The sequence below is a fragment of the Tachypleus tridentatus genome, chromosome 6 (genome assembly GCF_004210375.1).
Source record: "Tachypleus tridentatus isolate NWPU-2018 chromosome 6, ASM421037v1, whole genome shotgun sequence".
NCBI lineage: Eukaryota > Metazoa > Arthropoda > Merostomata > Xiphosura > Limulidae > Tachypleus > Tachypleus tridentatus.
In genome coordinates, this window is record NC_134830.1 from 52845053 (window position 1) to 52901165 (window position 56113).

General features: G+C 34.0%; 1 protein-coding gene across 1 annotated transcript; it reads right to left on the reverse strand.

The window, feature by feature from the left end:
* Nucleotides 1-3963: 3963 nt before the first annotated feature.
* Nucleotides 3964-52130, reverse strand: LOC143252515 (diuretic hormone receptor-like). The gene is made up of 13 exons (XM_076504765.1): nucleotides 51765-52130; nucleotides 42923-43109; nucleotides 38017-38139; nucleotides 34006-34103; nucleotides 31168-31268; nucleotides 30287-30413; nucleotides 25553-25703; nucleotides 17318-17402; nucleotides 15982-16048; nucleotides 8328-8413; nucleotides 7489-7621; nucleotides 4962-5003; nucleotides 3964-4282 (listed from the first exon to the last, which is right to left on the reverse strand). Exons 2-13 carry the CDS (start codon nucleotides 43041-43043, stop codon nucleotides 4043-4045), a joined length of 1374 nt encoding a protein of 457 aa, XP_076360880.1. The 5' UTR covers nucleotides 43044-43109; nucleotides 51765-52130; the 3' UTR covers nucleotides 3964-4042.
* Nucleotides 52131-56113: the final 3983 nt, after the last annotated feature.

The window sequence follows — 56113 nt, forward strand, 5'->3', positions numbered from 1 at the left end:
ATTTTTCTTAGTGGCCATTGACTCAGACTTTTCATTGAGAGTGACTTACTTGTTACGGTTAGGTTAATAACCAGTCTTATATTTTATCTTGTAATATTTTACCTTATAATTACTACTTTCAACCACTGATTAGGTTTTGAATAACCAGTGTTAAATGCTAAATGCATTATTATTCTCACATCAGAGTCAATCTTCGAGCATAGAATAGTGCGATTAATCGACTCATTATAATGCCCTCACGACTGAAAGTATGGTTGTTTTATTGAAGTTCGTGTAAGGCTATCTTAATTTTGTAATGATAGGATAGATGGATGTGTTACCCTTTACAAACGAATAGTGGGATTGATTGTCATATTATTATACCCTCCTCCGACGGCTGAAAGGGAGAATATATTAGTTGTCGGTATTCGATCCACAAATTGCAAACCGAATATCCCAACCACCAGCACCAATAATAAACGCACTATGTGATTTTATATGACAGCAGTAAGACTTCGGATTTTCATTTCTAAAATGAGGGGCTCGATTCTCTTCGCTGGACACATCAGATAGCCCAATTTGGTTTTGCTATGATAAAAACACGCACACACTTCTTTGACGAATCTAGTAAATAGATTGGCCCGGCATGGCCAAGTGGTCGGGGCACTTGACTCGTAATCCGAGAGTCGCGGGTTCGAATCCCCGTTACACCAATCATGCTCTCCCTTTCAACCGTGAGGACGTTATAATGTGACGATCAATCCCGCTATTCGTTGGTAAAAGAGTAGCCCAAAAGTTAGCGGTAGGTTGCAATGACTAGCTGCCTTTCCTCTAGTCTCACTCTGCTTAATTATGGAAAGCTAGCGCAGATAGCCCTCGTGTAGCTTTGCGTGAAATTCATAAACAAACAAACAAACAAAAAAGATTAAATAGAACTTCTAGTTTAACAAGACAAATATTCCAGTTCTTAAACGATACAAAAATAAGACAGAAGTCTCATAGCTAGTATTACGTTAACTGTCATGTGAAACATATTTTGAGTTCAAGTCTATAGTCATAGTCCTACATATATTTCAAGAGTTTAAGATACAGTTTTCTTTTTGAACAAGACGAAAAACTTCAGTGTCGATTTTGATGACGATAATATTACCCCAAACAATGTAACCTTTACATAAGTAACTTTTAAGAGAAACACAAAACTCCTAAAGGAATTATGAGCTTAAAATTCAGAAATTCAAATCAAACTGATTAGAAAACTTTGTTTTCTCAGAAGTTACGCATTTCTTACACAGTTCAAATGCCTATTTGATACCAAAGCATTTCATAAAAGCAACAGAAAATCCATATTTGCATCCATAAACGTCTTACTTGACATGGAAATCTTGTGTAACTCAAGTGAACCTTAATGCCGAGAACGTCTGATTCTTGTAGATCACAAAATTAGTCATAATGAAAGATCCTAGTGAGATATTCCACATTCAAATTGTTCTGTAGTCCTTGTTCAGAAGATATAGAGAGCAAATGTTTATAATAACAGACTACATATAACACAACAACAAACTACATAAAACACATTTCTGTAAGATTCAAATATAGAAGCCATTATCGGTTGGTACTTCAAATCTAGATTTCTCTTATCTAATAAGAAATATTCTTTACGTGGGTACTTATATCTCGTTTTTGGATTGGTATATTCACGATAGAATTGCACATTTATTTTAAATTTATTACACGTCTCATTATTAATAATAATTTAAACTTTGAGATAGATTCATTATTCAGTGCTTACAGAAAATGTCACATTTTAAGAACCCAGGCGGTATCATATCAACCACACTACATCTGCCATATCCAGTGCTGACGAAGCCTTTCGTATAATGTCACGGCTCATCAGGCCAGCTAGAATACGGAATACATGGCAGTGGCCTAAGTGCTACATATACGTATGCAATTTTTACGAACAACAGTATATCTCTTTTTTCCTAATTAATTTTGAAAAGTGATACAGTTTAAATGTTGTACATTCTCTGCCACCCAGTTCATTATAGAAAGTTTATATTTTAAACTTTGTGAGACCTTTCATCATCATATGCTTAAAAACGTCTTACATTTGAAAGCAATGTATATATCTCTCACCACGTTTCGAAAATATAATTTAATAATTACTTATTGCATTAGTTCAGTTAACCACAGAAGCTGGGATTAAAACTTTCACCTGTTCCGTTATTTTCAGATCGTTTCGCTTTACTGTGTTCATTAATTCTAGATCAGCAGTGTCTCAGGCTGAAAACTTATAACGTTAAAATTGGGTTTCGATACCTGTGATGTTTAAACCACACATGGTTTATCGTGTAACTTAGTACTAACAATAAACAATCATTAATTGTTACAATCTAAACTTGTTCACCCATTTCATTATTGTTACATTGTTACAGTGCAAACCTGCTCACTGACTTCATTATTTTTATATTGGTATAGTTTAAACCTGTTCAACCATTACATTATTTTACAATGTTACAGTATAAATCTGTTCCTTCATTTCATAATTTTCACATTGTTACAGTACAAGTCTGTTCATTTATTTCATTATTTTCACATTGTTACAGTTTAAACCTGTTCATTCATTTTATTATTTTCACATTGTTACAGCTTAAATCTGTTCATTCATTTCATTATTTTCACATTGTTACAGTCTAAACCTGCTCACTGACTCCATTATTTTTATTATTATTATTGTTTAAACCTGTTCAAGCGTTACATTATTTTTACAGCACACTAGTGTTCCTGTACAAACAGTTTAAATCCATTTAGAAGTCTCTTTGTATGTAGTTTACGGAGTAACAATAATTTCTTTACTTGAGCACAGCCATTGGTTAGTAAGAGTGCAAACCATGTAAATTAAACGCTCATTTATCTCTCTTCACTAAAATGTGTAATTTCGGTGATTTACTCTCTCGAGAAGAGCATAAGCAAAACTAGTTTACTGCAATGGAAACAACAAAACACAGCATAGTCTGTTCGTTTGTATTTTGAGGAAACATTTACACAATAGTCTATTCGTACTTTACAACTCGGGAATCTAAGCCCAGTTTATAGTGTATATAGTGAGGTTTACCACTAAGCCACTAAAAGCAATAAAGAATATATTAGGCCTGAGCGTTTTTAATAGATTCTTTCTTTCTCTAGAGTTACTAATTTACCAGCTAGTCCGTTAAATAATCCTAAATAATGTATTCTGAAAGGATAATCACATATTATTCCAATGCCTATATAAACGATGGATAGATGGCTTTGTTCCAAACCCTGCAAGTTAAAACCATTGTTATGCATAACAATTAATATCGTAAACGAAACAAAAAAGAAAACTAATTACACTTCAGTTGAAAGTGTAGAAAAAAACAAACAAACCATCTCTATATACAGGGTGTCCCTATAAACGTACCCATCCTTTAAGTTATGATATGAATGTTGTATATCGATTCCAGAAGTTTTATTTTGTTTTCAGGTAATACTGGAGGATGTCTAAAAACAAAACCAAAACCATTGACGATTTAAACCAACAAATGACAAATGAGTTGAAAATTGTGTAACAGAGTGTTTGGCATTCTGTTATAGACGTCATGAGTGTTGGAGCCCCGTATGAACATCTCAAATGATGCAACAGTTGATGTGTTATATGAAGTATTAATAGTTCTAGCTTTTAGATTCATTTACTACTGTCTTACATTTTATGGTCAATCCTGTATGTATATATATATATATATAGTGGTGTGAAATGTTATATATTAGGAGACAACACTGCCTTTTATTCTAAAGACGGCTGGTAGTAAAACATTACTTAAAGTACAGAACAACGTTTCGACCATCTTAGGTCATATTCAGGTTCATCTTTGGAATAAATTACAACATGAGTTCCTTCTAAAACCTTAAAAATATCACGTTCTTTTAGTTACTCTTACCTTGACAGTAACAATAAACTCAACATTTTCCACAAACTTCATATTTATTTATTTATAATATTTTGTATTCCTTATCAGGTTTTCTCAATTTTTATTCAAAAAGGCTAAACAGCATCTTCATTGCTATTCCCCGGAGTACAGGCACCTCCAACATCAGTTGTATAGCAACTGTTCAGTTGTTTGCAAGTGTTCTTCCTATTCTGTGTCCAATCGACATTAACTCTTTCACGAGCATTAAACCTGGGACTGTTTCTATTGTGGGGGAACGTGCAGCGTGTAGAGTAAATCCCCAACGATCGGGATGTTCTCCATCGTCCCAAGTGCTGATGGAGCGTGTTTCGAACCTGAATTAATGAAGACGAATTTAATCATGATATCAAAAACGAGATTCGATAATTTTAAGAAATTACTGTGTTTATGAAACATAGTGGAATATTTTCAAAGGTAGATCCAGAAAAAGAAAAAGTTTAAGACTTCCTGAAAATAGTATACAGTAACTCTTGATTTCTGAAATTTTATCAGTATACAAGTTTTTATTAATTAATTAAACCTCTACGTATTAGTAAAGAAGTCTATGGAATGGCCGGTAGAACCTTTGATCGTTTTGAACACGCTTTTGTACCCCGCTAGTTCAGCAGTAAACCTAAGGATTTATAACGCTAGAATCAGGGGTTCGATTCCTCTCGGTGGACTCAGCAGATAGCTCGATATGGCTTTGCTATAAGAAAACACAAAAACAAACACACAAACACAGACAAACCTTTATAAAAATAATTGAAATAATCTTTAATTTAACTATGGATCAATCATGTCCATGAAACTTAAAATAAAACGGTATATAAATATTTCTAGAATGTTCTTTATCGAACTCCACGATATTCATGCTAGTATAATTCACAAGGTATCGATACTTTATGTTGGGGTCAATTTAGAAATTGAATATTGTAGTTCAAGTTCGTCAGAAAAAAAGTACAGTGAACGAAAAATAACCTCACTAGAATGAACTTTTAAAATGTCGCTTACCTCTCCGTTAAGGAAACAATACAAGATGGAAACTGTCAGACCCTATGAAGAAGTAACAAAAAAACAGAGTACAAGATGAATTAAAAGCCATTTTTCAGTGTTAATCTTACTTTTAGAAGTTAAACAGCTTTTCTACAATAGTTCTCGATACCAGTAAACAAATCTGTTCATCTCTGAAATATAGAGTCTTCAATTCTATATGTAACTTTTAATACAAGCCCTACGCTTGCTTATAGATTCATGATAAAATATAAAAATGAAAGATGATTCTTGAGTTAAAGAATAATAATATGAGTTTTACAACAAATTTGCTTACGTCACAGTTAAGCATGCTCAAAAAATTACGGAAATAATACATACAGAAATCATTTATAAGTTATGGAAATGCTATTAACTAGATATTTCCCTGGGACGTGTGGTATAGTTCTAGAACTAGTGTCATGTGTTCTACAAGTACTAAGCTTGATATAAGAATGATCTAGACTGACCAGTCAAAGAGAATATCCACCATTTATACTGAATTCGTGGCTGCTTAAATAAGGAACTTGAGAAATACTCTTTAATGAAGTTGTTAAACAAAACAGAGCTAAAGGACATGAAATCTTGAATAATAAAAAGTATTTTGTGTTCTTTATAGGTGGAAAAATTCTAGGTCAACAACAGTAACCAGTATCACACTTCAAGTCAATGATGACTACCACCCGTATCCGGAAATTAAAGGTTATGATAACGAAAGAGAACCCTTCAATCTGAAAGCTGCTGTAATGAAGCTAGGCATATCTCCTAGCACGACTAACGTAATATTAGAAAAATGACTTCAAGTATGCGAAGCCTCATGAATATAAAGTTAAAAAGTTTCCAGTCATTCCTCGAGATAAACTAGGTTTAACGAAAAGATGCTCCGAGAAACTTTAATTGTGACAATTCCATCTAGCTACGTAAAAATAAAAACTCTCAACGCAATTCCAATGGATCGATGTGCCTTTATCTTGAGTACCAGTTCAGTTGGAAGATGAAGATATTGGGCATTGGCCGACTTGTGGTTAAAAAAAACGCACAAGAGGTGTGAGGAAATATAATAATCGACACAAGGATGTCAAACTTAGTCACAGTTTACAAGGCGTGTAAATGGCTTTCATATCGTCGTCGTACGATATAAAATAATGATTGTAGTAACTCAATAAATTTAAAAGGTTTATTTGTTTTTTGGAATTTCGCACAAAGCTACTCGAGGACTATCTGCGCCAGCCGTTTCTAATTTTGAAATGATAAACTAGAGGGAAGGCAGCTTGTCCACATCACCTATCAACAATTCTTAGACTACTGTTTTGTCAACGAATATTTGGATTAACTGTCGCATTATAACACCCTCACGGCGGAAAGGGCGAACATGTGTGGTGGGATGGAGATTCGAACTCGAATCCCACAAACTGTGATCTGAGCACCGTGATCTCCAGCCATACCAGGCCATGATGTGGAAAACTTGAATAAATTTGAAAGTAGGTCCATCTTTATGGCAAACAAAACAGTTTATTTTCATTTCAGACAAAATAATTTAGATTTCAATTTTTTTTTACTGTACTTAAGGTATTTGCTAAATTATTTGCTAAACGTTTATGACTCCATAAAATTAGTAATTGAATCACTGTGCGTAAGAACAACGTTGACCACATCTGGATTACCATTACTGGCAAAAACTAATCCGTCAAAATTCAGAAGATTGTGGTTGTAGGTCAGCATCAACACCAGGAAATAAGTTAATTATTTTGGCGCTTTACAAACACCCTGAGATGGTTAGTTTTTAACGTGATTTTGTGTGAATAACAAAATTTAATCATGTTTTATCTGACTGTAAAAGTTTGTCATAAAATTCATTTGGTTTAACATGGTTTAAGTTTTCTAAAAAAAACAAACAAACCACATTAGTTCTAGTTTATTTAACATATTTGTTTTGAGTTTCGAGCAAAATTACTCTAGGGCTATCCGCGATAGCCGTCCCTAATTTAGCAGTGTAAGACTAGAGGGAAGGCAGCTAGTCATTACCACCCATTGCCAACTCTTGGGCTACTCTTCTACCAACGAATAGTGGGATTGACCATAACATTATAACACCCCCACGGCTGAAAGGGCGAGCATGTTTGGTGTGACGGGGATTCGAACCCGTGACCTTAGGATTACTAATCGAGTATTTTAACCACCTTGCAATGCCGGGCCATTATTTAACATATAGTCACACTGTGGGACAGCGATGAACTTACAAACTTACAACGCTACAATTCGTGGTTTGATTCCCCGTGTTGGATAAAGCAGATAGCCCAATTTAGCTCTGCTCTAAAACAAAACAAAATACATAGAATTTTATCATATAAACTATGTCACGTGACATTAGACACCTGCATAATATTTTACTTAATTATTTTTGTACAACATTTGAGAAATTTCAAATACATTAACCGTTTAAAAGGATAACCGTTTGCTATAATTCTTTACTTTAAAACCACAGTTGCGCATATTATACTTAACGTACCTGGGTTGAGAGTAAGGTAGCCTGGATATAGGTGAAGACGATCCGGGCAGTCTTGTGTGTCGGAGTTGCAATGACCAGGACATATGTCACTCCAAGAAGAGGAATCAGAACCAATAAAGCTTTAGCTGCTTTCCTGAGGAAAACAAAACAGGTCAAACTAAATGACACGGTAACTTAAGAGGTTATGAAATTTTATATTTATGGTATTTGAAAATGTTTCCTAGTTGCACATCTTAAAACACTATAAATATGATACACGTTCTATCACCATAGAAACCTAATCTTATTCTTTCGAAAAACACCCAATAAAACAGGTCAAACTAAATGCTGAAAATTACATTACAACTTAGGAGCTAATGCTTTTGTTTGATTATAATTATGCACAAAGCGTTACACAATGGGCTACCTGTGCTCTGTCCACTACGGGTATCGAACCCAGGTTATATCAGGAACTTATGCCCTATCGTTTTGTAAAACTCAGTGTGATAATATGAAGCTTAAACTGTGATTCTATTTTAGGGTTACAGAAAATACGATGAAAACATAAAACAATTTCAGATTATGTCAATCAGCAAACGAAAACAAAACTTATATCTATTTGTGTAAAAATCGCTGGATTTTTAAAGCTATTAAAGTAAATATTTATTTTTTTCAAGGCATGATGTGGGTGTAAATATCCTGTTCACAAGAATCAATCAATAATATATCAATCAATCTATCTGTTTGTCTGTATACATCGTGTTCACAAGAGCAAATCAATAACATATCAATCAGTCAATCTATCTGTCTGTTTGTATATCTATTTTAAAATGTATCAAAGCAGAAATCCAATAACTCACCGGTATTGCTTTTGTTCGATCGTATTGGCTGCTCTGAGTTTAGTGATTAGAACCCACATAATCTGTCCAAGAAAGAATACGTTTATCTGAAATAAAAAACATGCATTTAAAACCCAACAACATTCCAGCTCTTGTGAAAGTAAACATCAAGATATTAACGGCAATTATTAAATCATGAAATAACGTGTTTGTTTGTTTTGTTGAATTTCGCGCAAAGTCTATTCGTGGGCTGTTTGCGCTAGTCGACTCTGAATTTTAAAGATTGACTACACGGGGAAGGCAGTTATCCAACTACACCCACCGCCAATTCGAATAGTTGGATTTGACCGTCACTGTTATAACGCACCCACATCCAGAAATAGCAAAGTGTGATTTTTTTGCGGTAGTAACGGGGTGCGAACCTCGGATCCAAGGTTCGCCACGATAATCATTTGAACCTACTAGGCTCTCCGAAGAGATGTATAGAGGAAATGCTATGCATTTTGGCGCTGTGACGTGGGATATATTATGTTCTAATCAACGTTCGTAACTTGGTAGGATTTGGAAGTTTTTGTTGTTTTGTTTTTTTATCTAAGAGGTATAGTGTTTTTCTGGAAAAGACGGTCTTTTAATCTTGAGGAGGTAGGTCAGTAAGTAGATATGAACGGCTTATTTCACTGGTGTGAATTTAAGCTTGGCTAAAATTACGTCCTTCTATCTGAATAGTAAGTCATGCACGTGTTGGGAACTGGCATGGCCAGGTGGGTTAAGGCGTTCTACTCGTAATCTGAGGGTCACGGGTTCGAATCCCCGTCACACCAAACATACTCGCCCTTTCAGCCGTGGGGGCCTTATAATGTTACGGTCAATCAGCAGTTGCTGTCAGTGTACTCATTATTTTTAAATGTGCTTCTTGATAAAGCCTTATATATATATATATACGTATATTAAACAATACGAAACAACAGGTTCCTCAAGAAATATTCTTACATCATCAAATGTCTCACTCAGCTATTTGTTAACTATGATATCAAAGGCAAAGATTTTATGGTGAAGGACAAATGACTGAAGGTATAACGTTTCTTTAAAATACTTATAAATATTTTGATTAAATTAAACAAAATATCTTACCAAAAGTGAAAAACAGTAATGTATTGAAGCGCCACCTATTAGGTTGACAATGTATTTAAGTTGTTTTGAACAGATACAGTCGCTGGTATTTATTATGTAATATGATATTATCCGTGATTTAATCAATAAGTGTATTAGTATTTTTCCTAATACTTGAATAAAACGTTGTTAGTATCATAATAATAAATATATGAAAATTAATATAATAATAAAGAAATATAAAATAAAATCACCACTCCACTGATATTTGAATGGGAGACTTCTGCATGACGGTTAAACGCTGTACAAAGGATTCCTCCGTTTTCTTAATTGAATGTCAACAAATAACCCAAATACACAATACAAAATTCTTAGTATATATAATTCTCACTTAAATAGGATTTGAACTCGAGACTTCTGCCTGAGACAAATCATTAAGACAGTCTGAAAGTTGCCAACAGAAAGTTGAGCGTTACCAACAAAAGAAGCGTTATAAACCAAGAATGGCTTTTATATGTTTATAGATTCCAAAATATCAAATGTACTTGTTACTATGTTGCGAACAATATCGCCTAAAATAAATTATTTATCGAGTCATAAAAAAGAATTATTTAAATAATATGTGATATTTTATCCTGCTATTATATATATAAAACCAAAATATTTGAATCTACACTTCGTGTAAAAACGTATCTCGTGATCTAGACATACATTTCTTATCCCACTACTACAAGTGTGAACCAAGAATACATATCCCGTGATCTAGATATATATGTTTTTGTTACCTGCTATAGAAGTATGAACCAAGAATACATATCCCGTGATCTAAATATATATGTTTTGTTACCTGCTCTAGAAGTATGAAGAAAGAGTACATATCCCATGATTTAGATATATATGTTTTTGTTACCTGCTATAGAAATATGAACCAAGAGTACATATCCCGTGATCCAGATATATATGTTTTTGTTACCTGCTATAGAAATATGAACCAAGAGTACATATCCCGTGATCTAAATATATATGTTTTGTTACCTGCTCTAGAAGTATGAACAAAGAGTACATATCCCGTGATCTAGATATATATGTTTTTGTTACCTGCTATAGAAGTATGAACCAAGAATACATATCCCGTGATCTAAATATATATGTTTTGTTACCTGCTCTAGAAGTATGAACAAAGAGTACATATCCCGTGATCTAGATATATATGTTTTTGTTACCTGCTATAGAAGTATGAACCAAGAATACATATCCCGTGATCTAAATATATATGTTATTGTTACCCTGCTATAGAAATATGAACCAAGAGTACATATCCCGTGATCCAGATATATATGTTTTTGTTACCTGCTATAGAAATATGAACCAAGAGTACATATCCCGTGATCCAGATATATATGTTTTTGTTACCTGCTATAGAAGTATGAACCAAGAATACATATCCCGTGATCCAGATATATATGTTTTTGTTACCTGCTATAGAAATATGAACCAAGAGTACATATCCCGTGATCCAGATATATATGTTTTTGTTACCTGCTATAGAAGTATGAACCAAGAGTACATATCCCGTGATCCAGATATATATGTTTTTGTTACCTGCTATAGAAATATGAACCAAGAGTACATATCCCGTGATCCAGATATATATGTTTTTGTTACCTGCTATAGAAGTATGAACCAAGAGTACATATCCCGTGATATATATATATATATGTTTTGTTACCTGCTATAGAAGTATGAACCAAGAGTACATATCCCGTGATCCAGATATATATGTTTTTGTTACCTGCTATAGAAATATGAACCAAGAGTACATATCCCGTGATCCAGATATATATGTTTTTGTTACCTGCTATAGAAATATGAACCAAGAGTACATATCCCGTGATCTAGATATATATGTTTTTGTTACCCTGCTAGAGAAGTATGAACCAAGAGTACATATCCCGTGATCTGGATATATATGTTTTTGTTACCTACTCTAGAAGTATGGACCAAGAGTACATATCCCGTGATCTGGATATATATGTTTTTGTTACCTACTCTAGAAGTATGAACCAAGAGTACATATCTCGTGATGTAGATATATATGTTTTTGTTACCCTGCTATAGAACTATGAACCAAGAATACATATCCTATGATCTAGATATATATGTTTTTGTTACCCTGTTCAAGAAGTATGAACCAAGAATACGTATAGATGGTCAAAGTGCATAAATTCATATATATTTATCCTCAAGAGATACATGCCTAAAGCATATGGTTATAGTGAGTTTATCCCGATATTAAAGACACAAATATATTGGTTTACTTCGGTTGCGACCACATATAAAAAAAGATTGTGAAACTTTATTTAGAGGTATATTCAAGGTTCGTGTTCGTGGTATACCTTTACTAACCACAATAAGTATGATACCAGAACGTGTACGTATTATTATAACTTCCCATATAAAGCACTTGCAACCTGCGCAATCAATATTATCTAATACCAGCATTTAAGTGATGCTTGAACATTTTTCTATTGCCTTGATCATATATAACTATGTTATACGATGTTTTTTCTATGTATCACTCGTATGACCTTTATATTATGCTAACTTTTATCCATCTCCTATGGCACCACCGAATGCTAGTCTGCTATGGGATTTTTTCTCCATCTACTATAGATATAATAATATATCAATGTTACATTTATGTAATGTTTAGTCAAACCACTTGAGTTGTGATGTATATACTTCAAACTAAAGTTTTTCCTACCATATGACTTACAATGTAAATAAACAGATCAAGCCTAGCTTACCCGTTAATTTCTTAATATACGACGTCAAAGTTTGTAGAAAACTAAAATTACTTTGAAGGATAAATAAAATACTTTTGAATCACATAAATTCAATGACGTACGTTTGCCACAAAAGCAACAAAAAACCAACAACAATAAAGAAATAAAACACAAACAAATAGGTCATTTAGTTTAACTTTAGATCAGGCTAAGAATTCAACACGCCATCTTTAAATAGTAAAAGGAGGCCTTGTCAATCGATCCATTAATGTTTAGATTTTTGTTTTCATACAAATTAAGAGGAGAAAGAACAGCTGCGAATGACATGTTTTCTTCAACTAGTGATATAAAATAAGTTGTGCAGTTTAACATTTTACATTAGGTATTTTGGAACCACCATTATTTACACATAATAATTCATGTTCGATCGTGAGAGTGAAGGCGCTTCACAACATTTGTGGCTAAGAATTAGAAGTAAATTAAAATTTATATTTATTTTTTGAAAGAATCAATTTTTTCTCTGTATTCTTATGTCTTTAAAAAGATGAAGATAGAAAAATATTTTTTCGATTTTTAAAATTCCAAGAACTCAAGTGACTTTTCGTTTAGTTACCCTATTTAACAGAAAAAAACTGTTTAACTGGGCATGAAACAGTGCCACTTGTGACTTTATACAAATAACAGAATATTGACTGTTACAGTCGAATTTTCCAACTATATCCACATTTGTGGCTCCAGTAGATGTTTAAGTTAAACGTCAAACTACTGTATTTGCGATTAGAAGTTTATGATTTATTTGTGTGTTTGAATTTCGCGCAAAACTACTCGCTAAATATCTGTGTTAGCCACCCCTGATTTTTAGGTGATAGACTACAGACAAGACTAGTGAACACCACCAACCACTAATTCTTGGGTTAATTAATATTTTGCTAACGAATAGTAGGATTTACCGTCACATTAGCGATCTACGGCTGAAAGAGTGAGCATGTTCGGGTGCAGAACTCGAATCTACGATCCTCAGATTGCGAGTCGAGAACTCGAGCCAACAGACCATGCCAGACTACGGAAAGTTTTGAAGATGAAACTGTTAGTAGGTGTGTTCTTCTATTGGTTCGAAATAAATGTCGAGTAATCTAAAAATTGGACTCGTTTTAACGATTGTTGCTTTTTGATGTCATTCTTTAACGGGAAATTACATCACTGATTACAATTCATGTACTTTTATAGGGGTACTTCCTAACGATCAATTCACAATTTATATTTATATTTATTCATTATAGAAATCTAAATTTTTAAATAGGCTTACAGATGCAAAAATATTAACTATATGTCAACACTTTAATTTTTTTGATTTCGAGACATCAGAAGAAAGAAAATTATTTCTGGTAACAAAAATAATCTTAAGATTTTAAAATTATCTTAAGACGTAGGAACATAAATCAAAGTCGCTTGTTTCTTAGGCCTGATAAGGCTTCATCTTGTTACGACCTTTAATATTTTACTTACCTAAATTAACATATTCCATACAGAGTCGCTTCCCCCCTCTAGCGGATTAGTTCATGTTAAACAATAACAAATAAATATATAACACTTAATCCTAAAGTGAAATATTTCACTTAACGTCAGTTGTTACTAATTATGCAAGAGAATGTGGAATTTCGAATAGTACTTTCGTAAAATTAAAAAGATTATTGGAGTTGACATTAAGAAATAAAGTTTAAACAAGTTATCAAAACAAATACGACTTTAAGAAGTCTTTCATTGTTTCTCTCTTCTTCTCTTACTTCTAGGTAGTATAAGACTATAATATTATATGTTAGATAGAAGAACGCATTTCACTAAATAAATCAAGTATGAAAACGTATTTAATACATTTTTTTTCTCCTTTTGCGATTTACGTTGTTGCTGCTGCTAAATGCCACTAGGTATATTATATTATTTGTCACAAGATTTCAGTTTATTTATTACACGAGTTACTGCACGTGATCTTCCCATTTCGTCTTTAAAATGTTTGAGGATTTCATGTTATTAAAAAAGCAAGTTTGTTAGTTTCTTTAGAAGCTGTCTCTTCAATAAGTAACGACAGTCTTCAACACACACAGTGCAATCGGGTCTTTCTACGCAGTAAGCTATCTTTTATTTTCACAGCTATTTTGTTAAGTTTCGTGTGATTCTAAGGTCGTACTGTTATTAGTAGTTTGTTTGTAGTTAAGCACAAAACTAAAGAATGGGTTATCTCTGCTTTGTCCACCACAGATATCGAAACCCATATTTTAGCATTGTAAGTCCGCAGACATCCCTTCCCCCGCTAGAAGAATGGTATGTCTACGGATTTAAAACACTAAAATCAGGAATTCGATTTCCCCCGATGGGCTCAGCAGATAGCTCGTTATGGTATTGCTATAAGAAAAACACAGACATGCCACTGTGTCACCGAGGGGACCTAAATCACCAGATATCGAATCGTAAATTTTGTTTATCCGTTGAATGTTGTGCACAAAAATTTGAAGGATATTTGCTCTAGTTATCCCTTATTTTGAAGTGATAGACTATACAGAGAAAAGGTAGCTGGCCAATAGCATCTACCGCCAAATCTTGTACTACGTTTTACCAACGAAAGGTGAGGTTATCTGTTACATTATAAGGCCCCTACACAGATCATGTTTGATGATAGGTTTCTATCGCACTTCATGCAGATTATGAAGTGAGAACCCTGACCACCACGCCATGCCAGGCCTCGTTTTACGTTTCAGGTATGAATTGCGCTATAATAAATTATTAAATATATGATTCAACATATTTTACTTCTGAAAAATCAATATATATTTGTACTGACAGAATGATTGATGAATAGGTTAATAGTGACTGAATTGCTGCTTCTAATCAGTCGTTGGAAATATTTCATCTATTTTTTGTTTTACTGTTCCCATGAGTTAAAGTTGAGAAAGCCAATGAGCTTCGCTAGTTTATAAACTACGGAAGATAAATATTGATGTTGTTTACTGGTTAATTTATGAAAGTGTATTATGTTACTCATCGCTGACTGGTTAATCATTAAAGGCGTGTGGTGCATCGCTAACTTTAATTGGTTAATCACTGATGATTCGTAACGCCCTTAACTAAGTAATTAGAAAATGTAGTAGGAATAAAAATTTAAAAATTCAAAAGTGGTCATAGTAGGTTTTCAGGAAAAGAACAAACAGAACTAGTTGATGACTTTCACCACATTAACAACGTGGGAAAGCATGGATGTTATAGAAGTAATAAATAAACAAAAATTTAAGATATTGTTAAATGAACTGATCCAGTGTTTGGCTGTAATTGACTCCAACATGTAATAGTATGAATTTTTTTTAAAATGATACCAGGATAATATGTCTACTAATTATAATGCTATTTGATTACGTAAGAATTACTTTTACTTGTCTACAGTAGTAAAAACTCACATTTGTAAGTCCACAAACATACCTCTGTTCCACCAGGGGACCTTGTTTTACATTTTTCATTTCAATCACTTTGAAATATTCTATAAAATACTAGATTAGAAAAAGACATATACAAATAAATGGAAGTCACTCGTAATGTTATTAGTTATTGATCAAAATTTACATTTTTTAAAACTAAACTGAATTTAGTTCGTGAGCTAAAAATTTGTAATATATTAAAACAAAATATAACATATTCTACCAAATAAAATAAAGTCTATGTTTGTGTACCAGGAAGTTCTCTTAACCCTATCGCATGTGTAAATATATGATAAAATGAGAGAAAAAACTCACCAATAGAACGACAATAACCGGAACAATAAATATATAATCATAACTGTCTCTGATTTGCCATGGACACCTGGAAAAACGACATGAAGAGGTTAAAGTCGAAATGTTACAAATGTGTAATAACATTAATACAGTTCATTCAACGACTGTTATGAAATCGTACTTTTAAAAAATTAAATAAGTTATTACTCGGGTACAATAATGTTAACAACTGATATAAGTGGGATCTGAAGTTTAATTTAATTATTTATCATGGTAGAACAATGGTAACAATTTATGAAAGTTGGACTCCAAGTTTAATTTAATAAAATTTCATGGTACAATAATGGTAACGATTGATGGAAGTTGGACTCCAAGTTAAATTTAATTATTTATCATGGTACAACAATGCTAACAATTGATGAAAGTTGAATTCCAAAGTTTAATTTAATTACTCATGATACAGTAGTAACAACAACTGGTGTATATTGAGCTATACGTTTAATTCGAGGCATACACTAAATTGTCCACATCAGAAGATGAAAACAATATACAAATTTCAGTGGATTCACAAAAATGTTTTACTAATCAACGATTAAATCCTGAAATCCAACACATCTGTTAACTGCCATAAATGATTCACCTAGTGTACCAAGAGTTGGTGGTGGATGATGGTGACTAGCTGCTCTCCTCTAGTCTTACACTGCTAAATTAAGGACGGCTAGTGCAGATAGACTTCGTGTAGTTTTGCGTGAAATTCAAAAACAAGCAAACAATCACCTAGTATTAAAAGTTTCAACTACATGTAGGAACAGCAAAAGTTCCTACACAAGCAAAACTTCAGTTATAAACAGAATTATTCTAGTTTTTGAGCATTCTGTGTTTAATTATAGGCTTTGCAAAATATTACGAAGAGTTTTAAGAAATAATTTTTTTCGAATTTTATTACCTTAAACCGCATATCATCTAGTTTTCAGAGCTGTTACAACAACAACGATAATACCACGTGACAATAGTTTCATCCACTCGTTAAAGAAAAGGATAAACACTATTAGTGCTCTTAACGAACATATTCGATAGATCTACATTGTGATCATTCATTTTCCTAGAGCTCACTTCTCCACACTGTAAGCGGTCTTAACTATTGGACTAACAACGCAATATTTAAATGGTTCAGACACATTGTGAACTCGAAGTGTACGTTGAGCGTATTGAATATATTTGGTTTGTATTACCTTAGTACAATTTTGGTTGTTTAGTGATTCATTATGCTAATAAAATCTACGATTAAATAAACTTCACTAAACGTAGTTTCAGAGCTCAAAATAAAAGAAGAAAACAACAACTTGTACTTACTTACCTTACAAGTAAAAATGTGTCACTTGGGAGTGGTGAAAAATAAACTTTACTGAGAGCCCAGATGAGAACAACAATGGCAGGTAACCCTGGGTAACAAATAGAAGAATCATGGAAGCACGTTATACAAGTACATTTAAAATGTGAGGTAAATTTACTAATTCACAAAATAACAACGATAACAATACGGTATAAAAGTGATAACAGTATGTTTGTTTTTTGAATTTCGCGCAAAGCTACAGAAGGCTATACGCGCTAGCTCTCCCTAATTTTGCACTGTAAGGTTAGAGGGAAGACAGTTAGACATCGCCACTCGCCGCCAACTCTTGGGCTACTCTTTTACCAACGAATAGTTGGATTGACCATCACATTATAACGCCCCTAAGACTGAAAGGGCGAGCATGTTTGGTGTGACGGGTATTCGAACCCGCGAGCCTCAGATTGCGAGTCGAGATCTCTAACCACCTGACCATGCTGGGCCTAACAGTATGTTATAACAGTGATAACAATACTGTAGAACAATGATAATAGTATAGCACAACAATGATAACAGTATAGTACAATAATTATAGAAGTTGATTACATCTCATGAATTTAGTTGTTTTTGTCAAGATCACTCTGCCAAAAGTACAGATTTTTCTCTTTTATGTTCAATCAGCTTAAATCGTAATAATCTTGCACACTGTAGAGTCTCACAGCCAATAAAGAGTACTGTAAAATGTAGTCTTATGTCCAATGGAAAGTAATTTAAAGTGTAGAGTATTGTGGCCAATGAAGAGTAATATAAAGTGTAAAGTCTTGTGGCCAATGAAGAGTAATATAAAGTGTAGAGTATTGTGACCAATGTAGATTAACGTAAAGTGTAGAGTATTGTGACCAATGTAGATTAACGTAAAGTGTAGAATATTGTGACCAATGAAGATTAATGTAAAGTGTAGAGTATTGTGGCCAGTGAAGAGTAATGCAAAGTGTAGAGTATTGTGGCCAGTGAAGAGTAATGTAAAGTGTAGAATGTTGTGGCCAATGAAGAGTAATGTAAAGTGTAGAGTCTCTTCTTTTGTTTGCCGATCTTATTTGATCGAAAACGCAAGCATTTGTAAATTATTCATATTATTCGATGTCTTGTCGTAGGAAACAAGTGAAACTTAGATTTATCATCTGTACTTAATTTTCAAATTTGCGCATGTGCACTAGTACCAATTTCATTTTATACTTCTTTATTTATCGTTCAACTGTGTTACGCTTTCTAGTCATCATAATTTTAATTTTTCGAAATGTAACATTTAGTTCATTAGAAAATTTCCTAAAGACATGAGTTTAGATATACACACAAATCTCAGCCAAGACCACTCATTAACCTTGGTATTTGTGCTGGTATATGTTGAACAATACAAGTTTGACCTAACCACTTGTGGTAAAGCAGTATTGACAGTTGACGTAAACAATGAAAGACTTATGTAATCATTCAGTAAACAACAATGATAACAGTTGATCTAAGTTGAACGATATAGAAATGTGAATGTAGTAAAAAATTTCAAAGTACTTTAAAGTGTAAAGTGAGCTATAACAAATATATTGTGCAACCGTCTTCCCCTGTAAAATCAAGTCATAAAATGCATTATATAGCAGGAAGATAATAAAGAAAGCAATATTTTCCTTGGATTCTCCCTCTTGAGAGTGTCCCCTAGTGGAAGAACGGTTAGTCTATGGACACAAGAACCCGGAGTTCGATTTATGGTAGTGGAAACAGGAAATAACTTAATGTGGCTTTGCTCTAAAACAAATATAGTACGGAGAGGAAGCGATTTCCTCACCCCATTGGGTTTCACTCATGCACCAAAATGTTGTGGTCCACGTCAGCTGAGACAAAGCTTAGTTTTTCCTTAGCCTTGGTATCTATAGGAGTCGAGAGGTAGGCCTAACTAGCAAATGTTTTAGGGAGTTACACAAGTTCCTGAATCTTGAATTCTATGGAGATCGAAAGGTAGGCCTAACTTGGTATATATCTAGGAGGTACACAAATTTCTCAAAATTCGTCACTACAGTCTTCTTAGTACATACGAAAATTTAAGCAAAACCTTTTATACAGATATACATAGCTCTTTAATTTAGAAAACATGCAGACAAACACAACAAAAAGTATTTAAAAGAGTGATATTATTATATTACTTTTGTGAACAGTAAGAGTCCAGCAAAGTTTGACTTCCAGGTCTTGGAATAATGTATAAACATTATAAAATGGTTTAAACTGTTATATGCGTGAAACTAAACACCAATGCATTTCGTGGTATAGTTAATGTAACCATAATTTCTTTATCAGCCCTGATTCCCAGTGGCACATCCGAATGTCTGTCGATTTATAATGCTAGAAACTGGACGAAACTAACATTGTGTCAACTGTTAACTAAAAGCAAAATCCTACACGTTAGTTTCTACTTTTTGTGTATTTCGTGGGACTGAGATATGACAAGTAGATTTTTAAATATTTTGTCAATTGGAAGATAATGTTATTTTTTATTGTTAATTATTTCACATATTTGGTTTAATTGGTGTTTTGAGGCTTTCATTCTGCCGTTACCAGTGCTATAACCAAGATGACAGTGGAGTTGATGTTTCACTGTGTTTCATTATAACTTTACTATAACAATGATGACAGTGGAGTTGATGTTTCATTGTTTTTCATTATAACTTTACTATAACAATGATGACAGTGGAGTTGATGTTTCAGTGTTTTTCATTATAACTTTACTATAACAATGATGACAGTGGAGTTGATGTTTCAGTGTTTTTCATTATAACTTTACTATAACAAAGATGACAGTGGAGTTGATGTTTCATTGTTTTTCATTATAACTTTACTATAACAAAGATGACAGTGGAGTTGATGTTTCATTGTTTTTATTATAACTTTACTATAACAAAGATGACAGTGGAGCTGATGTTTCAGTGTTTTCATTATAACTTTACTATAACAAAGATGACAGTGGAGTTGATGTTTCATTGTTTTCATTATAACTTTACTATAACAAAGATGACAGTGGAGTTGATGTTTCATTGTTTTTCATTATAACTTTACTATAACAAAGATGACAGTGGAGTTGATGTTTCATTGTTTTTCATTATAACTTTACTATAACAAAGATGACAGTGGAGTTGATGTTTCATTGTTTTTATTATAACTTTACTATAACAAAGATGACAGTGGAGTTGATGTTTCATTGTTTTTATTATAACTTTACTATAACAAAAATGACAGTGGAGTTGATGTTTCAATGTTTTTCATTGTAACTTTACTATAACAATGATGACAGTGGAGTTGATGTTTCATTGTGTTTCATTATAACTTTACTATAACAAAGATGACAGTGGAGTTGATGTTTCATTGTTTTTCATTGTAACTTTACTATAACAATGATGACAGTGGAGTTGATGTTTCATTGTGTTTCATTATAACTTTACTATAACAAAAATGACAGTGGAGTTGATGTTTCATTGTTTTTCATTGTAACTTTACTATAACAAAAATGACAGTGGAGTTGATGTTTCAGTGCTCTCTGTTTCAATTACAGCTTTGCTTACAAACAGATTAGGATTTATACGAACGTATCTAAATTAAACACAACTTATCGTTCAATTCCTACAATGTAGCGCTTTACGTATCTGGATGAAGTGGTGGTAACTAAAGTATTCATTTTTCTCCTCGGTATATTAATACGACACATTTACGTCATGGTTGCTCTTTCAGGAGTGTTCACTGTTTTGTTGTGAACAGAACTTATTTAACAAGCTAATGATGGAGACACGTTCTGTTCGTTTTATAATTGTATTAACCTAATCTTTGTATTTTCGAAATATTTTTATTTAAATGATAACACTTACGATGACCAGGAAACTCGGTGTTTATTACTTTCACAATAATATCTTTTATTAAACATTTTACACTTTAAAACATTCTATGTTTTCATACTAAGAATGTTTATGCCTATTTTGTTAACTGAGAGAAACCTGGTTCATAATCTTATTAATTGGTTTTGAAATTTCACACAATGTGTCACTTCATATCGCGTCACGTTAATAACGTGTTAACTCTGTTATGATGTGTTCCTTTATCGGATTATAATACACCAAAGAAGTGATACTTCTATAGGTTTCCTATTGGTTTAGTTAATCTTAGGGACTTAAAACGCTATAAGTCGTAACTCCATCCTCGCAGGGTTTACAACACAGGTAGCCTAGTGTTAAAATAAATTTCCGGCAATACACTTGTTAACTGTATCAGAATGTACGGTGACAACGTATTTTGTTGAGTTAAGAACTTGGTTGTTTAATACATTTTTGTATCGTCGAAGTTTTGCCACGTTATAAGCGACAATATTGTTTCCAAACTCCAAATATTATGTTCCACATCGTAATATTCTAATACGTAATATCCTTATACGTCTTCACGTAATTATTTAATGTAAGAACAGTATTAGTAATCAACTTACTCTGAGTAATATAAAACAATCAGTTGTAAACTAAGTGAATTTGGTTGTTGTTAAGCGCAAAAGTTACAAGATGGGCTATTTGTAATATGCCCACTTAGGATTTCGATACACGAGTTTTATCGTTTGCCGTTGAGCCACAGGGGTAGGGGGACTTTACAAGAAACTTTAATTGAGGGGGTGGGGTGTTGTAAGATTTCATATCTCTTTCTATACAAACCTTTTTTTTTCCCCAACACTAGCATTTACTCTCACAAGTTTTATGGATCCAGACAAATATAATTAATATTTAATATACAATGTGATTTAATATACACTATAATTATAACTTAAGTGCCCCTCTGGTTTTTGTTTTAGGCATGAAGGTTTTGGTGACCTTCTATTAAACGGTAACAATAACATATAGGAATAAAGTTAATTATATTTTGGTGACATAACTGATTATATTATGGTAATTATATACCATAATTATATTAATTATATTGACAATTAATTATAATGTGGTAAAATAATTGGTTCTATTATGATATCACAATTAATTATATTATGGTAACGCAATTATATTACGATAATAAATTAGTATCATAATAAATTGTCCCCCAGTGGCAGAGCGGTGTGTCTGCGGACTTACAAGGGTAGAACCCGCGTTTCGATACCCGTGGTAGGCAAAGCATAAATAGCCTATTGTGTAGTTTTGTGCTTGCTTCAAACAATAGTAATACACGTAATTATATTATTATAACACAATTTATGACATCATGATAATACAATTCTATTAAAGCACTTATTCATATTTTATCTCCCTCTGTTCCAGCAACCAATAGACAAGTTACTTAAAAACGGTTATGATTCAAGGTTAGGGTTTGCCCTAAATATTCACAGTGGGCATGGGATTTTGCACGCAATAATATTATAACCTTAATATATTTATTTATATTAAGAGTTACAAAAGGTGATGTTAATATAATATTAATTAACGCACTGTAACAATATTTTTATTATGCTATTTAAGTGTAGGCTGTAATAGAGAAGAATCCTACAAAAAAAACAACAACAACACTATAATACTAACGCTCTGATTTGTTTAGAATTTCTCATAAACCTATACAAGGACTATCCGCGGAAGCTGTCCATAATTTAGTTGTGGAAGACTAGAGAGAAGGCAGCTAGTCACCAACACTCACCGCCAACTTTGGGCTACTCTTTTTACTATTGAATAGTAGGTTTGACCGTACATTATAATGCCACGGCGGTTTAAAGACCGAACGTGTTTGGTGGGTCGGGGATTCGAATCTATGACCCTCATATTGCGAATTAAACTTCCTAACCACCTGGCCCTGAGGTAATGTTAAATTTGTTTCAATAACGTAATTATCAACAAATCATTTGTAGGAGGGCTGGTCGATTTTAAACACAAACATACACTGTAGCTGTGTGAGCTGTAGGAATCGAACCCCGAATTTCGACGATGCAAAACTTTAAGTTTTCCGCTGCACCACTGTTAATCATAAAGCTGTGTAGTAGTTGTATCGACTGAAGGGATCGAGCCCGGACATTTACAGCTTTAACTATTACTAAGTTTAATAATGAAGAAAAAAAGAATCTCGCATGAACGCAGATGTTCCTTTTAACGTGACCCCAGTGGCTCAGCGGTATGTCTGCGGACTTACAACGTTAAAAAAACGGGTTTCGATACCCGTGGTGGGCAGAGCACAGATAGCCCATTCTTTAGCTTTGTGCTTAATTCAAAACAGCAACAACAACCTTTTAACATTTCTGTTAGCAATATCTTGGTTTGAAGTAAGAGTTGTGTAAACGAAAAATGAATACCTCTGTCTGTTGTAGGTCACTACTCAGAAATCCTTTCGTTTAATACCAGAACTCGTCAGCGAAAGCTCCATATCAACTTTTGCTTTTAAACGTCGTGATATATTGAAAAAAATGATTTATACATCTTGGCCAGCTGTTGCCTTCTAAAACCAGATAGAATTAATATCATCCAAGCTTTCTTTGTTTCTTTAACCTAAATATTTATATCTTGACTGTAATACCTCAGCGATTTAACAAATAGCCATTTGACGAGGCTTTTTAATCAAAACAAACGAAAAATTACCTTTATATAATGGAAGCGAACAAGTTGGTGATCTTTTGATAGACGATAAAAATGGCGTCTTTTGTATCTTCGTTTCAATAGGATCGTACGTAAGATTAGTTAATGATTTGACAGTTTTTATTCACGATTCTGTTTACTTCCAAAGAAATGATCATTTATAGTGTGATTAGACAAGAGACACCTATTATGTGAGGTCGATCTCATAAATAATTCTAGAAAGTTTGCGATAACATTCATTGCGGTATACTTCTTGATGCATAATGATTGGCTACTCGATGGATTTGTGAATTCAAAACTTGGGCTTATTTTGAAAGTAACTAAGATAAGAAAAGCCTCTTGCGTAGGTTCTTAAAGTGCGTTGAAGAGAACAAGCTAAAAATACCCCAAGGTATTGCAAGTTGTTTTTTTGCAAACACTATTTAAACGATCGATATAAGCTGAAACTAGCCCATATTTTTCGATCCATTAACGAGTAGCTAAGTCTTTCACTCACGTTAAAAGCGAAATATAAAGCGTTCAGCCCATACAAAACATTAACACCAACCAAGTAAATTCAAGAGCACTCAAATAAACTCTTTAATAAAGACTTACACACGAAGACGAAGAGATTGTGTGTTTTTTTATTAACATTCTTTGGAATTTACTTCAGGTCGAAGTTCAAATAAATTTCTTTGCTGTGTGGCTTTTTGTTTTTGCTAAGGATTTCACTACATGAAACACATGCGCATTGCAGTAAATATGCAACATTTGTTCAAACTTCTTAGATGGATATTCAAAGTAAGTTAAATTATTGTTTTTTTTTTAATTGTCAGGTGCCTCTGCTAACATAGCGGGGCTCGGCATGGCCAATTTGTTAGAGCGCTCGATTCGTAATCTGAGGATCGTGGAATCGAATACCCGTCACAGCAGACATACTCGTCCTTCCAGCTGTGGGGACGTTATAAAGTGATGGTCAAGCCTACTATTTATTAGTTTCTTCAGCACATTAATGTTACTGTGTATGTTTCTTTGAACAACTTTTACGAGCATTACAGTGGCTTTATTGCACAGAAGAACCGTTAAACACTACAAAGAAAGCATTTTCAATTGTTAGGGTATAGAATATTTTATTTCGAGAAGCGTGACCTGTAGAATAGATGTTCGTGTGACATTATGCTATATTAAGGCTGGTGATAACTTGTAGCAAGCCTTACTTTAAAGACCCTATACTATTTCCAGTAAGAAGACGATAATACCATTTCGACCACTTACTTAGTATACTGAACGCTGTTGCCGACAATCTATAGAAGCAGTCTTCCCTTACATTATCTTTGTCAATTAATACTAACTATGTGAATAAAAAACCAAAAACTTTCAACAAGTTAGTTGACATACACAGGCTCCCTCTTTCCCCTTCACGATAATCAGAAATTACAATTAATGTGATCGAATGCAAGCTCAGTAATCCGAAACGTCACTGAAACTGAGTTTATTTTCGTGAGTATAGAAACATTAGTAACAAACATTTTAGAACAAAACTCCAAGCCACTAATCGTCACTCACACAATAACGATTGCGAACTTAGATAATGGTTATTTATAATCAAACAACTTGAGCGGTAAATAAAGTTATAGTTTGCTACAACATTTTCATAAAGACTTACCCCATCCCACAAAAGCATATATCTGGACCTTGAAAATCTCAAAAGAAAACGTTTTCACCACCAGAACATAGAGATAAAGGCCTTCAACGAACATCCAGAAGAAATTAGTGCCCAATAAGTATGTCAAAAATATTACCAAGACACAAGCTGCCTGTAAAAATACATAGTTAATCTTAAATATTATAAGGACACAAGTTGCCTGTAAAAATACATAGTTAATCTTAAATATTATAAGGACACAAGTTGCCTGTAAAAATACATGGTTAATTCCAAATATTATCAAGACACAAGCTGCCTGTAAAAATACATGGGTAATTCTAGATATTATCAAGACACAAGCTTCCGTTAAAAATACATCGTTAATTCTAGATATTATCAAGACACAAGCTGCCTGTAAAAATACATCGTTAATTCTAGATATTATCAAGACACAAGCTTCCGGTAAAAATACATCGTTAATTCTAGATATTATCAAGACACAAGTTTCTTGTAAAAGTACATGGTTAATTCTAACTATTATCAAGACACAAGGTTCCTGTAAAAATACATGGTTAATTCTAGATATTGTCAAGACACAAGCTTCCGGAAAAATACATAGGTAATTCTAGATATTATCAAGACACAAGCTGCCTGTAAAAATACATCGTTAATTCTAGATATTATCAAGACACAAGCTGCCTGTAAAAATACATGGGTAATTCTAGATATTATCAAGACACAAGCTGCCTGTAAAAATACATGGGTAATTCTAGATATTGTCAAGACACAAGCTTCCGGTAAAAATACATAGGTAATTCTAGATATTATCAAGACACAAGCTGCCTGTAAAAATACATGGATAATTCCAGATATTATCAAGACACAAGCTGCCTGTAAAAATACATCGTTAATTCTAGATATTATCAAGACACAAGTTTCCGGTAAAAATACATCGTTAATTCTATATATTATCAAGACACAAGCTGCCTGTAAAAATACATCGTTAATTCTAGATATTATCAAGACACAAGCTTCCGGTAAAAATACATGGTTAATTCTAGATATTATCAAGACACAAGCTTCCGGTAAAAATACATTGTTAATTTTAGATATTATCAAGACACAAGGTTCCTGTAAAAATACATGGTTAATTCTAGATATTGTCAAGACACAAGCTTCCGGTAAAAATACATAGGTAATTCTAGATATTATCAAGACACAAGCTGCCTGTAAAAATACATGGGTAATTCCAGATATTATCAAGACACAAGCTGCCTGTAAAAATACATGGGTAATTCCAGATATTATCAAGACACAAGCTGCCTGTAAAAATACATGGTTAATTCTAGATATTATCAATTAAGAAAGCTTATATGTTCTCTTTCTATACAAATGGAATATAACACATGCCTGTTCCACAGAAAGAAATGTGAGCTGTATACAACCCCGGATTAAGGCATGGGCTTACCGGGCTGAAGCTCAGGGCCTCACACTAATTCGGAGGCATCTACAAGTCGAAAAGCCTAGGGCCAACAGATTTTCACAGATTTTGGTTTCTGCTACTTACGGATACCTTATTCAGGTTTTACCATTATTTTACCTCAACCATGGTTCCTGTTTCTTAGATATCTTGTTCAGGTTTTGCCGTTATTTAACACCTTACCATGATTCCTGTGACTTAGATATCTTGTTCAGGTTTTACCGTTATTTAACATCTTACCATGATTCCTGTGACTTAGATATCTTGTTCAGGTTTTACCGTTATTTAACACCTTACCTTGGTTCCTGTTACTTAGATATCTTGTTCAGGTTTTACCGTTATTTGACATCTTACCTTGGTTCCTGTTACTTAGATATCTTGTTCAGGTTTTACCGTTATTTAACATCTTACCTCGGTTCCTGTGACTTAGTTATCTTGTTCAGGTTTTACCGTTATTTAACATCTTACCTTGGTTTCCGTGACATAGATATCTTGTTTAGGATTTACCGTTATTTAACATTTTACCTTGGTTCCTGTGACTTAGATATCTTGTTCAGGTTTTACCGTTATTTAACACCTTACCTTGGTTCCTGTGACTTAGATATCTTGTTCAGGTTTTACCGTTATTTGACATCTTACCTTGGTTCCTGTTACTTAGATATATTGTTCAGGTTTTGCCGTTATTTAACACCTTACCTCGGTTCCTGTTACTTAGATATCTTGTTTAGGTTTTACCGTTATTTAACATCTTACCATGATTCCTGTGACTTAGATATCTTGTTCAGGTTTTACCGTTATTTGACATCTTACCTTGGTTCCTGTTACTTAGATATCTTGTTCAGGTTTTACCGTTATTTAACACCTTACCTTGGTTCCTGTTACTTAGATATCTTGTTTAGGTTTTACCGTTATTTAACATCTTACCATGATTCCTGTGACTTAGATATCTTGTTCAGGTTTTACCGTTATTTGACATCTTACCTTGGTTCCTGTTACTTATATATCTTGTTCAGGTTTTACCGTTATTTAACATCTTACCTCGGTTCCTGTGACTTAGTTATCTTGTTCAGGTTTTACCGTTATTTAACATCTTACCTTGGTTTCCGTGACATAGATATCTTGTTTAGGATTTACCGTTATTTAACATTTTACCTTGGTTCCTGTGACTTAGATATATTGTTCAGGTTTTACCGTTATTTAACATCTTACCTTGGTTCCTGTGACTTAGATATCTTGTTCAGGTTCTACCGTTATTTAACACCTTACCTCGGCTCCTGTGACTTAGATATCTTGTTTAGGTTTTACCGTTATGTAACATCTTACCATGATTCCTGTTACTTAGATATCTTGTTTAGGTTTTACCGTTATTTAACATCTTACCATGATTCCTGTGACTTAGATATCTTGTTCAGGTTTTACCGTTATTTGACACCTTACCTTGGTTCCTGTTACTTAGATATCTTGTTCAGGTTTTACCGTTATTTAACACGTTACCTTGGTTCCTGTGACTTAGTTATCTTGTTCAAGTTTTACCGTTATTTAACACGTTACCTTGGTTTCTGTTACTTAGATATTTTGTTTAGGTTTTACCGTTATTTAACACGTTTCCTTGGTTCCTGTGACTTAGATATCTTGTTCAGGTTCTACCGTTATTTAACACCTTACCTCGGCTCCTGTGACTTAGATATCTTGTTTAGGTTTTACCGTTATTTAACATCTTACCTTGGTTCCTGTGACTTAGATATCTTGTTCAGGTTTTACCGTTATTTAACACGTTACCTTGGTTCCTGTGACTTAGTTATCTTGTTCAAGTTTTACCGTTATTTAACACGTTACCTTGGTTTCTGTTACTTATATATCTTGTTTGGGTTTTACCGTTATTTAACACGTTACCTTGGTTCCTGTTACTTAGATATCTTGTTTAGGTTTTACCGTTTTTTAACATCTTACCACGATTCCTGTTACTTAGATATCTTGTTTAGGTTTTACCGTTATTTAACATCTTACCATGATTCCTGTGACTTAGATACCTTGTTCAGGTTTTACCGTTATTTGACATCTTACCTTGGTTCCTGTTACTTAGATATCTTGTTCAGGTTTTACCGTTATTTAACATCTTACCTCGGTTCCTGTGACTTAGTTATCTTGTTTAGGTTTTACCGTTTTTTAACATCTTACCATGATTCCTGTTACTTAGATATCTTGTTTAGGTTTTACCGTTATTTAACATCTTACCATGATTCCTGTGACTTAGATATCTTGTTCATGTTTTACCGTTATTTGACATCTTACCTTGGTTCCTGTTACTTAGATATCTTGTTCAGGTTTTACCGTTATTTAACATCTTACGTCGGTTCCTGTGACTTAGTTATCTTGTTCAGATTTTACCGTTATTTAACATCTTACCTTGGTTTCCGTGACATAGATATCTTGTTTAGGATTTACCGTTATTTAACATTTTACCTTGGTTTCCGTGACTTAGATATCTTGTTCAGGTTTTACCGTTATTTAACATCTTACCTTGCTTTCCGTGACATAGATACCTTGTTTAGGATTTACCGTTATTTAACACGTTACCTTGGTTCCTGTTACTTAGATACCTTGTTTAGGTTTTACCGTTATTTAACACGTTACCTTGGTTCCTGTGACTTAGATATCTTGTTCAGGTTTTACCGTTATTTAACACGTGTTCCTGTTACTTAGATATCTTGTTTAGGTTTTACCGTTATTTAACACGTTATCTTGGTTCCTGTTACTTAGATATCTTGTTCAGGTTTTACCGTTATTTAATACCTTACCTTAGTTTTTGTTACTTAGATACTTTTGTTCAGGTTTTCCCATTGTTTTTAATTACTTACTCTGGTTCCTGCTATTTACTTACCTTAATCAGGTTTTACCGCTATTTATAACTCCTTACCCTCGTTTCTGTTACCTAGATACCTTATTCAGAATTTACAGTTATTTTTAACTAGTTACTTTTGTTCCTGCTATAAGATGGCTCAATCAGGTTTTACTGCTATTTTTAATTCCTTACTTTGGTTCTTGCTATTAGACACCTCATTCAGGTTTTACCATTATTTTAACGTTAACCCTTACCTTGGTTCCAGCTACTTATATATATCTTGCTTTGGTTTTAAAATGAAACACGGTAGTTGCTTGTAGATAAATTATAATTATTAAACAGAGATATGTCATGTCCTGTTCAGTGTTATTCTATACGCGTTCAATACTCTGACAGGACATCTTAAATATTTAATAAAACCATAACTTCTCACCCTGGTTCCTGCTACCGTGTGGTTTGGCAGAAGTTGAAAATTGGCTGTTATAATCCACGTCATGTCCAGTAGAATGTACGTTACAATAAGATTGGTATGGATGATATTGCGGAGACAACGAAGATCTCTAGATGAAGACAGAGAGGATTGTTCATCCTGTTAGAACTAGAAGCCATTGTTACTCCATTGTTCTTGTTTTCATTTAAAGGGTAAGAAAATGAAAATTACAATGATCATTGGCCTTCCATTGTACCTTTTAGATTTCTTTGTTAAAACTATTATGTCACCCTCTGGAACTACTGTTTCAGGCTCAGATCTATGTTATCAGCGGTTAAACTTTACCTGAATCTCAACTCTCTTGTCTTGCAGTAGAAAACAATTCTTCTCTCCCAACATAAACTACATACTTAGTTTTTCTCTGAGATTATGGTATATACAGTTTCGAAAAGGAATATATATAATAAACAGTTACATTTATTGATTGTATGAATGTTAGAAAAAGTTTATGATAAAGTAATAATTATTGACAGAATTCTTGTTCGTTTTTACACTTCAATGTTGTTTGTTTGAGAATCATAAAGACCTGAACATCTCTAGAGTTCCTTATAAACAAAGATGTGAGTACCTGTAGAGATCCTTATAAACATAAAGATCTGAGAACCTACAGAGTTCCTTATAAATATAAAGATGTGAGCACCTGTAGAGTTCCTTATAAACAAAAGTATATGAGAACCTGTAGAGTTCCTTATAAATATAAAGATGTGAGCACCTGTAGAGTTCCTAATAAACATAAAGATGTTAGCTCGCTTTTCAATATTGAAAAGTGATAATCAAATTATTGAGGCTGTTTACTTGAGAAAACGAAGTTCATTGCTACTTACTTGAAGTACACGAATATAGTAAGAGCCACTAGCGAGGCCAAGAGGGAGATTCCATATCCTATGTAATAGATTTTTGTAGCTTCCTTGACATCCCACAGCACCTGTACAGCATGGGGACACAGAGTAATGCAAAAATCAACACTTATTTCCTTATGGTTAATTATTTAAAGAAACTATACCGTTGAAATATTGTTAATATTGTTATCAACTACAAGTTAACGTTACGTCATTCACATCAATGTTACTGAGGTAAGTTGAACGTAAGAATATAAACTCCAGAGTTTAGCCTGAAGATGACCTGGGAAAGTTGAAACGTTGTTTCTCCTTATCAATAGAAATGTTAATACCCATACCAGCCATTATGAGATACATTTTTATTTCAAGTGGGTTTCTTGTCATCAAGAAACTCCAGACTTGTTTGATGACCTTGTTTGCCACAGTCAAACGTTATTGTTGTAGTCCGTACAGTTTTTGGTTTATCTACGTTTCTATAATACTTTTCATACAGTTTCTAATTTGTGTGAATGAAATTAGTGTTAATAATTCTGACTTGCGATTTGTACCTTCAAGTACATTGGATGTTTGTACAAAATTACACAAGTATTAAAGTTTACCCTCAAACCAGTCCCTCATCAGTTAGTATTTTTTGACAAGTAAGAAGTAACTCGTTAATTTGATAATAAAATATTGGTATATATAGTTTCATAATAATTGTTTGTTTTGTTTGTTTGTTTTTTTACATTTTGCGCAAAGCTACACTAGGGCTATCTGCGCTAGCCGTCCCTAATCTATCAGTGTAGGACTAGAGGGAAGGGAGTTGGTCAACACTACCCACCGTCAACTCTTGAGCTACACTTTTATCAACGAATAATGGGATTAACTGCCACATTATACCGCCCTTACGGCTGAAAGGGCGAGCTTGTTTGTTGTGACAGGGATTCGAACCCGCGACCCTCATATTACGAATCGAGCGCCTTAACCACCTGGCCATGCGGGGCCTCTAATAATTGTCACGCCATTGGCAGGTACAGTTAACCCTAAGGTTATGGACTCAAATTGCTTTTTAATCCTTTTCTTTATTTCAAACTATTTATTCACAAAAGCACTTTTCGGTTGGTTTTTGGGTCTTTAATGTGACACGAGCCACACACAGCTCTGAGTAAAACAACATTAGAAGTGCGGTTAGTCATATTAATTACCACTAGACTGCCCTATTTAATTTGACTTTTAAAAGAAAGGATGATTTATTCAGCTTTCTTTCGACCAACATTTCGCACTGAGTTTTGTAACAGGTAAAATCCACAAAATTAATCAATATTTGATCTGAAAAAAAGGGGGAAGCTGATGATGTAACGTTTAAACCTTCTTTCATTAAACTTGATCTGCACCAGAAACATGGATTTAACGACTTACAGTTGATTCTGATTAACCATTAATACGTGAAAACCTTGACTTGTATGGTACACAAACTGAATTATGGTATTTCTTTTAGCCAACACCTCTAACTTAGATCTTGACACTGGTGCATGTTGGGAAGGAAGTGTGCCAGAAAATACAATATATATATTCTGTTTCGAAGTGTAAAGGGTTTTCAGAAATGTGTATGACTGAGCAGTGGCGTTGGAACCAAGAGTGCTCTAACACTACCACCCCCACACTTTTAGATACCTGATTTATATTAATTTTCTGGGAGACATTTCCCCATAACCTCTAGAATCAGCTGTCTTTGGCAGCATGGAATCTGCTCCTTATACTTTCAATATTTCATTGTAAAATACGCACGACTAGTCAAACACCCCCGACTTTGAAACTCCTTCCAACACCACTGTTTAGATAGCATGTTTTGATGCAGTATATGCCATAAATGATCCTTAAATGCATATGGTGAATCTACTTTTAATGTTTTACAGTTGTTAATAATTTGTTTAACAAGATTATCACGTGAAAGTTTTGGTTTGGTTTAATTTGAATTTCGCGCAAAGCTACACGAGGGTTATCTGCGCTAGCCGTCCGTAATTTAGCAGTAAGACTAGAGGGAAGGCAGCTAATCATTACCACCCACCGCTAACTCTTGGGCTACTCTTTTACTATCGAATAGTGGGATAGACCGTACTTTATAACGCCCTAACGGCTGAAAGGACGAGCATGTTTGGTGTGACGGGAATTCCAATCCGCGAGTCTCAGATTACGAGCCGAGCACGTGAAGTGGAATTTATTGATACTTCAGATTTAATGCTAACACTCTTATAACAAGTACAATCAGAGAGATTCCATGCTCTCATCCCGGCTTCTTCTTTTCGAGGTTGCATACGTTTACATTGAATAACGTTTCATTTCATCTTCAAAAAACTTAGAAAAGCACTCTCAGATCCAGAATGATCAACGATTCGGATCATATTTTGTAGTATGATGAAAAGTCTCAACTATAATCTATCCTAGAAATTTGGTACAAATACGATAACACTTTACAGAATTATTAACACAAGACAGTGTTAATGCCCTATATTCAAGTTATAGAAAACAACAACGACTTCAAAGTGATCCAGAATCCGTAATTGTATCCTGATAAAATTTGGGAAAGACTGTACCATGCTGACTCTTTTTTCATCTTGTGTAAAATTTCATCTCAATCGACCGATTAATTTTCGAGATAAGCGCGAAAAAACACAAATAGACCCGATTGCAATATCACTTCCTTTCGGAAGAGAGTTTAAACAAACAACAACATAAATAAATGTAAATGACTATTTATTAACAGTATTTATTATAATACATGCGTATTTAGTACATCGTCTGTAAGCGTGAAAACACATTTTGTGACCAGTTTGTCGGTCTTACCTCTAGAAATGTATCTTCGCTTATTAAGGGGTTACACTTAGAATAGTCGGATCTGTTTGCCCACGTTCCATTTTCGTAGCATAGTCGAGTAGCATTCTCTAAAGAAACAAATATGGCTATGAAATGCGAAACCGATAACAATATTGAATGTTTACAACTTCATTAATACCATAATACAGAAACAAATGAGTGATGTTTTCCACAGGTTTTAAGTGTTGTGATTACCTGAAAATTGATCTGTGTAAAGTATTGTAATTAAGGTTCCCTGGTGGATATGTTTACCAACCTGAATCTTATCACACAAACAGTTCCGCTAAGATTTACTTGATAAAATACACGTCCTTAGGAACCTAAAACTCAACAAACTCAAAACATTACTGGAATACTCTAACAGAAGGGCTTAGCGATATTAAGTTTACAATAGTGGAAATAACAGCTCATATTTTACTTGAAAGCGTATTTGTTAATACTTTAACAAACACTAACTGTTACCTTCAAGTACTGTTGTAGATAAATACTTCAACAAACACTAACTGATACCTTCAAGTACTGCTGTAGATCAATACTTTAACAAACACTAACTGTTACCTTCAAGTACTGTTGTAGATCAATACTTTAAAAAACACTAACTGTTACCTTCAAGTACTGTTGTAGATCAATACTTTAACAAACACTAACTGTTACCTTCAAGTACTGTTGTAGGTCAATACTTCAACAAACACTAACTGTTACCTTCAAGTACTGTTGTGGATCAATACTTTAACAAACACTAACTGTTACCTTTAAGTACTGTTGTAGATCAATACTTCAACAAACACTAACTGTTACCTTCAAGTACTGTTGTAGATCAATACTTTAACAAACACTAACTGTTACCTTCAAGTACTGTTGTAAGTCAATACTTTAACGAAATGTAATTACAACTTTTGTAATAAACCCGAAAACCCGAGTACTTTTGTAAGTGGATTTTATTTTTTTTATTTTTAATCCATTTTTTTTTATTTCTTATTGTCAGTGACCTTTAGTGAATCAATGGTAAGCTTGAGGACCCATGGAACTAAAATTCAGGGTTGATTGTGTAAATTACGGTCCATTGCAGCAAAAAAGACTGATTTTGTGATTTACGTATTAATTTAAATATATATGTTTCGAACTCAGTTTTTTTTTACAAAGAATATAATAGTTACTATTTCTCTTATTTTTTCTTGTGATTTTTACAGCTCACCAACATATAAAATGTTGTCGTGATAAAAATTTCCCATAACTAAAACGCACTGTGAATATTTCAAAGCTAGAGCAGACTTTTCTGTCATAATTAGTAAATATATGTTATGCATTCTAGAACCGATATAAGTAGTAAAGTTTTCTAATTCACAAGAAGCTATGGTATTGTTTGTTCGGTTAGAAATGCGACAATGTTTAAAACTCTCTTTTTTTTCTCTATACACTGACTATCAACAAATTGCGGTGGGAGATTTAGAACTAATATATAAAATTACGCCCTCTAGTGGTAGTATATGTTCTTGTTTCTATGTTAATTGCAGTGGTGACTGTAACACCACTAAAACTTGGCAACTATTAACAACGTTGGTTAAAAAACAAGCAAATAAAGCATCAAAGTATTATAATAAAGTTATTAACACAAAGATTTCAGACCCAGTACGTTGTAACCTGTTTGTTTGTTGTTCTATCAAAACAAGCGGTTGATGTGTGAATTTGAAATACCTCATCAACGTTGTACTGTAATGAAACGATGGACGAAACGTACAGTTCCTAACGGTGACTGTGTTAAGAAAGGACGTGTTTCCTCACTTAAACACTGCTATTAGTGACTCCAACCGAATCGGCTATTTTACATTAATAGGGCTTCAGTTGTTAAAGCCTCATAATCTAAGCCTCACACGTGATTACTATTGTATCTCGCGCCTGAAAGTGAGTTTTATAAGTCATCCATCAGGTTTAATGAGGCCAAATGGTCGATACACAGAATGTTCCATTGTTTGTTCTCACCATTGGAAAACACTAGCCTCTAAGCAGGTCAACGTGTTAATTGATCCAACGCTGCCCATTGTTGTTGTCTTGTTAGTGCAGAGTTACACAATGGGTTATGTGTATTCTATTCGCTGCAAAGAATCGAATCCTGTAGTTATATGTTTTAAGTCCGCAACCTTGCTGTCGTCCAACCGGAATAGTTATTTTTACGGGTAATCACGGAAAGATTACGCACGAAATCTTTGGGCTGAGTTGAACAAGATATAGAAATAAAGAACGGAAGAGAACCAGGAATAAAGACAAAAAATATTTATTTTGTAATTAAACAGTTTTCTTAATGAACTATTTTTTTTTCGAAATTATAATTTTTTGTAACTAATTTCTACTTAAAAACAAATGAAATTTGGATTAGAAGAAGTAACACCACGAAACTAGATTTTATGTTCAAAAACTAAAAATATATTCATGGATAAGACCTGACAGTATTTCTAAAGATCTACTTTTATCATACATTACTTTATAGACAATAAACGGAAATATTGTCCGCCTTAACATTTTCTGGTCCAATTGTTATTTAGGGTGAACTTCTGGAACAGTTGTTATTTAGGGTGAACTTCTGGTACAGTTGTTATTTAGAATAAGTTTCTGATGTAGCTGTTATTTACGATAAGCTTCTGGCACAGTTGCCATTTAGGATAAGCTTTTGATATATCTGTTATTTGGAATAAGTTTCTGGTCCAGCTGTTATTTAGGATAAGCTTCGTGTCTCAGATTGTACAATAAAAGAGCATTGTAGAATTATAGAACATTTTAATTTAGATCATATAAATGAATAAATATTTTGTGATATTTATTTTTTATTTATTTTTAAACTATCATTGTTATAATTATTACATAATAATTTTGTAAAATATTTTGCAGACTTCTACATGGAACTTTTTTAATATATTTTGACATCGTTTGAATACTCCATTCAACTAATGTGTTTAGTTTATCTAGTAGTCATGAGTATTTCACTAGTCTAAAGTTAAACTGTAAAATATTATGAAACATAACAAATGTTACAACAATGATATGAGAACAGTGACACTTCATCAATATTATGCAATACACGTTTGAAATACAAAAATATCAACTTCACTGACTATCTCCTAATTCGTTTGTCTATGAATAGTAGGGCTTCTGAGTCAAGCTAGGTAAGAAATATATGTATTTAAACTTAATTTGATATCGGAATTTTACTGGTATATCAGATATATTTTGTGTATTTTATCAGATATGTTCTGTGGAGTTGGTATTCTTGTATTTGGCCCGGCATGGCCAGGTTGTTAAGGCATTCGACTCGTAATCTGAGGGTCGCGGGGATTCGACACAAAATTCAAGACAAAAAACAATTTTTTTATATTTCAAACGTGTATTGTACAATATTGATGAAGTGTCACTGCGTTCATAACACTTGTTATTCATTGTTGTAAGATTTGTTATGTTTGATAATGTTGTACAGTTTAATTCTAGATTAGTGACATACTCATGACTACTAGGTAGATTAAACACACTAGTTGAATGAAGTATTCAAATGAATAATTACAGATTAATTTTTACATACAATTCTATTTATCATTTACATACGTATATATATATATATATATATGTATATATATTTAAAATATCTGTTGTAATATGTTTAATTGTTATTTAAGACTTTTTAATCAGGTTTGGTTTGGTTTTTTGTAATTTCGCACAAAGCTACTCGAGGGCTATCTGTGCTAGCCGTCCCTAATTTAGCAGTGTAAGACTAGAGGGAAGGCAGCTAGTTATCACCACCCACCACCAACTCTTGGGCTACTCTTTTACCAACGAATAGTGAGATTGATCGTAACATTATAACGCCCCCCACGGCTGGGAGGGCGAGCATGTTTGGCGCGACTCGGGCGCGAACCCGCGACCCTCAGATTACGAAGCGCACGCCTTAACGCGCTTTTTAATCAGAGCTAGAAGTTTTAACAGAACAAAACTTACCAGAAGTGTTGTAACGGATTCCCTTTAATTCGGGAAAACACGAGATCTCAGCTGCGAAACCAGCAGGAACAGAAGGCCAACATGACAGGCCGTCCCAGGTAACATTACACCGAATTGGTTCTCCTAGAAACAATCAGAACTATGAGACATCAACATAGAAATTGTTACTGAAGACGTACTAACATTAACACTTTCAGGAGATTATAATCCATTGTTTATTTGGTTGTTAAGTGGGCTAACTGAGATGTGCTCATCAATGGTATCGAAGCCTAATTTTAAAGTCTTCTGACACTGGTGGGTGAGGCTTTGTTTGCGCTGTACGTAACTTTCATTCACGATTCGGTGTGTTTATTCGTGGCGTTGTCTTTAATATAAATAAATAACTGAGAAAAAATGTTTTTTTGTCGATAGTGGCCAGGGTGGCTGTGAGTACACCTGAAACAAACAATAATGTTCATCCATCCAGTTTTAAGTCGCCAAATTAGACATTTGTCCTGCTGGAAGTACACAAGACACCAGACTTTCCTTGTTTAACTACGGTGACGCATTAAACATACAGATTATCATGGTTTAACTACAGTGGCGCATTAAACATACAGATTATCATGGTTTAAATAAAAAATTGAAATTTTGATTAAATACACTGTGAAAGTTGCGCATTTAAAAATCTTAACAAGACCATAAATTTACATTAGTAATTAAAGGACTATTATTAATTATTTCTACTTTTTTATTCAGATTTGAGAACTTTGAGATGAGTAGTGTATTTATTTCTAGAACGTTTGACAATGTGTGGCTTTCAGATTAAGACGCCCTCTCGTAACTGATTTATACTCAAACACCCGCCACTTTGCTATCTTCCTTCTGAGAGGGCCTGGCATGGCCTAGCGCGTTAAGGCGTGCGCTTCGTAATCTGAGGGTCGCGGGTTCGCGCCCGAGTCGCGCCAAACATGCTCGCCCTCCCAGCCGTGGGGGCGTTATAATGTTACGATCAATCTCACTATTCGTTGGTAAAAGAGTAGCCCAAGAGTTGGTGGTGGGTGGTGATAACTAGCTGCCTTCCCTCTAGTCTTACACTGCTAAATTAGGGACGGCTAGCACAGATAGCCCTCGAGTAGCTTTGTGCGAAATTCCAAAAACAAACAAACACACAAACAATCCTTCTGAGAGAAATTAGGAGCAAATGGTCTTTGCTCGTGTGATAGATATAATATGAAGGACGAATTCTACTGTCTCAGAACTCAAAAGCTCAAAACGATTATGGGGAATAGAAATGACATAACGTTAACTTCAGCGTAATAAAATTTAACTAAAATGCACTGTGTATGAGCGACATCTATTACCAGTTATACCCCAGGAACCGAACGAAGAACGTTAATGTTAGTACCTATAAGTTAGGTAAACTGAATGAGTTTAATTTTTTAGTAACGTATGTCGGTGCTTTTAAAATGTGCATATCAGCATATGAAATCATTCACTAATGTTTGCTAATACGTATAGGAGGTCAAAGGTAGCCCAGCAGCTAGAGTTTCGGACAGTGGATCTAATTTTTCATTGTTTGCTTCAGTTACCGGCAAGGTTTAAAAAAAAATCGCGCTGCGCACTTTGAGCCCGTGGCTGCAACATAAATGTGGCAGTCAGATACTACTATTCAGTTATAGTAGCTTAGGAGTTGGCGGTGGGTCGTGTTGCTGTTTCTTCTCTAGTCTGTTTATTATTTCAAAACTGAGGACGGCTAGGTAGCTCTCGAGCAGGTTTTTATGGAATCCAACACACATAATGCACTCAAACCTGAAGATATGGAGTGTTTCGAGCGGCGTCACTTCTCGAACGTTAAACTTTCAGATTCGCAGTCTGGGACGCAAACCACTAGACCATGTTCGACTCGCAGAATTAAAAACAAACAAAAGTTTCGACGTTTAAAAATGAAAATTAGATTTTACATATTTTTAAACATTCATTAAAATGTCGAATAATGTTTCACGCGTGGGGTCAGGGGACTATGTTTAACTGTTTCGATGTTTTTAGGTGCATAATTTTTCCTGAAGGGGACCGAAGGCCTTCTAGGAGGGTCAATTGTTTCAGCTACTCGCACCACTATGCAACAGCGTGTTTGTTTCTGTGAGTCAGTCAGTAGACACTAAAATGACGTTACATAATGAACTCTTAATTAATGTTGCAACTTGTATTTCGTAGCATCAGAAAAAGTGCGCATGTCATGAATCACGAAAAGAATTATACACTCGATTGGCTACAATATAGCGTGACATATGAACTTCAAAAGTAAGAAATGAAAAAAATATATTTGTTAGTTTTCACCTTGGGTTTATTTTCTCTTGAAACAGAACACTTTCTGGAACCCTGCGGCAATACACCTGGTATAGTTTATATACAAACTAATGAAAAATGAATTATTACATCCTTTTCGATCTACACATATTCTACTGGAGGCCATTTAATCAGTTATAACTTCTAATCCTCCATCTTCTCAATAGCTCAGCGGTCTGTGGGCTCTTAACGCAAAAAAAAAAAAAAAAGTTTCGAAAGCCGTGGTGGTCACACCAAAGATAACGTAACGTATAGCTTTGTTCTTAACCATAAAGGAAATATAATATACTTTCATAATGTTGGTATAGCTTATTATTGGTATTGCCCGAATGCTAACCAACCCATACTTTCCCAAGTAGCGTCAAGAACCTTGCCATTGTTTGAAAGGCCTCGTCGGCACTGGATTTAGCAAGTATAGTGTGGTAGACGTTAACATGCACTCTACACTTTCACTCAGTATTATTGTTTATTCCTGACTTCAAGTTTTCTACTTAAGATAAAGGGAAATTAAGAAACAAGACATATCTGGTTTATTTGTGAGGATGTACGTGTGTATTCTGTGTGAGTACGACGTATACGTATCTTGTATTTGTTTGCAAGGACGTATGTATTCTCTGTGTGTACGAATTATTCCTATATTATGATGGAAAGGTATGTTTTAGCAGGGCTGCGTATCTCATCATAGGTCGAAAGGTATCTAGATACATAAGTTGTGCCAACGGTTTGTTACAAAGTGTGACAGTCTTGTCTGTAATTTATTATCTATACTACTCACATTGTCTTATTTAAGTGTACTCCCGACTTATATTCCTTTAATGTATTATTAATTTTAGACAAAAATGCTTTATTAGAAATTCTGATTTTTTTTCAGTGCAAAAGACTTATAATGTTTACTGAAAGCTTGCCATAAGTCGCATTGTATCGTACTGGATTATGTACTGATATAATCATATCACGGCTTCACGATACAATACTCATACTGTTGTGTCGTTATACATTTAGTTTTTATGTCCACTAAGTAGTTTCCTGGAAGTGTATGCCTACGGGTGTGGATTTTTGGTTTATTGAATGTGTATTTCAATTTATGTACTTCCAGGGCGTATTGGATGTTGATGTAACAATATTTACTTTCTTGGATGCCTAAGTGTTCTTATGTGTATTTCCTGAATGTACACAACTGTATGCACTTGATGAATATTCATGTGTTCCATGTGAAGTACGTACATTTTCTGAACAACCCTGGTCATGCATGTGCATTCCGAATGTCTGTCTTCCTTCGACCCGGCATGGCCAGGTGACGCTCGACTCGCAATTTGAGGTTCGCGGGATCAAATCCCCATCACACCAAACATGCTCGCCCTTTCGCGTTATAATGTGACGGTCAATCCCACTATTCGTTGGTAAAAGAATAGCTCAAGAGTTGGCGGTGGGTGGTGATGACTGGCTGCCTTCCCTCTAGTCTTACATTGCTGAATTAGGGACGGTTAGCGAAGATAACCTTCGTGTAGCTGTGCGCGAAATTCGGAAAGAAAGAAACAAAACAAACTCTCTGCCATTGCGTAACTTACGTGTATTTCTCGTGAATCTTTATTTTTTATATGCACCAATGTTCTGTATGTATTTTTGCTATGCGAACATACGTGTTTTGGTTTGTTACATGAACGTACATACAAGAAGTAGAAAATGTTTGAATGTTTTGGGATAGCTTAATCTGAGAATAAACAATCATGTTTTAAAAGCGTAATTCCATGTTATGTGAAACATACTATGTACAGAAGCTATTTAACATCTGGTTGAGCCTCTCCCCCCCCTCCCCACTCCTCATCTTTGTGGCTAAATAATTGAAAACTATTCTAGGGTTCTATTTTCCTGATTTGCTGTTTTAACATTCAAACTGACAGTAACAACGTTTTGTAAGCCATGTTCTGTACTTACAGTTAAATCATTCTGTATTTCATGTTCTATATTTATAATACAGGATTTTGTATGTTATATTCTGTACTTGTAATAAAAACCTTTGGTATGTCATGTTCTGCACTTGTAATAAAATGTTTTATTTGCAGTATTATAAATTTCGACAAAATAAAATATTTTGAACGCAGGAAACTTTAACTACTCAACAAGAAATCGATTCATTTGAACAAAAACTAAACACTCGACAATCCTCTGAACACCTGTTTTAGGAAGTTTCTGGACTGGAGTATTATTGTATTTTGATCAGTGGTATTTGTTTTTAAGTTAATTAACAAAGTTTAAATGTAGGTAAATCACTGTATCCAGTAAATGGATATCTCGTGCGAGTTTTCAAAGGATTCTGAACAGCTTTGCTTAATAATATACTTAAAGGACCACAAAAATGATCAGGAATTATTCAGTTCTCTGCTGACCCTCAAATTCCACGAACCTCCACTAATTCATAATCTCTACATTATTCAGTACTCTGCTTACTCTCAACTTTTATGAATCTCCATTAATCATAATTTCTACTAAAGCTAATTCTGTTGCTTAACTAGACTTCGATAAGATATCATTATAATTGTATCTGGTAATCGGTCAATCATAGTAAGTAGAACCTTACCGTTTTTTGAGGTCGAATACGTTTGAAATGACTGCAGGGAACAACTGAGAGCTGACCAAGAGTTGTTTACAAAATCTTGTTGGATGTCCCATCTGGTCCTATTACCTCTGGTCCAGGACATTTTGAAACTAAGTTAACATAAACATAGTCACACGTATGATTCTCCAACCTTCACTGAAGGCTAGTTCTGTAAATATCAAAAGGAAGACTCGATAAGAGTTACACTAACTTCTTCACAGTCATTATAAATATATATATATATATATATTACTGTTCGTGGAACGAGAGAAGATTCAACTCACGAAATAGAGCGGGTAATCCTGTTTATTAGCTGTATTGTTAATCTAAGAGAATAATTTAAAAGCTTTATAATTTGAATAGCATGAAATCGACCATCAGTTTGTTCGTTTCTAGAGCAAAACCACAGAGGGTTATCTACTGTGTCCACCGCCAGGAATCAAACCCAGGATTTTAACGTTGTAATTCCGTAAATCTATCCTCTTTTTTTCGAATGTTTCACAAAAGCACATTGTAGAACAATTATTGAAATGAACGATTTAATTGAAAACGATAATTATTTATTTCATTAATTTATCGAAAAACATCATGTTACATTTTCTAGTTTTTTTCTACCTTTAGTGTTTATGTAACTTATATATACTAGTAAGAAACGTTATACAATACTCCAAGTTTAACTTATTTATCTGGAACATATTTACCAAAGTTTCTTTTTAAGTGCATACTTACATAAGGTACTTATCTAGAAGTTGCCTACCAAAGTTACTTATTAAGAGCATACTTACCTAAGGTACTTATCTGGAACATACCAACCGAAGTTGCTTATTAAGAGCATATTTACCTAAGGTACTTATCTAGAACATACCAACCGAAGTTGCTTATTAAGAGCATACTTACGTAAGGTACTTATCTGGAACATACCAACCGAAGTTGCTTATTAAGAGCATACTTACCTAAGGTACTTATTTAGAATATACCAACCGAAGTTGCTTATTAAGAGCATACTTACGTAAGGTACTTATCTAGAACATACCAACCGAAGTTGCTTATTAAGAGCATACTTACGTAAGGTACTTATCTGGATCATACCAACCGAAATTGCTTATTAAGAGCATACTTACCTAAGGTACTTATCTAGAACATACCAACCGAAGTTGCTTATTAAGAGCATACTTACGTAAGGTACTTATCTAAAACATACCAACCAAAGTTGCTTATTAAGAGCATACTTACGTAAGGTACTTATCAGGAACATACCAACCGAAGTTGCTTATTAAGAGCATACTTACCTAAAGTACTTATCTAGAACATACCTACCAAAGCTGCTTATTAGAAGCATACTTACGTAAGGTACTTATCTAGAACATACCTACCAAAGCTGCTTATTAGAAGCATACTTACGTAAGGTACTTATCTAGATCATACCTAAGCTAATTATTTATAGAAAACTCACTACGTTAGGATATAGTAGTGTTTAACATGATTTATAAATAATAATATTGTTCGTTTAGTGTATGGGTTCAATGAAAATCTAAATTTCCTACGTTGGTTGAAACTCGTGATATATTACTGGTATTAACAAATCGAGTCTAATTATTGTACGTTTTAGTTTTTCAGAGTTTTATACGCTGAACTGTATATTATTTTACAATCTCAAACTTCTCGTCTACATAACTAGCTACCTCTCAGTGACACAGCGGCAAGTCTATGTACTTGTAACAAAAAATACTCCTCAGAACCATTTGTGAACAATTAGAAATGTAACAGGTTTGAGAATATAAGTATGCAGTTACTAATAAAAGAAATGGAAAATTTTCCTTGCAACAAGTGAGAAAGGGAAGTGAGACTTGGGATAGTTTCAATCCAAGTGTTCCACACATATTGTAGTTAATAATTAAACCAACGGACAACAAAATATGGCTAATCTGAACTATAAAGCACCAAATACATTATAGGTCAGCGTAAGAGAAAATCAATATTCAAGTGTCCTGCTGATACATTAAAAGTGTAGCATATGAGACCTTCAGGAAATAACAATCCGGCAGGTTCCTGTATAAATATAATAGTACTGTTTGTTGTATGTCCATGTAACTACTTATCTATATAAATATAATACTAATGTTTGTTGTATATCCACGTAACTACTTATCTATACAAATACAATAGTACTGTTTGTTCTGTGTCCATATAACTAATTATCTATAAATTTAATAGTACTGTCTCTTGTATGTCTATGTAGTTACTTATCTATATAAATATAATGGAACTATCGGTTGCATGTCCATGTAACTACTAATCTCTGTAAATACAATAGTACTGTCTATTGTATATCCATGCAACTAGTTATTTATATAAATATAACGGTACTATTTGTTGTATGTCCATGTAACTACTTATCTCTATAAATTTAATATTGGTGTCTGTTGTATGTTCAAGAAAGTACTTATCTATACACATATAACAGGGTATTGTCTGTTGTGTGTCCATGTAATTACTTACCTAAATAAGTATAACATTAATGTCTATTGCATGTCCATGTAACTACTAATCTCTATACCTACAACAGTACTGTCTGTTGTACGTTCACGTAACTAGTTATCTATATAAATATAATAGTACTGTCTGTTAATGTTCATTTAACTACTTATCTTTATAAATATAACATATTACTGTCTGTTGCATGTCCATGTAATTACTAATCTCTATAAATACAATAGTACTGTGTGCTGTATATCCATGCAACTTCTTATGTATACAAATATAAAAGTATGTGAATATAACTACTTATCCATATAACTATAATAGTTCTGTCTGTTGTAAGTCCATGTAACTACTCATATATATTAATATAAAAGTACTATCTGTTGTGTGTTGATATAACTAGTTATCTATGTAAATATAATAGTACTGATTCTTCTGTGTTGCTATATCTACTTATTTTTATAAATATAATAATACTGTCTGTTATATGTCCATGTGACCACTTATCTATATAAATGTAATGGTACTGTCAGTTGTATGTGTATGTAACTACTTATCTATATAAATATAATAGTACTAATTCTTGTGTGTCCATATAACTACTTATTTTTATAAATATAATAGTACTGTGTGTTGTATGTATGCACATAACTAGTTTCATATATAAATATATTAGTACTGTCTGTTGTATTACCATGTAACTACTTATTAGTGTTTGGATGGATCTTTCCCAGAATTGGTATGGAGTTTCATTAGGTGTATGCACGGGTATATACAAATTTCTGTTTTGTAGTGTGTGATTTTTATGCATGTTTCTGCTTTTTTTGTATTTTTTTAAATTATATATAACGAAAGCAGCTTTCCATGACCCAAGATAGCCTTGGGTCACATAATTTTCGTCCAGATAATGGGTACTCCATCTCGTTGTGAATTACATTAAAAGTGTAGCATGTCACACCTGCTGTAGAATTGGTTGATAATGAACCTTTCCACACAACTTGTTTTCTTCTAGGATATTAAAGTTTCGGTTTAATGTCTTAGAAGTTATAATGATAATTTAAAATATATTTTTATTATTTTAAACCTGATGTTGGTTGTAATTAAAAGCTGAAGATTAATTACTTGGTTATTTATTCCAATACAAATTAAAAACAACAACAACTGTGATTTATTTTGGAGCAACAGACTGCTGATTATAATGAACAATTGATTACGTCACTGTATAGCGTAATTATATATAGTGGTGTTTATAATACATTTTTACTATTTCACAACTGATGATCTGAAATTCCCCTTAAATTATAATGTATAGCCACTCAAAATTCAAAGTAAATACCCTGTTCTGTTAAGTGGTATCTCAGTAGTTGAATAAAGCAGTCAACAACGTATCTGTGTTGTTTTTTCTTGAGAGCCTAGTCAACAATATAGCTCTGTGCTATTTTTTCTTCAGAGTCCAGTCAACAATATATCCGTGTTGTTTTTTCTTCAGATCCCAGTTAACGATGTATCTGTGTTGTTTTTCTTTAGAGCCCAGTCAACAATATATCTGTGTTGTTTTTTCTTCAGAGTCCAGTCAACAATACATGTGTTGATTTTTCTTCAGATCCCAGTTAACGATGTATCTGTGTTGTTTTTCTTCAGAGTCCAGTCAACAATATATCCGTGTTGTTTTTTCTTCAGATCCCAGTTAACGATGTATCTGTGTTGTTTTTCTTTAGAGCCCAGTCAACAATATATCTGTGTTGTTTTTTCTTCAGAGTCCAGTCAACAATATATGTGTTGATTTTTCTTCAGATCCCAGTTAACGATGTATCTGTGTTGTTTTTCTTCAGAGTCCAGTCAACAATATATCCGTGTTGTTTTTTCTTCAGATCCCAGTTAACGATGTATCTGTGTTGTTTTTCTTTAGAGCCCAGTCAACAATATATCGGTGTTGTTTTTTCTTCAGAGCCCAGCCAACAATATATGTGTTGATTTTTCTTCAGAGCTTAATCAACAATATATCGGTGTTGTTTTTTCTTCAGAGCCTACGTTTTGCATTGATTCAGTTTCACCTAACGACGTGTGAATTGTCTTTTCACCTTGTCAACAGGAGATGAAGGTAAATTAATACATTTTTATCATGGTTCTAGAAACCTTTTCTCTACAAAATAGAAAAAAATGTTAGAGAATTTCTCAAGTTTTGTGATTAATCCTGAATTTCTCAGACAAAGTGTTATAGGTGTTTGTGTATGTTTTGTTATAGCAATGCCACGGTGCACTATCTGCTGTGTCTGCCGAGGGAAATCGACCCCTAATTTTAGCGTCGTAAATACAACCCGAAGACTCACTGCTGTCCATCCAGAGAGCGTGCTATAGATAAGACCGTTTTATTATCTCAACCCTGCGTGTTTATCAACAAGATTTCTCAAAAATGGCTGAATGGATTTGGACGAATGTTTGTATACATTTGGGCTATGACCGAAATTAAATTAATTGGTTTTTGGAAGGTCATTGTCACAGCAAGGTCACGAATATAAAAAAATCGTATCTGTTAACATAGTAACCGGTTTTATATATTATTTATGCTCTATAACTTAACCTAAGTCTGAAACTTGGTGGACATAGGTGGAATGGTAATTCTCATTGTTCTGTTTTTGTCCCTTCACAACGACGGATACATGGATATATTTTCCTAGTTATTTTTGGTCCGAAATGGCCAGGTGGTTCAGACACTCGCCTAGTAATCTGAGGGTTGCGGGTTCGAATCCCCATCCATCAAATATGCTCGCCCTTTAAGCCGTGGAGGCGTTATAACGTTGCAGTCAATCTCACTTATTCGTTGTTAAAAGAGTAGTTCGAGAGTTGGCGGTGGGTGGTGATGACTAGCTACTTCCTCTCTAGTCTTACACTGTTAAATTAGGGACGGCTAGCGCAGATAGCCCTTGTGTAGCTTTGAGTGAAATTAAAAAAACAAAGAAAACAGTCGGTGAAACTAAAGGAAAGCTAAATAATATCGATACCTGGAGTAATTAGATATTTACAGAACGTGGTGTAGGTCTCAGAGGCAGTAGTAACCGCTAGGTGTTGCCTACATCACAGAGTGAATATACTTTAAGCACGATAGCTGCATTACTAACATTCCTCCAAACTGATACGACTTCCATACGTTCTGTAACAAGAAGCATTCCAAGACTAGACGATAAGAATTTACAATAAATCCCTGCCCGCCCCGCTAGTACAGCGGTAAGTCTGCGGATTTACAACACTAAAATCAGGGGTTCGATTCCCCTCGGTGGGCTCAGCAGATAGCCACATGTGGCTTTGCTATAAGAAAAACTCCCACATTAATTTTTTAAGGCCCGGCAAGGCCAGGTGGGTTAAGGCGTGCGACTCGTAATCTGAGGGTCACGGGTTCACATCCCCGTCGTACCAAACATGCTCGCCCTTTCAGCCGTGGGGGCGTTATAATGTGACGGTAAAACAGTAGCCCAAGAGTTGGCGGTGGGTGGTGATGACTAGCTGCCTTTCCTCTAGTCTTATACTGCTAAATTAGGAACGCCTATCGCAGATAGCCCTCGAGTAGCTTTGCGCGAAATTCAAAAAACAAACAAACAATAAATCCCATTCCCAGAAAGGGAGGAAAGTTCATGGATTTCCGATCAACACTCGTTCAATTTTCAACATCTTCTGTCTTCCATTCTTTGGTCGTACGACGGAATATCTTAATGAAGAACTACTTGTTGAAATATTTGTAAATGATTTCGTATTTCACACACAAACTGTGAAAGTTTTTTACTTATGTGTATTACTTACTACTCCTGATTCGTCAGGTGGTAAATTAAGTTTTATGATAATTATTAAAAACACGGTAATACCAAAATTGGTTTGTCTGTTTGTAGCTAAGCACAAAGCTACACAATAGGCTGTCTGTATCGAAACTCAGTTTCTTACGTTGTAAGTCCGCAGATAGTTTTCGCTGTGCCACTTGCTGGACGGGGGGGGGAAGAGGTAGTAACAAAAATAGATCTTTGACTACAATAATATTCTAACAACAAAAACAGAATTACCTGTTAACGAGAAGTTCATATACAAACTTTTAACTCATGACTCCGTTATCTCTTGACCGATTTGAGATCTAGTTACAGGTTTGGACTAAGGTGGTCGAACCCTTTTAATTGGTGTATTTGGCCACTCCTGAAGGCTCATAAAGTTATTTACTCTAATCGGGTATACGAGAGCCCCACGCTTGGTATTGTTGATGCACAAAAATATAGCTAATAAAAAAGAAAAGAAAAGGTCTCATAGATTAACTTACTCTAATCCTGCCTAAAATAATTTCAAGTACCGCGGCTATTGGGGATTCCCTATTGTTTTTTATTACATCTAGTCCTTGTCTGATTAAGCCTTTTAGTTGTGCTATGTATATATGCAAGTTACATCGTTAGAAACTGAACCTTCAAACTGGTTCTCTTTATATTTTCAGAAACTATGGCTATTATGTGTCTCTCGTGCTTTTCAGTTCAGAGGTTTGTTGATAATGTTCACAATAACACCTGATAATCAAATTTCATGAATTTATAACCTGCGTGTGTTAAAAATGTTTTAGGGCGTAGTTTTTCTAAAATGTTTGTATATTTTAATCTATAATTTTAAAAGACTCAAAGTTAGCCTATTGTATGGTCCTCAAAGTTTGTTTTTCTGCAAAATTAAAATGAGCTACCCATGCTGTATCAACCGCAGGGATCGAACCTGGGTCGGCTTGTATGAGAGTCTTGGAAAGGTTTTAACCTCCCCGAATGATGGGTGAAGAAAAATAGTTCATCTCTGACCACCCGAAGAGCAACCTTCTTGAATATTATTATTCTTAGAATCCCAACAAATATTACACAGTATATGTAACAGAACAGCCAACCCAAACAAAACAATCAAAGAGGAAAGGCATAGTTTTTTGTTTATGTTTTTGGAGAGGTGCTTGTTTGATTGCAGAACAGCAGAGAATCATTCTATTTACACTAGTTCAAAAAATGAATAGGTGGTAAAATGTTTTAAAAGGCAGGAAATATAAACTAATGACATGTGTTTGCTAAACTTATTTGCCAGTTTATTTATTTGACTTCATATTACTTTTTAACTTGTTAAACTTATTCTGTCGTCTAAGGAAATTAGTTTTATATTTGATTGACTGATACATAAAATTAACTATTCTTATTATTAGTTATTGTTTACAATGTTCATTAAAATGCGAGTTATTTACAAAACCATTGAGGTGTTCTTTCTTGAAGACTCTGAGATATCTTTACAGAGAGATCTAAGATGTTATATAAAGAAAAGTCCCGGAACTGGAAACATTTGAAATATGTTATTCTTGATGACTATGGAAGGCTAACTGTAGAGGAAAATTATCGATAAAGCTTGGAAACACCTGACTGTGAAGATAAAAGAAGGAAACTGCTGGACATATTTAGTAAATGTGAGATGCGTTACTTTGGGAATATAATTAAATCTCAGGAAAAGTACAATTAAGGGAAGACGAGAAGGAAAGTCAATTTGGTTCGATGAACTTAGGAACCAGTTTGAAGTCATAGTTAAAATAAATACGTGAAGCGTACTTTATACAAACATGAGATATTCTCTACAACAGAATCTGAGATACTCTTAACAGTAAGAACCTGAGTAATTCTCAATAAAAGAACCCGAGGTACACTTAACAGTAAAACGTAAGTCATTTTCTACAAATGAACCTTAGGTACTCATTACAGTAAAAACTTAAGTCGTTCTATACAGAAGAACCAGACTGAGGTACTCATTACAGTAAAAACTTAAGTCGTTCTATACAGAAGAACCAGACTGAGGTACTCATTACAGTAAAAACTTAAGTCGTTCTATACAGAAGAACCAGACTGAGGTACTCTTTACAGTAAAAACTTAAGTCGTTCTATACAGAAGAACCAGACTGAGGTACTCTTTACAGTAAAAACTTAAGTCGTTCTATACAGAAGAACCAGACTGAGGTACTCTTTACAGTAAAAACTTAAGTCGTTCTATACAGAAGAACCAGACTGAGGTACTCTTTACAGTAAAAACATAAGTCGTTCTATACAGAAGAATATACTGTATTCTTACTACAAAAATTTCGTTTACAAAAAAAAGTTTCAATTTGAAGTTTGCGATTATCAACAACATTCTTATTCGTCCATCACAATCGTTTCAGATAGCCAATAGAAAGTAACTTCAGACGGATACGTAATATTTAAAAACTACAGAAGCTGTATGTAACACTTTTTATCCAAGATAAGATTAGTGTTAATAATTGCTAACCACAGACATTTAAAGATACGCTAACAAGTAAGTAATGGTAAACCTTTACGCTGGTGATTTTATCTCGTTTTCGTCTCTAGACCACTGATGACTGAGGATTACTGATAAACTCGTTCAGAGAGTACCGAAACCACCTTCACTGCACAGACTACTCTGTCGATCTATTGGCAGCGTTGTCTAAATATCACTTCCAATTAGGTTAGTAAGGATGTGTTGTGGTGACCCCTAGCGACTCGCTTGAAAACACAAGACTCTGCAATGTATCTAGTTTATTAGTCAGGGAACCATTACCTATCGGTGTTCTTCAGATGGTTATTAGAGACCATAGGTACCATTACGTAAAGAAAATATTTGTTTGTACTTTTCTCACTGAGCATCAGTGTAAAGTACCTGAAAGTATCAAATTTGAAATGTATACGAAAATTAGTTTTGTTTACAGAAAATCCTGTTGACCAAGAATTATGGGCATTTTTTGTTGAAAATACAGTTACTACCTTTATTTGTTGACCATTAAAGAGTTATGAACATCTCATGTTTAAAGAGCCGTCTGGAAGTGTCGATTAATGAGATTTAGCAATCAAATATATGCTTTAATGTGCGCATTTTCACACGTGACAACTTAGAAAAAGGTACGAAACATCAAAACAGGATAACATCGTTCAATATAAACTAAAAATCTTAAAGCTACATCGATAATTACTTTCGATTATCAGAAAACATAGCCAGAAAACTAATAAGGTTTATTTGTTTTAGATCAAATAGTATTAGAGACAATTTTTAAAAAATGTAGATCTTCTCTCTTATTATATATTTCTAGAAAGCTAAACTTAAATCAAACATCTAGACCTGATTGTTAGGACTAGCAAGTGGAGGTGGTTGCAGGTACAAATTCGCATTGTACTGAGAATGCTCGCCCTTTAATCCATAGTGGCACTATATAAAGTGTCGGTTAATCCCTCTATTCGTTGGTAAAAGAGTTGACTAACTGCCTTCCGCCAAGTTCATGACCGTTAAATTAGGGACCGCTATCGGCGATAGCCTTCGTGCAACTTTGCGCAAAATTAAAAAAGCAAACCAGACGAAATCTAAATTTATTTTCTTGAGTAGCTACTGAAGGAAACGTCAGTTGTATCAGATAAATAAATCAAACATTGAATATTAATGGCTGAGTCAGACAGTTTTGCATCTATAGCAAAAGACCAGAGAAACACAAACTCGATAGCAGTTATATTTTATTGGTTTGTTTTGAATTTCGTGCAAAGCTACACGAGGGCTATCTGCGCTATCAGTCCATAATTTAGCAGTTTAAGATTAGAGGGAAGGCAGCTAGTCATCACCACCCATCGACAACTCTTGGCTACATTATAACGCCTCCATAGCTGAAAGGGCGAGCATGTTTGGTGAGACGGGGATTCGAAGCCGCGAACCTCGGATTACGAGTTGAGTGTCTTAACCACCTGGCCATACCGGGCATAGTAAAATTTGACGCAGAACAAAGTTAGCAACAACATATAGTCGCACTGTTAATTCACTGCTTTAAACACGATTTCTTAGAGTACATTTAACAGAGTTTTCCTCGTGAACAACAGATACAATATAGAAACAATGGTTGTTCAACAAACATAAAATTGGTTCTAGAGGTATAGAGGAAGAGTTCCAAGTTTTGTTAAAAGAGTAGAAGTCCCGTAAGATACCGTTTAAAGGACACTTTACCCCGGAGGTCAGTAGTAAGTTTATGGACTTACAAAGATAAAATCCGCGGTTTCATTCCTCACTGTGGACATTTTCAGTATGCAGGTGGAGAACCAGTTACTGTCAATTAAGTTATTTTACAGCAAGTTACCTTCGTTTGTTTTCAACGGTTATTTGTACTATTTTAATTTCCAACTATACGGAAGGAAGCGACTCTTAGGTCACTGTTGTCTATTTTAATAGTAGCAACTAACCAACGACTCTTAGGTCACTGTTGTCTGTCTCAGTAGTAGCAACCGACCAACGACTCTTAGGTCACTGTTGTCTGTCTCAGGAGTAGCAACCGACCAACGACTCTTAGGTCACTGTTGTTAATTTCAGTAGTACCAACTGACCAACGACTCTTACATCATTGTTGTCTTTCTACGTAATACAACCGACCAACGACTCATAGATCACTGTTGTCTGTCTCAGTAGTAGTAACCGAGTGAGTTTCAGTAGTACCAACTGACCAACTAGGGTCACTGTTGTCCATTTCAATAGTAGCAACAGCCCATGGCTCAAAATGTGATATTTTATTTTTCACAATTACGAAACGTGAATAATAGATTTGCAGCTTCATAGACTGACCCGCCGACCATAGGGCAGCGCTCGACTCTTTCAGTTAACCAGATCAGTTTATATTACAAAATAAATGGGACGAGAAACGTAAAAATACAATTTTTAATGTATCATTTTATCGCTGATAAATTATTTTAACCATTGCTTATTACGTAATTTACAACTGTGTCATATATGTAATGTTGGTACATGTGTGATATAAACCTTAAGTTTTTATTATGATATCTTTGAAAACGACATATACGAAAATAAAATGAATGTTTCGTTTAAAGTTTATTGTTTTTTTCTACGGTTTAAACACATTCTGAAATATAGGCTTAATAACTTTGTGTGTAGAGTGTAAATTATATGAGGAATACTTCGAATCAGACTTTGATTTCTTTATTGTATATTAATTAAGCTGTTGTTATGTTCATTTGATGTTTCAAACACAGTGAGATATACAGTTCGTCTATTGTTTTGCGCTTCTAAGATTAATTAACAGGAACTGCGTAATTATAAGTAAAAGACGATGTATTATTTTTAACGACTCCTCTGAATATGTTTTAGTGACTGATTTTGTCACTTAAATGTTTGCACAAACGTGAGTGATATAAATAAGTTGCACGTGTTACGTATTATAATTTATCTCGGTCAAGTATCCGACTTATTACGTTACGTATTACAATTTCAAACAGCCAGAAATTTTAATTTTAAATTAAAAGTTAATTAAATGTTGATATGTACCATATTTATTATATATTAGTTCATTATGTACAGAACACTAATAAAAATTAATGTTCTGTTATTGGTATTTAAAAACAGAATTTTCACTATATGATTAATCGATTACATATTGAGTTAACTTTGTTGTAAACACAAAGCTACACGATGGACTATCTGTACGATATCCGCCTCGGGTATCGAAGTCCGATTTCTAACGTTATAATCTCTCAGATTTATCGTTGAGCCATCGAGGGCTTTCAGTTCACAAATATGTCTAACCTGTATTCACAATACGGTTCTTGCCTCTTATTGTTCATCAGGTCATATGATCGTACTTGATAACGATATTATTACTAAAATATAATAATTCGTGAAAGTACACAAGGTTTTATTCCGAATAATAAACCTTCCATACTGTTGATATGTTACTTATTTCCTGCTGGTTTCCGAGGTTATGCTTCTGTTTTAGTCATGCTTTACTAGTGAGCAAACTACGGGAGAATAACTGAAACTTTAAAACCACAAGTGTGCACAGAACAATAGTGGATTAAATAGATTTAATAGCACTGTTCTGTTCAGTAAACATCACTGTCGTCACATAAAAACATAACTGGTGTTGGTAACGAAATATGACCCACATTTGGAGTGAGGAAAATACATTTAAAATCTGAAATTGTCGACGTTCTAGTCCGTACCGTGGTCTGTGTAACTAACTACACGTGGTCACGAGATCGAATCCGGGTGTTTCCTTAATCTGTGCGACTAACTACATGTTTTCACGAGATCGAATCCGGGTGTTTCCATGGTCTGTGTAACTACACGTGGTCACGAGATTGAATCCAGTTGCTTCCTTGGTTTGTATAACTAACTACACCTGATTACAAGATCGAATTCGCGCGCTTCCTTGATCTGTGTAACCACACGTGGTCAAAAGATAGAGTCAGGCTATTTTCTTGATCTGTGTGACTAAACGTGGTCACGAGATTGAATCCGAGTGTTTCCTTAATCTGTTCAACTAACTACATGTATTCACGAGATCGAATTCGGGCGCTTTCATAGTCTGTGTAACTACCCATGTGCTGGGAGAAAGACTCAACGCATTTAGTTTAGAGGAAGGGAAGTCTAAGCTATTACTTCTTTAGTTTGCACCTTAATAGATGAAAATTGTCGATTTTGTTCACCACAAACAGATCCACTTGGTTTCAGAAAATGTAAACAGCATTATATTGAAACCTGTCTTTATTCATGGCTGCTCAGTCTACCCAAATCTGAAGTAATGCTTAACACTGGCATTTGTTATCAAGGAAAGGCAGTCTTAGAGTGGAAATACAACAGTGACAATTTTTGCACATCTCTTCACATATATATCCTAAA

Excerpts from the sequence above, each read along its gene's own strand:
- LOC143252515 (XM_076504765.1), bottom strand. The coding sequence starts at position 43,043 with ATGTCCTGGACCAGAGGTAATAGGACCAGATGGGACATCCAACAAGAT. Across the intron at positions 38,140-42,922 it reads GTATTCGACCTCAAAAAACG|GAGAACCAATTCGGTGTAAT; the intron begins GTAAGGTTCTAC and ends GATTGTTTCTAG. Across the intron at positions 25,704-30,286 it reads ACACGGTAGCAGGAACCAGG|GCAGCTTGTGTCTTGGTAAT; the intron begins GTGAGAAGTTAT and ends GTATTTTTACAG.